Source organism: Thermobia domestica, chromosome 1 (genome assembly GCF_964235325.1).
Source record: "Thermobia domestica chromosome 1, izTheDome1.hap1.1, whole genome shotgun sequence".
In the NCBI taxonomy this organism is placed as follows: Eukaryota; Metazoa; Arthropoda; class Insecta; order Zygentoma; family Lepismatidae; genus Thermobia; species Thermobia domestica.
The window spans coordinates 340,227,512-340,299,600 of NC_137454.1; the positions used below are offsets into that span (position 1 = coordinate 340,227,512).

Here is a 72,089-nt window from a genome sequence, read left to right on the forward strand (position 1 = left end):
CATTGGTGGGAATGCGGGAAATTCTGGTTGAAAATGGGAAATTCTGTCAACTTTTCTTTCTTTACATATCGTCTCTTTATCACTCCTTTTCTTCATCTCTTTGTACATGGAATAATACATGGATTGTAAGCTTCTTTGAAGGTCAAAAGTACTAGAACAGCAAGAGAGGTTTATAAACCGAACCAAATGGAACTGATTGTTAATCGCGCCAATATCCTTTTTCTGCGAGAAGAAAGAAAGATTGATGGGTTTATGGCCCTTTGCTTACTATATTTGTTATGGTCAGTCATTCACCGAATGTTAGGGTGAAGTAAGGGTACACACATACACAAAATATGTATGTTTCTCCCGATACCAAATAAATTACAGATAAAAAATAAAGGATAGCCCTATAATATTTGTCTTCCCGTAGGAAATGATGTTCTTCTGACGGATTGTTCATAGTTATTTGATTTTAATTTGAAGTTATTAATATAATGAATAATTAATTAGCTAATCATTAATGAGTATTTAATTAATTAATGATTTATATTCTTTCTTGGCGGGAAATTTTGCTACCGATCGGGAAATTTCAGGGCCTTGAGCGGGAAGTCTGTTTTTCTGAATCTGACAACACTGACTTATTGATCGAAGGTGGAGCATGTATTTTAAAGTTTACCCCAGGTTAGTGTATCACGCGGAAATTTCTCACTCCTAACGGTGCTCCAGAATTTTTCGCTCTTATCACAAAATCCTACTTAGCATAGATGGAATTCAGGGGATCCATCAGAAATAATTTGGTGCACTTTTACTATACGGATCCACAGATTCTAAAATGTGCAGAAGCATTTGATCAAGTCCTAAATTTGCTCATTTTATGCCAAGAACAGAAACCAACCAACCCCTGCTGAGTTCTAACCCATTCCTACTCCTACTCTTGCTGCTAGTACGACTTATACTTTGTATCCGTATAGTAAAACTGCACGAGTAATTCTTTAAAAAAAAAATCTCTCATATGTGTGTAAATACTCGGTACAAAAAAAAAGTACCTACAATGAAAAAAGAAAAGCAATTCGTGCTACGTGGCCGACAAAGAGCATAAATACCTTGTAACCCTAATAGCACAAGTAGTCCACGGGACGTCCCATTATGATCCCGTACGACCCACAACGATCCTAAAAAATCCAGGATATAAATAGGTAATCCCAGGGAAGTCCCGCTTGGGACAGGCATGGGTCTATATGCATGGGAATCCCACGGTTGTCCCGCAGGATGGCCACTAGCAACGGGAAATAGAAATTCACAAAATTATACGTATTTCTCTCATAATAAAAGAATATGTTTAAAAATCTGCAGAAAAGAAAATATAAACCATAAAATTTCGCCTGGTCCTCAGTGCTGTGGTGCGCGTTCGGAACCGTCATTTGTTTGTCACAATTGCATTGTGGTTTGTGGTATTGGAGGGAATACGTGAGGTTCAGCGGTGACGCAGTGGTTGATGTTAGTGAAATATTAAGTGTTCCAACAGATTTTAGTCTTGATTTCGGTAAGTGTGTGAAATGAAAGTTTTAGTGGTTTAAAAAAAAAAGAGTTGTTGTTATTCTAGTTGTAAAAAAAATGATGAAATGGTTATCATACAGCCGTAGTACTCAATGTTTAAAGTTCAACAGAGCAGGAATGCTATGAACAAATGGGCAGATTTACAATAGGTCGGAATCTTTTAAAATATTTTTCACTTTTTATGTTTCAAATAATTATCTAAAACCTTCTTACTCTTATTTCACACTGTTATTTCATGCTGAAATTATGGCGTACAGTTTAAGAATAAGCACGCAAACTGATTTACCATAAAACCTGCATTGTTGATGTACCAAACTGATAAGCAGCCATTCAGTGTCCAGCACCAGCCTCTGGGATTTTGTTAAGATATGTGTGGTAAAGCGAAGATGAGCAAATATTGTCTAGTTATTTTTTACTAGATTTGGAGCACTAGTGTTACAAAACGCTACATAACTGATCGACTGAAGGGGCTTAGAAGCCCCGCAGGGCAAGTTGTTTTCTACCTTTGAAGTGACACATGATTTGCATGGGGTAGGTTCTAGATTACTGGTCCCCGATGTGGATTAGTAGATGGGTAGATTTCTTTCTGTACTAAAGTTTATACATTTAACTTATACAGTATTGCCGAGCGAGCGTTAGCGAGTGAAGGCGGGTTAGAGCCCCGCAGGGCACGTTGTTTTCTGTCTTTATTACTGCTCAATGGGAAGGGGGACAAGTAATCTAGAACCTTGCCTTTGCACTGCAACCATTGTTTCTAACCATTTCCCAAATCTTCAGATACAACACTTACCATCTCGTTCCTAACTTGTATTCAGCCGCCTTCTGCCTTAGCAAATAGTTCCACCATAACATATACTTTCCTATGTTACTTACTCCCACATATGGTTTATGAAATTGAATGAAATGAAATATTTATTTTAACGTCTCACGATTGTGCACCGAGGCTATGGGAAACGGTGATGATGAGAAATGACTGAAATGGTGGAATGAAGAAAGTGGGAGGAAACGGGAGAACCCGAGAAAACCCACGCACACGGTGTTTGTCCACCACAGAGTTCACTTGGCGCGAGCTGGGATCGAACCCGGGACCCCAAGCACCAGAGATGAACGCTCTACCTCTGAGCCACCGCGGCCCCATATGGTTTATGAGTTTAAACAATTATATTACCGTTTCACTATTTTTCGACCTATAAATTTTTCTTTTGGTAGAGCCGTCTGCTAAAGTTAACCCGCCAAGGTGTTAGTTAGCGAAATTGATGAACATGGATTATTTTCAATTAAAACTGCTTTCATCATATGTTTTGTGTTTCTTTTCTGTTGTGAAGTGACTTAAGCAAACACAACAGTGTTGCACTTAAAAGCAGCGCAGCAGAATCTGCCTTTTTACAAATTTTAACCGGACGTATCTCATGCAAATTTCATCATAGTGTTGAAATTTGCAAAGACGATGCAATGAAACAGTTTAAAGGCTACTGTGGAGGCTTTTTTTTAATTTTTTTTTACGTAGCTTGAGTTACATCTCTCCACTATATTAATGTTTAAATTAAAAGTGGTTTATTTACTTTACGAAATGCAGGTCTACCTGAGCGAGCGAACGGGGTTAGAAGCCCCCCGAACATATTTGCGACTTACAACTACAAATAATAGCCGAACCCCTTCAAAACGCAACGGAGGTTGAAAGGTTAGAATTTCCAAATATCGAGACTGTGAAGCGTGATTCGGGTTATCAGGCACCAGTGACGAAAGATTTTATGCGAAGAACTAAAGTCTTAATGAAATTCAATTTGGGGTTGCTTTTTGTTTCTCCTCCAGTCTTTTACGGTAGTGATTTTGATTTAAAAAAAAAGCAGGGTTGGCTGGTTTAAGCCAGGTGGTTTTTTCAAAAAAAAAAAAAAAAAAAAACTGGTTTAAACCAAAAAACGAAAATGTTCGTAAAAGTGTAAGTGTTTGTAAAATCTTGATGAACACACATTTGTGGGTTATCACGTTTCACTCCCGTATATTATTCGTATTATATTCAGACCTAAATTCCCCATTCATTACTCAAAAAGATTATACTACAAAAGCAACTCTTTTTATGTAAGTTTATAAATGTTTGTTTTGTGATTTTTTTTTGTAGTTATTATTGTTATGTAGGCCTAATTGCAATCAAAGAAACATTCTAAATATTGTTTTGTTTCAATGTTTACTATTAATAAAATACATCGAAATTCCGTACTTTGTGTGTGTGTGGGGGGGGGGGAAGGGTCATACAGACCCCACGAGAGGCATTTAGTGAAATGAGAAGTATCTTCGATATCTATTTATGTATAAATGAGTCTGAGCCAAAGTGGACCCAAATAATTCGTATCTTTGTGATATGCAAATTAAGTCGTCACCAATATAAGTCGTTGTTAACTAACTTGAATTAAATTAGTTCTTCTGTACTCCGTAGTACTTTGAAATTGTCCATATGTAATTCAGTATAATGGTCTCACTTGTGCAACTGTTTATCTTTTTGTCCTTCCGAAATGACTCTTGAGAGCTATATTAAGAAGCATGTAAAGATCAGTACAACGTATTTTTATCAGGATTCCTTCGTGAGTGAGTCGGCAGACGTATCGCATTTGTGGCCAATTAGTCCTGGTTCCGAGTTCAAATGGAGGACAATTTCTATCGGATGTAACTCGAGAAGCAGTTTTTATTCCGCTTTAAGCTTATGTGACCCCTTCCAGCATAACCCGGCTGTTGCATAATAACATCAAGGCGAAACAAACTTATTTCTGTCCATATATGATATGAATATATAGAGCAAATTATTTAAACCAAATAAACCTGGTTTAAACCAAAAAAAAACCGTTTTTTTTTTGGTTTTTTCAATAAAAACCATGGTTTTTGCCAATCCTGAAAAAAAGTGACTTAGTTGCGTTACGAAATATAGCTGAGCGAGCGAAAGGGGTGAGAAACCCCGCAGTTTTTTTTTTCTTTCATTAGCACAATGGTTCACTAAGCTGCAGTACCAGTTCCATGGATCGAGTTGGGGGAAATACTAAATGCCATCCCAGTTAGGCAACTTCACTCTTCACGCACTTTATTATATTTTATTCGCAAAATACGCAAACCTAATTTAATGCTAATATATTAAAATATACTAGTTTAGATTTTTTATGACAACGATTTGTAATATAAGAAAAGATAAAAGTATTGCAGTAACTCAAATTGTAAAAGCTGAGCGAGGGTTGTATTCTGAAAAGAGGAGGAAAAGAGAAAAACAATATCTGTGAAGGGTAATATTGGCTTGAACATGTTACCTTATTCTTAATCTGCTCGGTGTGATTTACGTAAAAGTGGTAATTCGCAAATATAATCGAAAACTATGGATGACTATCCCAGTCATGTGTTTCTTTTATTTATATATTTAGTCAGCTTAGACAAAAGGTCTAGTGAGCTTTTGTCCTACACCCGCCAGTGAGTGATGGAAGGCGGTGTTGGATGTAAAAGTAATGGAAAGCTACAACGTATTGTGCTTACTGCTCATAAATCCTTGTTATTGCCAGGGTTGGCAGAAACCATGTTTTGTCGAAAGAAAAGAATTTGATTAAACCATATTGTTTTCACATTGTTACTTTTTGTTCAAATTGATTTCTTTATTTATTTAGGTTACATATAACTAAGTTTGTGTAGCCTTAACATCCTTATGCAACAGGAGGTTGATGAGCCCTTTCACAACATAAAAGGCTGCTCCGAAAGTAGACATCAATAAAAATGACGTAATAAAGTTAAGTCATGCGCTTAAAATACAAGTTTTCGTAAAAAGCACCTTGTTCGGTTTGGTGCAGTCAGTACATTAGCATAATTACAATCTGATTTTTTACTAGGGAACAACAGAATTTGGGCTTCGCCCACTTCACTTTATTCTAATACGGATAGTATTCTGTGAATCTGGATTGTCCAGTTTCAGTACAGAGCTGGGCGGTATATATATATTTTACATCGAAAAGCTCCCGCTTTAATCGTGCCGGTGTGATTTTTCATAAGCAGATATTTTGCATATTAATTTTCCTAGGGTTATGCCCTAGGCTAAAGGAGACTGATGATAATAATAAGTGAAATGGTGAAATGAAAGAAATGTAAGGAAATGGGAAAACCCCGAGGAAATCAACACACATGGTGTTAAAATTTATTTTATTGTCACTGTATAATAGCCAGTTCGCTAAAACCGACGTTTATTTCTTAAAAAAGGCTGGAACTTTAAAATTAAAACTGAAAAGTCCAATTGATAAGATGTGGATGTAGCCAATAAGGTTTCGCAACTTCTAGTTCTGAAACTTAGTCGACTATGATCCTGCCAAGTTCGGTCACCAAATACCTGGGACTAGTTCTGTTAAATAAAAAAAAATAAATAAATAAATAAAAAAAATAATAAAAAAAAAGCTCGCCCACCTCAATAATCTGTATAGTGATTTGCCATTCCAAGTCTTGTCGAGTCCATGCCATTCCAAGTTGCTGCACTCGCCATGCTCGAGAAGGCATAGCACAATAGACCTATTATCTTTGTATCCCATAACTTTTGGAACCTCATTTCACCTATTGAAATGCATGTCGAATATTATATTTCATATTCCTTCTTGTTATAACACATATCTATTGCAGAAATTTGCCAGTTTTTCTCATTCAGAAATATTATATTTCCAGAGACAGTGAGGCAACACGCGTCCAGCAAATTTGCTACAGATGCTGAGATCAAAAGACCAGTTCAAAGCTGGCTTCGTCACGCAACGGAAAGAATGAAAAGAGAGAAACGTAAGTAACATATTGACACTTTTAGGTTTGTAAATTGCTTGCTCTTGCTTAGTCGACGTGGTGAACGGAAGCTTCAAGCAATCAATTATAATACATAAAATTATTCTGTATTATAATGTAATGTATTGTTGATGTCGCACCAAAGACACCATTGTGCGACCCTACTTAATAGTTAAGAAAAGTCGTTGTAAAATTAATAATACACTCTCTTTGCATGTGTAACGCACCCGCGATAGGCATGGAAACCCATTTACGAAGTGGGATGTGTCTACTAAATACGTTTTATGACTTTTAAATAGTGTAGATGGCTATTGTAATTATTATAGTTCTGTATTTTTATCTTCATACAGGTCAGGCAGTCTTCGTTTTTAATGTTATTTTGCCATGTCCCAAGAAATCCTACACGATATACTTTCACATAAACTATAAACATGCCAAAAGACTGCTTGGGGGCGATCGTCCTTCGGGATTCTACAGGGTGTTTACTGGAGTTGACTTCTTGACTTACAAATTTTCAAAACACCACCCTGGATAAAAAAAAAAGGCATACTATGATATTCAAGAAGCTGTAAAATGTGTTGATAAAGCTAGTTCTTCAATATTCTGATGGAAAGAATGCATAGAAACTAGTGGGTTAAAAAAAAAGGAAACACTATTGATTTTCTTTCTCGAATTACCAAGTTCTTTCAATGTTTGACCAATTAATTTTATCATCACCTACACCCAGATAATGGGACTGCCATCTTGAAGGGTCTCAAAGGAAATCTTTATATTTCTCCAGTATTAGACAATAATTTCCAGTACATTCCAATATTTCCAGTAAGAAAATCAAATACCAGTATTTCAAGTACCAGTAGACACCCTGTTCTACACCACAGTTGATTCACATTATCTTCATTGTGTGTGTTTGTGTGTGTGTGTGTCCAGCGGAAATCTTGTTCTTTTTTGTACGGTTCGGGTAATTTTTGGTCATCCCATTGCAAATACTTGTATCAATATTGTATTTTGTTTATTACTTAGTTGCTCCTTTCTAACTTCTATCTCAAGGTTTGTAACAAAGTAATGCTAGTAATTTGGCTTCATATGTTCCGTTTTCCACTTTTTACATGACATCTGATACAAAAGAAAGTAAATGAATTCAATGGATAGAGTTTTTTTTTTTTTCATTGAAACAATTTTTTACTTACGTCAAGGGATAGTAATGTTCAACAATGAATAAAAGAGACAAACATCATTATCCAAAGCTCGAACTGGAATGTGTGTGTGCCTCGATTGGCCTGGACAGTTAGCTATGTTGCTTGTCTTTGCCTTTTGGCTTGATTACTGATTTAAAGGCTAACTTTATATATTCATCGCTATGCGAACTAAATCCAAACTTGGTGTGCTTTCTCTGCTTTTTAAAGTTCGTTGTTGGTTTATAATTAATACTTAGTATTATATTCACTTCTTGTCAGAAGCGCGACTGATTCGCAGCATCACATGTACTTACATATTTCTAGCGAAAAGATTTTTCAATTCAAGCAAAACAGGTCTCATTGTCTTATGACTGGATCATAATAATAAAGCGAGTAATTCCAACAAGTGTCATCTCCCTACTACTTTCCATACATCCATACGTATTTAACGTAATTATTAGATTTTTCTGTGGCTAATTTTTTATGAATATTTGCACTCACTTCGTCTTTTAACAGAATTTTTTTCCTTTTCCATTTTGTAGGGAAAGGGGATGAACAAAGCGCGATGTTGACAGGCAAATGAATACACATAAAGTGCGATGTGACTGAAGCCGGGATGAACATGCAAATGCTCACATTATAAAACCCTAGATGTATATTTTGAAAGGGTGAAAAAATCCCTTCATGTATGATAGCTTTTGAATAAAAGATTGTACGTGTGTAACCCATTTGTTTTATTAAGCATATCTTTCTTTGCTACACAGATGCCAGATAACTACGATCCAAACGTGACCTTCGGTTATTAATGATTAATTAGGTTCATGTTTCAGAAAAGGCAGTTTTTTTTTCCTAGTTGAATCATGTTCCATTCTTATTTTCTTTCTATCCCTTGAGGAGAAATTTACAGCTGAACAACACTAAGTTAGTTATTATTACAAGTAATGTGGAAAAATACTATATGCAGATAACTTATATATTGTAAATAGCTACATCTTCGCTCTTATTTCGCATAGTCCCATATATGACTATGTTGAATCGTACAGATCACTTTGTCACAAGGAAGACGTCTGAAGGATTTGATGATGATACAATGTGGCGTCAAGCATCCACTGGCTACATTTTGCAGTTTATCCCGCCAACAAGGAGATTGTCCAAAGGCACCAATTGATATATTTTCTCACGAAATTTAAATTTACCTAACCATAGCTAATATCATTGGAAACGTTACTGCGGTAATAGAGAGTGCAAGTCAACGAGTCAAACATTTGCTTTTGAAATGTTTACCTATAGCCAGTGGCGTATTTAGGGGGGTGGCTTCCGGGCTTAAGCCTCCCCCCTAAATCTTACTTAGTATAGTAAAGTAAATGAAATATCTTGCAGAATTTTCACATTTCCAGGGAAAGCCCCCCCCCCGAAAGATAGCAAAGCCCCTCCCGAAACAAAATCGTAAATACGCCACTGCCTATAGCCTATAAATATGTACCTGACGGGACTCACTGGGACTTTGAAGCGGAAGTTCATGTACAGGCCACCCTGTGGTATTGCACGATAGCTCTATCGGTAATTACAGAGTGAAGCTATTGGTTATTTTTAGGCTCTGGCTTTTCAAAGGCGCCTCTCAAGTAGCTACACGTGAAATAACAAATATTCCGTTTGATTTGCACTGTACATTGTGTTTGCAAATCTGAAACCAGAGCCTGAAAACAGTCAATAGATTCACATCGTCATTTCTGGTGCAATGCTACACGGTTACACATGAGCTTCCGTTTGAAGTCCCGTAGGATTCTCATCAGGATTTCACGGATGTCTCAGGAGTCCCACGGGATCGTCTCGGGATTATCCCATTCGCGTACGTGGTTCTGCCTGAGGATATCCTCTGGTTTCCTACGGGATTCTTCCTGCATGACTCCCGCTGGAGTCCCACGGGTCGTCCCGTTTCCCGGGACAAACGCGGACATCTGGAATTCGCGTGTCAGTCCCATGGATGTCGCAGGAGTCCTATGGGATCGTCCCGGGATAGTCCCGTTTTCCCGGGCGGGAGGGCCATGGGACATCCTAGGGAAGATTTTGTGCTGTTAGGGAAGTGATTCAGACAGTGCGAAGTTGGTGCTTGGGTGTGAGTCCTGAGATCACCCTAGTAACTGCACGAATTGGGAAAGATTCCTCCCAGCGTGCCTTCCTACAATCAATCACTCACTAATAATCTTCATAAATTCAAAGGGAATAATTTGCTGCTTTTAGTTTCTTCGTACAATATCCAAAATTTGATCAAATTTATTGATAGGTGTGAAGTGCCTCTACAGCAAAAAGATTACCGGCACGTTCACTAAAATCCTTTTCAAAATTTAAGGGATTGACTTTATCAGTTATATTTTCTCGCCATTTTTGTTCTAACAAAAGATAAACATCGCTTCCGGATAAGAACACCAAACCAACAGAATAGTAAGAAGGATTTGCGCTTCATCTACTAACTAAACTACTATCTATGAAATCCAGGGTATAATTTAAGATTGATAACTTCTTACAAGCACGAAGGAACGTAAGATAAATCTTGATTGGAAATATGTCTTTGTAAAAGCGAAGTCTCGGTATGTTCGACCACCCCGTACATACAAGTGTTTAGTACTCAGTGTTATTATGTCATTCGAGAAATAATTGTAGAAGTAATGAGTTTAGAAGATTTCTTTCTGAGATTGAAAAAAAATACTGCAAATGCACCTGTAAACCTACTGCAGTCCGACCGGAAAAATCCTTATGGGGGGGATTTTGTAGTTCCTAAACGAAATTTTCACTGTCGTAGAAAAAGACACTTTGGAACAAGATTATCAGGTACCTATGATATAAAATACTAGAAGTCACGTCTAACTCAAACCAATATTTGTAAAAAGAGAAAAATAATATACGATTGTTTGTTTGTAAGGTAGAGGAAATCGTGCAGGTTTACTTATGGCCCACTCTTCAAAATAATAGATAAAAACGTATCATTGTTTCACTAATTCCCTTCTTATTGACGCTGAACAATTTGCAATTGCCAACATGAAAATATGCCACTAGCCTTAGGTAAAATTCATTGGGGCATCCAAAAGTAATTGTTGGAAAATTACAATTAATTTACGATTTGCATAAAAGCACAGCTTCTGAATGTATAACGTGACAACCATTGTGAAAAAATTAATCACCCTGTGCTAGGTGGACATTAGAAGGCACAAGTGGTATATACCTGACTCAAGGCAGAGCGAGTGCGAGGGGGGTGAGAAAATGAAGCAGACGTGTCACTCTAGGTGGTTATAAGCGTAAGGGAAGTTAGTAAAAATAGGTGGGTTGATATGTGTTTCAATAGTACTTGCTACGGTTTCATAGTGGTAACGCTAAACTTGTAGCGTCTGTGCACTGTACAGAAATACAACGCTACTGGAAAGCGGCATATAATAGAGCCATTTTTCATATGCATTTACTTCTTTAATCCGTCGTAAAGCAATTGTAATGATTAGGTAATACCCGTACACTTGTAAACCTAAACTACAGCTGTATTATTTCGTATTTTCATGCCTTTCTATGCAAAGTATTTCATTTTAACTGTAAATCTTCGAAAATGTGCGTCAAAACTACACCAGCTCATGTAAAATTATTTCTTTCTTCGTCCTAATATGGAAGGATAATTTAAATTGTGAAAAAGCTATAACTGTAAACAGGGATTTAGCAAAGGAAAAGGGAAGTTACGTGATAAAATTTGATTAACATTGATTTTGGTGTTTTAAATATCGAAAAACATCAACACGTCCGAAAAGAAAAAAGAAGGTAACGGGGTATTTGTTTATGAAGTTTTTCAGATCAGTAAAATATGTCGTTTACGCACGCTCGTAATCCGTTTGTTCTTTCGTTAATGTAGTTTAGGTAGCGCTGCACTGTAAAAAGATTAGGAGAGTACATGCCCCATTACATCCCATAAAAGACCTCCATAGATACTCTAACGTTAGCCTGTGTCCCATCTGGGTATAAGTCCGTTTTTTTTCGGTAGGAACTCATGTTCTTAGGGTCTAACCTTAACCAATACGTCTATGTTTGACAACGACAAAAAAATAAATTTAACTAGATATTGCTAGCGCTACATGCATTTGAGTAAAGATCAAAGCCTCGATAGAGCAAGCAAATCTCTCTATGAAGTAGTGCAGTACGTCTTGAAAATCTTATTCATTTTTAAGTGGAAAATTTGTATAGCATTCATGTCATGCTTTAACAGAAATAAGCTAATAACAGTAGAAGATATTTTTGTTCTCATGCAACACTGAACGTACGTTCAGTATTGGTAAATTTACTTGAAAGGAAATAGAAAATAAAAGCAAGAATCGCACCTCCATAAAAGGTAATAATGTATAAGAAAATTATATGCAAGAAAGAAAATATAGGCCTATAATATCTCGTATGTAAGTAGTAGAAAAAAATTAATAAGGTTTTTCTTTGATAAGGGGAAAAAAATTAAAAATTGGATATTGGTCAGTATTTCCATATTTCTGTATTTTCGGAATTTAGGTATATAATTTTTTTGTTTTAAGTAGTAGCAAAATTTCGAATATTTTAAATTACTGCTTTCAGTACTTTTTACATCCCTAGTCTGATCTCAAACCATTCCACTTACTAACTTAATTTCACCTGAAGAGGCAATTATCGTTGTCGTCTTCCGGGCCACTCATAAGTTTTGTTAAACCGAATAATATTTCCTTTTTGGTTTCAGATCTATTGGTTTTTCTTGAACACTAACTGCTAGAAGTTTCAAATCAACAACTTGGACAGTCTCATGTTCCCGAAATGGCTTTACATGATTTCAACTTTGCTTGTAATAAAATTGAAATGAAAACAGAACACGTTCCTATTAAAGTTGAAATGAAAACAGAAAACGAGTCATTTGAAGAATGTAATTATAGACTGTGTACAAGTAACAATAATGATCATACAGATCCTCATACTATATCTTCGAAATACAAGGAAAGAGAAAATGCAACAAAAGGAGAGAATATCCCTTCAGGAAAGAATGAAGATGATGCTGTTTTACTTGTAAATGCCGAACGTTTTCGCACAGACACCAGGCCAAGGTCCTCTGATCTTACATACATGACGGAAGAGTCCAGCAGTCACATGTGTGCCACTATTGGAGACAAGAACGATGGCGGAGAAGATGTTGAAAAAAATTATACTAAAGAAGTTGGTAGCAATGCGCAGGTTGTGAGGTACGTTTAAAGGGTTTATCTCGTCTGGGGATGCTTTGTATCAATATCACTATTCAAAACTTGCAATACTTCAAAAATTTCTTTTTCCTTCATCTGAAGCTGCGTTAGTTGTATCGCAACATTTGAACACATAAATAATGCAACTTAATGCGTAACGTTGTAAAAGGTGAGACAGTTCGTCTCTGAAATGAGTATCCAAAGGTAACGGTAAATTGCTATAAACTTCCTTGTTACGCTTGGCCTTGAGTGTTAGGATAGAATACTGACACGCTTCTAAGTTGCGACAATATACGGTAATACATTTCCTCTTATAGGGAACAATACCTCGCCGATTTATTTATATCTTTACCCTCTCATTCAAAATATTTTCATGGTATAAAAGATAATATTTTAGTATTAATTTATTTATCAGTTCTGAGACTGTAACATTATTTTAGATACAAAACACCTTAGTAATTAAGAATACTAAATATGGATCGCACGAAGGAATTATCGAGATTAAAAAAAAAGTATTATTAACTTTACTGAGCCCTTTCCCTTATTATGATTTCTCTATTATTGATCTATTTCGTATCACGAACCAACTCGTACTAGACCAACCAGAAACTCAGCCTTTCCTCATTTGCAAGTAGGTTATTGTATTATATGGCTTACTAACTTCACCGGCAAAAGTCCAGTTCTCAGAAGATTATGCCTTAAGATGGAGTGTCTCGTCATATGTACTTGTACCTCTGGAAAAGTATATGAATAAAATAATTTTTCGTTTTACTTTTGCCGGCAAAATAATATGTTCTCTTGAACGCTTTTTACCTGTTCTTACGATATTACGGGGTTAAGGTTGCTCACTAGAAGAATGATCACTTTTGGTGTTAGGGCTATTGGTTTTGTCCCAAATCACGATAGTTCCCTTTTTTTTTTTTTGAGTTTTTTAATGCTTCTCACTCCTGACTCCACCATTTTTATGCGTTTCATCTTTTCCGTTAGCCTTGGTTTAAAAACATAAGATGATAAACTTAAAATAATCATTTTACAAATAAATTTTGACAACTAAGTTGCCAAAGTTTAGAGAATTTGAGAGGATTAAAACTCAATTGAAATTGATAGCATTCGATAACATTACAAAGAGAAGGAAGTTATGAATACTTAACTATACTCTTTCGGTATTGTCAAGCGAATACAGTGCTTCGATATTTTATTTTACTTAGGTGTAAACAGCAATACGTGTTCTGTAACAAAATATGATCAAGTTATAACTTTACAGCTTTTTTCTTTGTTTTAAATAGTAATTTCTTACATAGATTAATGCATAATTGGGCAAAGCAATGTGTGTTGTTATTCTATTGTACACTTGTAGAATTTCAGTTCTCTGTTGCTTAAAATCATGAGATATAAGGGGATAATGTGCAGATATTTTTCGTGTCAAAGCTTACAACTAACAAGAGTACCTGAGACCTATGTCTATAATGGGAAACGAGTTAGACGACTTTTGATAAAAAGCGCAAGAGAAAAAAGGGAATGAAGGATAACGAAAATATTTAAGACTTTCAACTACAGTGACTGATTTGGCTAGGAAATGACTTCTTCATTTTGCCCTCACAGAAAATTTGCTTTAATCAGTTTGTTTCTCTCTTGCGTTGAGGCAAGGTCTAACCAATATTCAACCGTGCTTACATCATAATGGCGTGTGAATAATCTTCAGTTACTGCGGATGAAGAGTACGTTTTGGAATTAGCTGTAGAAATTCACTCTCTATAGGAACGGAATGTCAACTTTCTTTGTGCTTCCTTCATTTTCACCACGTAGAATTTATTTCAATCATACATTACATTTAATAAATATACATAAGAAATTTTAATATATAATGCTCTTTTTCAGCAAGTGTTTCCGAGACGTCAAACATAGTAGGTGACGGTTTACCGCAGTGGTTGCGAAGAGTGATAGGTTATAGTATTTCACTAAGGGTTGAAGTACCTTGTGGTCTTAGTGGAGTTGAAGTACAGTGTGGTCGTAGTGTGTTACATGGGAGAATTTTTCCTCAGGTTTTTCGGATACACACATCACCTTTTTAAATATGGAATATGTTAGATAATTTTTTAATAGTTTCTTTATGTATGATTAAAGTGTTCAATAGAAATACAATACTACCCTTATACGTTCCAGTCGTGATGAATAATATCTAATGTTAACTTTCTCACCGATATTTCTGTTCGAAATCTCGAACTCCCTACATTGGGACGTTTTAAGCTCTTCTCTAAAGATGCTGGTTATTATCATTTTACAGATAGTAGTTCGGTGCATTCATTAATATGTAACAGAACGTGTAATCCACCTATATTTAACACAATACTAACTCTAAGCGTTCCAGTCCTGACGACGCATTACTGCTAAATGTAGATACTAAACTTCACGACTGGAATGCTTATTATTAAGTATGAAGTAATTCGCCTTCTAACAGTCCTCTATGACTAATAAAACGTTTTTGTCTGGTTTCCTTCCACGTTTCTCGATCTTCGGTTTCCTCTTTTAACTCCCAATATTAAAAATTTCATTTCATCGATCCATTGTGTTCTTGTTTCCACTTCTCTCTTCCCTTCGATTTTTCCTTGTATGGCAGTATCAAGAGGAAAATTTCTGTTCAAGATGTCTCCGAATTAGTTGGCCTCCATACGTGAGATGCCGCTAATTGTGCCAAGTTTAGAATGTGTCTTATGCGTTCAATTGGTTATTATTTTATTCATAGCAGAAATGGTTTTAAATTTGAAATTTTACTTTCTGTTCAATTTTGCATACAAGATTCACACATTACGCAGAAATGCAATAAATTGTTCTGTACTCTGCGTCTGAAGTGTTTATTTCTGTGACCCTGTATTCTAGAAGTATATTTATTACTCAAAAGTATGGGTTTACAAATGTTTAGTTTCTTCATTATTAATTCTGATATTAAGTTCGGTAAACTTTCCTATGCGAATTTTTCATCTTTAATCTGGGTCTGTGCCCGTTCATTTGATTATTTTTAGTTCTCTGTCAAATATTTTATCGTAGTCAACTTCTCTATATTGTTATTATTATTATTATTATTATTATTATTATTATTATTATTATTATTATTATTAAAAGTAGTAGTGGTTTTTATTACATCGATATTCATGATGATGCTGGTCTCAAGTCGTTACCATGTACTTATTGTACACGTCTGTTACGAAATAAGTTTCTTTACTTAACATGAGAAAAATGCTTGACCCTTTTTGTGGTGACACTTTTAGCCCCGGAGGTAGCACCACGTCATACTTACAGAAGTTCTTACTTATTCACAATAAGTGTGGAAATTTATATAACAAATATTATAATTATATCACTTCTGTTAAAATTCAGTAATTATGACACTTAATAAAGAATATAAAGATAAGATCATTACATCATACTGGTTGATTTTATTAAATGCACAATAAGTTATTTGCTAACGGACATAATCATTACTTCAGTCAATGAAATTTGTATCAAACGCGTAATTTCTTACTGCTTGTGAAGGCGAGATATTAATCACGTTTAAGGCTGAGCATAAGGTAAGTGATTATTCATAATAGAGTACTCTCGGTCAGAAAAGTAATATATATATATATATATATATATATATATATATATATATTGAGTTTGGTATTCCTGCGCTATAACCGTGGAGAATATGAAAATTAAATCAAACAAAAGAAGTGTAGTGAAGGGTGAACAGAAAATATGAATCTGAATAAGACATTGAAGAGAGGCACAAGCTATGAATACGAATAGTGAATGTTGTAAATAAAGGACGACACCCAAAGAGGAATTAAGAAAGAGCTGGTAAACAGAGAAAAAAGGTAAAAGTTAATGAAATGGATACAAAATACAAATGTGAATAAACTGACCCACAACTAACCATTTTCCAAGAAACAAAATTGGTGTAGTGGTGAAGGCACTAGATTGCAAATCCGAGGTACGTCAATTCGAGTTTATCCCAAGAAGTACCATTTTTTTAAATATTTGTTAATGGATAAAGCACATGATAGGTGGTGAAAGAGCAAGATTACTAGAGAACAGGTTGCCTCTTACCCATACAGAACGGTCATTGGTTGTCCAGGAATGACGTTACCCATAGACATGTAAAGCGCGCAAAAAAAAAGAAACTACTGTGTGCTCTTTTTACCGCTTAATAAGGAAGAGGGTTTTCGCATCAGAAATTTTATACTGAATAAACGTTACATAGTAAAATACTTTTTTGCTGCTTGCATGCAGAATCAAACTTAAGTGTCTGTAATTTACTACATAGAATAATAATCGAAAAAAAGTTATGTTAGTGTTTTACAAAAATCTTCTACTGTGTTAAAACCTTACTCACATGACACGTTTCTTGATCTTTTTCATCCGTTTGTTCTGGGAACTTCCGTCTCTTTTTACAGAAACATTAACACTTTTCTTTTTTGCCAAGCTATTCAAGAACTCAATTCTGAAAAATGTTTTCATTCGCACAAATGTGGTCACTTTCAGAATCCACGTTAGCATTACTCCCACAAATAATTCCGCCCAGACATTTCATTGTATCTTTTCTGTACGCACTGTTCTTCCATGGTACAATGAAAACTGTGTTTCCATATATTTTACACACAAAACCCATTCTTCAGTGATCTGTTTCATATGGTCATGAGACAAGCTTTGAATCAGGGGTGTAGCCCGCAGTTTTACCTAGGAGGAGCCCGTCATTTTTGAGGGGAGGGCAGCTACAATTTACAAAGCAAAAAATGTATTACACTTAGTGATTTTATGGCCTGAAAACAAAAATTTTTGGTTTCTGCCCGGAAAACTAAAAACGCTGTTTTTTTTAACTTTATTTTTGCTTTTTCTCCACAAATATTATGTACTAGATAGTTTTTATTGTGCTTAATAGAAAACTCAGCTCCTGACCAAACGTTATTCCTTCGTGCATAAGTATTACAATGCTTAACCAAGAACTACAGCTGTGAACCAAACGTTATGCCTTTGTGCATAACTATTACATTGCTTAACCAAGAACTTACTCTACGGACCAAACGTTATGCCTTTGTGCATAACTATTACAACTTAAGCACTTTTACACAGAACCTATCTACATAAGACTAATTTTCTTTGAAATTTCACTTATTTTCTTTAAGATTTCTTGAAAAAATATTTATTTATTACTCGCGACTGAAGAAACACCATAAAAAATTCTCATATTGGCATAGATTCACAGTTATTTTAAAATAGGTCTATACAAAATATCTTCATGCTTCATATTGGACAAGACCCGCACAGGAGCACTAGATCAATCGATTGTAGCAAATGTGGTAGAAAGCTGTGCATTTGGTCATTCCGTGCACGGAAGAGAGAACATACTATTTTTCGATCGGTAAGGATTAGTAAATAATTTACAGATTATTAATTATATGCAAACTTCGTTATTTTTAAATGACTCAAGCGAGGTAATCTTACGGTGATGTTTTAAACGTTGGTCATTTCGGGGATCCAGGAAATCATTTGGGGGGATAGCCCCGATAGGACAACTCCTCATGACTACACCCCTGCTTTGAATCCATAATTGCGGAAAGTGATGAACGAAAACATTTCTATTCCACTGATTACTTAAATAAGGATGTTTTATTTATCTTTATTATTATTATTATTATTATTATTAGAGCAACCGACATTATGCTTTACTTTTTGTGTAATTATTTTTTTTTCAAATTATGCTTTATTGTTAATTTCGATTATTGTTTTACACTAATATATGTAATGTATAATATTTACTATACATTATATATTGTAAATATCTTGATCTATTTATTAATATTTTATGCAACCAGTTTGTTTCATATTTTTTGAACTTCCTACTCAATGCACTGTAAAAAGATATGCTCTACTAGAGCTAGTTTTTTTCCACCACATTAGAGATGCATATATATATATATATATATATATATATATATATATATATATATTTAGAAAGAGAAAGTAAAAGATACCACCAAAAAGTACAAAAAGTGCTCCAGTTCAAGAGGCACACTTAACAATATATATAGTGTGGAGTTTTTGTGTGCTATTTATTGCTGGCGAAAAGATTTCTTCTTCTTTTCCTTTTTTTCTTTTCACTACATCAAAGGATTACACCAAAAAGGTTACAGAAATAAAAATAAGCTTTTCATTGTTGCATTGTTATGTTCTCAATGATTTTGCATTATTGGTTTAAAAAATATTAATAGAGTATGTTAAACTTACAGTTAAACAGAATTTTCCAAGAATTGTGCCATATATTTTAAATTATGCTATATGCTTTATTTTCTAAAATTATTTTTTATGTTTTTAAAATTAGTGTCTTCCAGGCCCTTAGACAATCACAACCATGTTCAAGGTAGGAACCATATGTCTAAATTGCTATTATGCTTTTCGGTTGCCCTAATTATTATTATTATTATTATTACTTAATTTTTATTTATTTATTTACTTATTATTTATTTATTCTGCAAGCCAACCTGCTATATACGCCAGACATCTTCTTCCATTGCTGATTTTGTCTCAATGTCGCACACTTCACTTAATAACATCTTTGTCTTCGGTCATTGTCTTCAGCATTTCATCAGTACATACAACACCACATTTTAAGAGAAATTTGCTTAAAATAAATTGTTCATTTTCAACAGTATTTGTGTTTTTGTTAGTTTCCAGTACACCAGGTTTATTGCTTAAAATAATCATTCTAATTCTATTTATTGCATTTAAAGCTGTAGAATGATCATATAGTCCTCAAGTGTCTTTAAAGCTTTGGGTCTCCAGGTGACGTATTACGATCTTCACCGACTCCCTCCGAACGAAAACCGAAGTGTTTCGAGGCAACTTGTTCTCTAATAACCTTCGTGAAAGAGAGCGTATTACCCTTTTGATATTTCAAGTCAACGAGTTAAAAATTCCAGTGACATTTATTAGAGAAGTGAAGGCATGAAAACGAGGGACCAGATATATCTAATCAAGGGTATGTATCAGAGGGTGGTGATCGGAAAAACAAAATATTTCCAAATGTCGCACATGTGAGTCTCTACAATAGGCAAATTTCTTTAGAAATGTGCCTATTGCAGAGACCATCATGTAAGAAATGCCACAAAATTATACGCACTTTTGCTGATAATCACCCCTAAGACAGAAATCAGCCTCGGTCTGAAAGTTTCCCTCTTTCTATATGTCTGTCTATATATACAAATATATATAACGCTTTTTCTGAACGCCATAACTGCCGTAATTTTCATCAGATTGAGACCAAACTTGGCACAAACATTAATTGGTGAAATGTCCTGGATGATTTCGTTGGCGACAATAATCAGATGAAAATGTTGAAATGTCGGCCGTTAAACCTCTTATAAACTTCAAAAGGAATCAAATTTGTCCCTTAGATGAATATTCTCAATGTTTGAGTGACGTTTTCTCTTTCGTTAAATATTTGTGTGAAGGGACTTATCCTCTTTTATTGAAATATTGGACCCGATTAATCACCTAAAGGAGCTTCGCGCCCTTCGCTACGGTCAGGTTCGGGGTTTTGGAGGGGAATATTTTCCCATTGGAACAAGACGATTTTTAGTGATAATGTAAAGTTACACATTGAAAGTGAGGTAACTTGTGAAACGTATTTGAGAAAATTTTATATTGTGCTTTGTCATAACATAGAGAATTCTAAATCAAGTATTTTGAATTCGAGAGCGTGAATGCCGAAAAGTGTTATTTAATTTGATTTTTAATAGCACATTGCATTGGAAATAGTGATAGGAAACATTAGTGATAAGTAAAATGATAATAATAATAATTATATATGTAATTATTAAAAGGTGTTTGTTGCAACACCATATCCTCCTCAATTCTTCATCAAACGTAATGATTGAAACGCCAGTCTCCCGTACAGGCAAAATATTAATAATTTATATCGAGAGAACCTGAGATAGTAAAAAGATGAGAGTAACGTTGGACACTGTGCACCCACAATGCCCGTCGAAAAAATATGTGTCAGCACCAGACCCCAAAACTCGATTAAAAACTATACAAGTGAAAATAAACGATTTCAATGCCAATAATAAAGAGCTTCCTCTGGCACTCCCATGGGGTTTCATAGGGCCACGGCAGAGCCATCTCTAGGCAAAATGTTAATAATTGGTATCGAGAGAACATGAGGTTGTAAAGGGATGGGACCGACGTTGGGCATTGTGGACCCATAAGACGCGTCGAAATGATGTGAGGAAGCGTCAGTCACTCTTACTTATTTCCACATGATATAAAATTATATTGTGCGAAATATACGCACGGGTCAGCTAGTAATATTTGTTATTAGTATTGTTATAATCAAAAGCGTCTTTCACTACCTGCGCATGTTTCACATAGAACCAAAGAGAAGATCCTGTATTCGTAAAATTAATAAGAATAAACAGTTACTTTAACTGCAAAATAGGACAAAAAATATGAAAAGTGTGACTACCTGTAGCGAAAGAAACAAGACTTTGTTTCAAATTGGTAAAAAAATAAGCAAAGATATGTATATTCGAACTCGGGTGGACGGCGCGGGAAGTTAGTGCCTTCTCCACTTACGTACTACATCGTTAGATATTACTAAAACTGCATTAACAGCTATCAATTCTATGGGCTGTATATTGTGACCACGTGCTCCTTCTTTGCTTGAAACCGACAATGTGCTTACATGTAGTAGTTAAAGCTACATGATATGTAATACATGAGGCATTTAGACCTACATGCTCTCCATATAATGTAATAGGATCCTGCTGGGAATAGGAAACAAGGTTGCTTGGACAAAACAGAAACTATTAGCTTCAGAAAAAATATTTATCTACGAGGCCTGCGCAGTAACATAATTCAGAATAGTTACTGTATTGTTCACTAAACGAAGAAAGGGATATTGAAAGCAAACATACCACGTCAACGAGATCTTGATCGAAAAGAGTTGACAGAGACGGAAAGAGATGTGTAGTAATACAACAAATTTGGTTAAATTGGTAATTCGTTCTGCATCCTGTAATAGATCGTATGTTATACATCACAGCTTAATAGAAGAACAGAAAAAAGAAAAAATGTCTTACGTCGTGATCGTGATATATTAACTTTGTATACTTTTACCAATCATATCATGTAGACAGAAGTGAATGTAACTGTGAATACTGTAAGTTGAATTTAATGACGGCCGTTCAGACATTCATTTTTTGTAGGGTTGTGTGTTCACTAAGAAGATAAGACGCAATCCAATTCTTCATACCTCAGCCTCCAATACCCCGATACATGCGAATTTTTGTTTGATAATGAAACAAGTGCTGCCGGACTTTTTTGTTTGTGGACAACTATTAGTTTAGTGTTCTGGAAGGTTGTGTGTAAACACTATTGTGCATTTTAATAAAGTGAGATGTCTATTACGTTTATTATGTATTTCTAAATTGTATGCAAAGAAGTTGGTTGAATGATCTCTTTATATTTGAAAAATATAAGAGTGACATTACGTAAGTGAGGAAGATGGTAACTCTCTCAACGGTGAGTTCGGTGGCTAGCCGGTTAGCGCAATCATCTTCCACTGGGGGAGTGGAGTTCAAATCCATTAGATATTAAGGAAAAAAACAAAGTCCCCAATTGAGAGGTTTTCTGAGAATTCTAATGCATATGGCAATCTCGCTTTTCACCTCAAATATCTAGAAAAGGTTTAAAATCGTGCCCAAATCTTAACGACCCCTCAAAACAAACAAACACGAATCAAATATCGCTAATTTGCATTTGTAGTGTTACAAAATGTATGGTACTGACAAAACACAATGGTTTCAGGTTTTATGATTTCGAGAATGGGTTCAGAGGCATTGATATCACAAAATGGATTCAGAGCGGTTCATATCACGAGAAAGTCACAAAGAGATAACGTTAGACATACCTAGTGATGGGCAGTGGGAATATTCCCGGTGGGAAGGAATTTAAAAATGGGAATATTCCCAAGTTTTTTCCCTGACCTATAAATTCCCGAGAAGGAATTTATTTTCAACTTTTTACTTTATCTTCCTAATTATAAGAACCATATGACAAATTACTTTATTTTAATATATTATTATTTACTTTTAGGTTTTAAAGAATTTGGAAGTTAAAATTTTAAAATTCATTGACTGTACTTTATATAACTAATAATATGATTTTTTAAAGTTCCATTTGAATTTGCACTAAAAAGTAAGCTAATTGTTTATATTGGGGGGCCAAAACTAGCAAAAAGTAGGATGATTTACCGAAGAAGTGACTTGATAGTGATGTTCAAGTAGTCGTGAAAGTATCGAACACAATTTTTTAGGGCAGTAAGGGATTTGTACAAACCGTAAAGATAAGTGGAAGTGATTTATGTGAGAAAAGAAAGTGAACTGTTGCTAACGAAGATATAAAACAACGTGCCATGCGGGGCTCTAACCCGCGTCCACTCGCTAACGCTCGCTCTGCAATGCTGTCTGAATTTAATGTTGGTAATGTAATTTAACGTATGAAACCATAAAACAACCGCATCGGAATAGAATATCGCAAAAAAGTAGGTGCAAAAGCTGGCCCACAATGCTAAACAACAGCCAAAATTAGCAAAGTACTAATTTACAAATGATGAAAAGGAATCATTTTGTAAAGTAATTTAGAATTAACTAAACTTATGTAGAAATAGAGATGAAGTACTATTAATAAACCCTGAACCACCGTTAGTATTAGACGTCGGTCTATCTCCCCTCCCTGACTCGAATTTCTGAAGAGGTCCTCGGACTTTTCTTACATGTGAATTAACGCACGAAGTTTCGAGAAATGGGTGGAAGGGAAGGTCGTGTGTGGCATTGTGAACATACATATTTATGCGCAAATGTTGACAAAATTGTTTATAACATTTAAAAATTTAATATGTTTATAATATCAGTAGTAGAGTCAAGTTTAGAAAAGCCACTTACATGTAAATTTAACTGTTTAGCGGTTTAAAAGTATGTGAACTTACTATACCATTTTTGAAATACATTTACTTTCATAAGACCCTATTGTAAATAAATATTCATTTATGCGCACTCTCTAAATATAATATAATATTAATAAAATAACATCGTTCAGAATATACATTTTAAAGACTCCTCTCGGGACAACAGTAATAACATACTGCGATATAAAATCGAATTTATCTTTGAAATCATAATATAGTAATACAATGCAATTTTCTTTGTGATTGTACATAAATTCCCGTAAAATTTCCATTTTTCCGAAAAATATCTTCCCGGGAATTTACCCATCACTAGACATACCATGGAAAATTCAATATTGCTCACACATTATTTGAAATGAAATGAAATGAAATCTTTGTGTTTTACGTCCCACGCTTAGGCTAAAGAAGACGGCGATGATGAGTAATGAATGAAATGGTGGAATGAAGAAAGTGCGAGGAAAGGGAGAACCCCGAGAAAACCCACCACAAAGTTCTCTTGGCGGAGGCTGGGATCGAACCCGGGACCCCAAGCACCGGAGGTGAACGCTCTACCACTGAGCCACCGCGGCCCCACCCAATATTAATTTGTTTAACAGGTTACACTATTTTATAAAATATCTGAATGTTTTATATTATTCGTTTCAACGTTACCTTCAATTATGTTATATTTCAGTTTTAATATAAATACTGATACTTTATTAAGAGTCTAATATGCCGTGCAGAATGAATTGTCTGTCCTTTTTGTTTCGCAATAATTTCTTTTATCGAAAAATCTATCATAGTTTCTATTTTTCTAAACGTATTAATCTTGTGTGACATTTATACATTAAAACTAACAAGAATAGTTTCTATGTTATATTTTTCGTTTCCAGTTTGGATGGAAAATGCAATCGAAAAAAAGACAAGCTAAGTAAGTAAAATAAAAATGTGCAGTGTTTGAAGTTTAATTTGTGAACACTACTGCATGAATAGAAACCATGTCATATGTTTCAAATATGACAAATAGTAAAAATATATCCCTTGCTGTACTCTTAGTAACTGATAACTGTAATTTCATAAAGAATAAACAACAAACAACTAAAGCATAAACAAATGTGGATTTTAATGAATGTTCCTGTTAATATTTCAACAACATCTATTTCCACTCTTTTTTCTCTTGGTTAGTATGAGTATGATTCTTGTTTCTCATCTCCAAATGTAGAACATTGAGCAAAGAGAATTGATCATTCACCTTCGTGATGTTACGTGGTTTGGAATCTCACCAAAGTTTTCCACTTTGAAAGTCCACCATGATACCGATATTCCGCAGATTTTTTTTACCCAAAACTTGTTTAACAAATGGTGTAGTGTTTCCTTCTAAGACCAATAAAACGAAAATAGGATGCTTCAGATCAATGAAGTTTTGAACTGCATTGGTAATCACTGTAGATGTTTGTCCTTTCCCAACCAACATTCGTAAATCGTCTCCATGATACCTTCCTTTCACCTTCTTAAGGATTGGTCGTTTCGTATGAGAAGTCACTCTACGATTCTTCACGATACTTTAAAAGGATTTGAACCTACGTTGACTAGTTGTGTTAATCACAGGTCCAGCACGGTACATCTACCCTACCTTACAACATAAAGTTGTAAGTCACATATTGTTAAGTTCAGCCCTGATGTTAGGAATGAACCGGTAATGTTCTTCCTGTAATGATATTTAGAACAAAGTGCATTACGAAATTGATTTATTAGATGACCTGGAGATAATTCAGTGTTTACCCAATAAACAGTGCAGGAAAAACTGCAGGAATGATAACACAGTAATTTCGCCTCGCATATTCAAAAGTACGCTAATAATAATAATAAAAGTAACAATGACAATAATAAATATTCACCCTAAGTGTATAGTTGTTACTTCAACGAACTACTTACGTCTTGGTGCAGGCAGACATTGGTTCGAGTCCGTTGGGGACTATTGAACACAGTGGTTCTTAACATAGTTTGACCAAAATTGTAATCCGGTCGTTAGGAGCTCAGCTGTTCTTTTTAGTCTTACATAGTAATTATCATTGATAATGTTTAATACTGATAATACTTTCTGTCCTTGTGAATTGCTTTTATTGTTCTCTTAGTTTCGAAACAGAATATCCGAACAAATACCACCATAATTCATCTTATTTTGAATGCAAACGCCATTTGCAGTTAGTAAAGAACAAAAATTGATCGTTCTGATATAGCTGCAAAAAGTAGAAAAAAAGAAATTGTGGGGTTCGAGCCCATACTTATGGCCATTAGAAATGCAATAACCATATGCCGTAAACCTCTCACCTACGATTTCTACGCCGGTCACCTAACTTCGAATCTAACTTGAATTATTTTTTTATCTATTTGAGACAAATTATAGTTTCGTTTCGCTACAGGTAGTCACTCTTTTCATACTTTTCGTACTTCTTCACAGTTAAAGTAACTGTCTTTTTCATTTTTACGAATAATGAAACTTCTCTTTGGTTTCATGTCAAACATGCGCAGCTAGGGAAAGACGCTATTAATAATACCAACAATAATAATAAATGTTACTAGCTGACCCATGCGTATATTTCGCACAATATAATTTTATATTGTTTTAATAAGTAAGGTGGGCTGGCGCTCCCTTATATTTTTTCGATGCACCTTATGGCTCTATAGTGTCCAACGTTAGTCCCATCCCTCTATTGCCTCCTGTTCTTTGGATATTAATCATCGGCATTTTGCCTGTAGAGGGCTCTGCCGTGGTCCCATGACAATGCGTCGCCTTTATTATTTACATTGACTGCTAAATTTACACAGTGTTCTACTAATTACTATCAAACCTACAAATGAAAATCAGGGCTGTTGCAAATATTTAACTCTTTTCTGGCCTCATTCATACTATTGCGAACATAATCAAAAAATATATTTTATGTGCTTGAAGGCAGCAGAACACACGCCTCATCACGAAGGTGCAACCTGTGACATAAAAGTGTCCAGAAAAGCAAAGCATTACTGAAACTTTTTAATTTCACAGATATTTCAGTAAGATATCCATCTGACCCCCGGACTTTTGCAGATTCTTGATCTTACTAGAGTGAATATTGAGTTTCAGGAGGCCTTTTTAGAAAGAAAGAGGAGTTTAACTGAGATGTTATAAATGAAATCTTGTTTGACCACTGAGGTTATAATTTTTTACGTACATTTCTATTTCTGTTCTTATGGTACCCATTTCAATGAAGGTAACAACATGAAAACCGAGCTCAAGGTGGCCAGTGCAGATAGAAAATTTATTGAAAGAATTCAGCTGCGTTCGCTTTATAATGTAATGTATGACATGAGTCTTTCATTTTTTTAATGTACATAGTGAACCATTAATCTTGATATGTTCTTTTAACTTTTAAAATAATAAAAATAAACAGTGAAGCTTTTAGCGATGCAAATAATACCCAGGAAATGTTTGACATAGCTTGCAATAGCAGTGTTGAAAACCAAGAATAGAATTTTGTTTTCGTCCAATGTCATCGCATGAGGTTACTACAAATCTTAAATCAGCGTGTTAACCGAATTGTAGAATAGCACACTTGCTTTTCTGTATTGCAAGTTACGGACGTTGCAGCTTTAGTACCTATGAAACACTAAGAGCTTCTAACACTAATAACTCCAGGGAGACGAACGGGGCACTACATATCATAATCACATTTATAAATAAGATGAAATATAAAAGGAATTTAAAGCTCGTTATTTCTCGAAAGGTTTTATGTCTGAAAAGCGCCTTGATATGTATGACATTTAACCATATAGATATATATAAATGGATATGAAAATTAACTGAAGTGAACTTTAATATATCAAAGGAATCCGAGGATATTGAAAACAATAGCAGTTATTGTTATATTGTTCAAAATGTGTTTTTTGTGCAATATTTTGAAAGTTGATATAGCCTTACATTGTTTCCTTGTTATAGTTGCATTATCTCACAGATCTAACTGCAACAAGTTAACGCATTTATTAAATTTTCCTGGAACATAAATTAACAATACGTTCCATGAACATATTCATTGACTTCTTACTTCCATTTCCACCTATAAAATCATGTTCATTCCACACTGCAACATATGTACCTTGATTTGTACTTGAGTTAAATCGGATTTCAAATTTTTAAATATAAATACAAATTCGGATATTCAAACAAAGGGCATTCTCCTCTTTGGAGAATATAACTAGTACGGAAACCCCTCGATTGTTCTAAATCCCATATTTCTACAACATTTCCTGTAACAGTTCAATAGTATGAGATTTCAGTTAATCACGATACACATTGTAGGAGTGCCAGGGAATTACTCATATTTTACATGCAAAATAAGTATGTTCCTATTAGTGCACCGCTTATACAACGTTTGCATTTTTCTGGAGTTTCATGTTCTTTATCCCCATTTCGTGTTTATTGTTTTTTTTTTTCAGATTCCATAAAAATACTATTTCGAGAAGAGCTAATAAGATCATTACACGAAAGGAAAAAATTTCTCATTCAGATGGGAAATCTCGTATTAAGAAGAAAATTTCGAAAGAATTACTTCAATCATATTCGCCCACACAAATGTTAGTACATATGGTTGAAAAATATCACACGGGCCAAGAGAGTGGGAGTCATATATCCATGCATATAGGAGAAAAAGCAAAGCTATGCGGAAAAGATGGAAATGGATTTATTTCCAAGTCAAATTTGGTAACACACATGGTCACACATACAGGTGAAAAACTTCACAAGTGCCAACAGTTTCAAAGACATTTATTAAAAAATCATATTTGCGAAAACACATGTTCACACATAACAGCGAAAGGCCTCACAAATGCCAAGAGTGTGCAAAGCGATTTATCAGAAAGGATAGTCTGCAATTACACATGTTCACACATACAGAGGAAAAACCTCACAACTGCCAAGAGTGTGCAAAGGGATTTATCACAAAATCAGATTTGCGAAAACACATGTTCACACATAACAGTGAAAGGCCTCACAAGTGCCAAGAGTGTGCAAAGGGATTTATCAGAAAATCATATTTGCAATTACATATGTTCACACATAAAAACGAAAAACCTCACAGGTGCCAAGAGTGTGAAAGGGGATTTATCAGAAAATCAGATTTGCGAATGCACTTGTTAACACATATAGACGAAAAACCTCACAAGTGCCGAGAGTGTGCAAAGGGATTTACTACAAAATCAAATTTGCGAAAACACATGTTCACACATACAGTTGAGAAACCTCACAAGTGCCAGGAGTGTACAAAAGAATTTATTGCAAAATCAAATTTGCGAAGACACATGTTCACGCATACAGACGAAAAACCTTTCAAGTGTCAACAGTGTGGAAATGGATTTCTTACAAAAGAAAGATTGGTAAATCACATATTCACGCACACAGATGAAAGACCAAATATATGTAAAGAGTGTGGTGAGGGATTTATTAAAAAAACAAATTTGGCAATACACATTGCCAAACATACAGGTGAAAAATTTCACAAATGCCAAGAGTGTGACATGGGATTTGTAACAAAAAAAAGACTGGCAAATCATATGTTCATTCATACAGGTGAAAGAGAAAATCTATGCCACGAGTGTGGGAAAGGATTTATTACAAAATCAGATCTAGTATGTCACATGTTTGTGCATTCAGGTGAAAAATGTGTCATCTGCCACGATTGTAATAAGGGATTTCGTAGAAAGTCAGATTTGGTAAAACATATGTACATACATACAGGTGAAATGCGTTACATATGCCAAGAGTGTGGAAAGGGATTTGGGAAAAAATATAACTTAGAATATCACATGCTCACACATTCAGATGAAAGAGCAAGTCTATGCCACGAGTGTGGAAAGCGATTTATAACAAGATCACGTTTGCTAAGACACATGTACAAGCATACAGGTGAAAAACCTTACATCTGCCAAGAGTGTGGAAAAGGATTTCTTATAAAATCAAAATTGGCAAATCACATATTCATGCACAAGGGTGAAAAAACTAAAAAATGACAAGAGCGTGGAAGCGGGTTTTACAATCAGATTTGGGAAAACAAAGGGGAAAAACTTTCTGTAAATTTTCACCTTAGTAACAGATATGTTCACACGTACAGGTGTCAAGTCTCACAAATGCCAAGATTACCGTAACTTTCCTAATAAAATATATTTGGCAAGATATTTAGTACAGGCAGGGAAAAAACCTCACACTAAGGGAATAGAAGGAATTTTATTCAGAGGAGAAGCTTAGTAACACGAGATCACATACAGAGTACATCTCATGCCATTTTGTGAAAAAGTGCCTAGAATTTACTGATCGATATGCTGTTTCTTGATACGTACTGATAACCCCGTAAACTCTTTACTTATTTCTTGATTTCAAACATGTATATGTTTTACGGAAACACTGTTCCGTATAAAATTTCAGGTGAAAACAAGGAAAGAGAACAAATTATCTTAATACATCAAGCAAAGTGATATTGCTCGAAAACATGGATATACCTTTAAAATTATTAAAGTAATTAAGTGGATCAAGTGTAGTGCGCTGATAGTGATACAAGCCGAAGTAGAAACAAGGTTTTTGATCTATGTTTTCATTGTCCCATTTTATTCTTACATTTTTTTAATATATACTATCTTAGTATTTTGCAACTGATAAGAAAACTAACAATGTGTCACGTGTGAAGTGCGAGAAGTTTGCTAAAACAAGATAGTTTCGTACCCCAAAAAAATTACTACCTGATTCTTGCCCTCTTTTTTCAATGCAATGGAATCTAGAGTATTCAGCTTATATGACGTGTTTCCAATCTATGCCACCTCTATATCTGCCAGCGCAAGAACTCGTGTGGCAAGTTTCATTTGAGGTATATATATATATATATATATATATATATATTTATGTGTGTGTGTGTGTGTGTGTTATGTAAATTGAAGGGTAATTTTTCGTAGGAACACGACGTAACCCCACCCAAGTCTATTATGTGCATTGTGTATGTTTGTTTTTCCTTGTAAACGTAAGAGTGTGTTGAAACCATCGTTACTGAAGATAGATTAGTAATCTGAATCATCACATCTTCCCTACTTCTTATTTAGTTTTACCGACTTCAATTTTACATCTTCATAGGATAAGCTTCCTAATGTCAATGCCAAAAGCGTTTGGACTGTATGATTTTCCGTAACCTAATAGGTCTCACTCTAGCAGAGAACAGTGTTTTTATCAAATTTTAGCGATTAGAGGTTGACTTTTCAACAAGAGAATACAATCATCGAAGACCGAATTTCATGGGATACCGACTGAATCCTGACATTATCTCTGTGTCGCAAACAACTTTGGAAAACCCTAATCTTTTCAAAATGCTAAACAGGATACATGTGTATACAGCGTTTAAAATAACTGAAGAAAGCTTTAGATGCACCAGGTTCAACTTCACTTTCACACGTAGCTACTTTAAGGTTATATTTTTAAATCCATTGCTAACAGGTTGACTCGAGAATCTAGGCCAATTGTAACAATTGCCAAAAAGACGAATCAGGAACATTATAGAAAGGTTTCGCCAGAAATATTTTTCAGAAAACAATAACTAATATGGTGAGGTAACACTACTAGGCAAAGTCAGGGTCACATGCGACGTCGTCTGACTATAGTTACTAATTTTAGTCCCATCAACAAACATCCTATCTGTACAGATGTTTGTGAAGCAGACTTTCTTCCTGGTGATAATATCACTCCAGATTCAACAATTTTCTTATTCAAAATCATGGACTCAATTCTAACCGCTTTGATCTCCCTTTGGATTTGATCATAACGAAGTTCGAGTCTTTGCTGAAGAACAGACACTCGTTTGGTAAAACTCCTATATTCATCGCAAACGGATTCAAGAATGGTGGCTGTAGCTTCATAAACTTCTTTCATTGAAATCCTAGCCTTACTATTCGCATTCACCGCCTCAGGTAACTTTCAAGACACTTCACGTTGTTTATCAAATTTTCATTCAAATTTTGCAACAAAGCGTGTCCCAACAGAATTCCCTAAAACACTGTTGAAGCAGCTACAGGGGTTTTCGAATTACCAGGTCGTCATTTTCATTTGGCTTAATCAGGCCAACATCATGAATGGATTTCGGAATCACTTGTTTTCTTTCAGTAACTGGCAACTCTTACAAATCCATTGACAGGAGTCCTTATTTATTAACTTAAACATGGTATCGGGTTCTTTTGTCCCGACACAACGGAAATGTACCACCGGGCACTCTGATTGCAACAGGCATACTCTCCGGAACTAGTCACATTCCGTTTACGGAAACGCGCTCAGGCAAAATTAAAGGAAAACAATATATATATTAACCATAATACCAAACTTCTATGAGAGGAACCCATACCAACGCACCCGGCACCGAAACATCTACTTTATTCTCATCCTCTCTCTTCTATTCTGCATGTTACCTTTTTCTTACCTTCCTACCACAGTCTTAGTTGAATAAAGGAAATCTCAGAACGGTACTTCCAAGAAGTCAAACAACGTAATAGTCATTTCGATTATCTTCTCAAATTAAACTGCTGTTCAAACATTAAATCTTCTAAGCAATATTCCTTAAAGTGTACTTTTATTGTCTAGCAACCCAATATTCCTTTATCACAGGATGTAAAAATCACAGATCTAAGTGTAACAGCAACTTTAACACAATATTTGCAAGTATCAGAACGAAAGAAGAAAATGAAAACATTTCAAGTACAGTTACTGGATTTACTATAAGCTTACACATGTTTCGCTCGTTTAAATTTTTAGTCCAACATTTTAACAGATTTCCACAGACACGCTTCTTCCTTTGATTGAATACACAGATTTTCACGGATACTCGTTCACTAAAAGTAAAAAGCTGTGACTTTAATGCTTATCCACTGAAGGTTTAGTTTTGTTTGACTTTAATAGTTATTCACTGCAGGTTTATTTTAAAATAATCACTAAGATTTTGTCGTTCAGGAATTGATAGTTACATTTAGCTGCCTAATATACTTTCAACGAAGTTTACATATAATGATGTTAGTAACCATGAAAAACCCTATACTTTTGCATTTAACATTGCATCCATCTTCACTGTTAAAGAGGAGTAATTATTATGTCCCGCCGAAGCGCCTGTCGAGATTCAGAACTGAAAATAATTCACAATCTGGCTCAGGTGTCACTGGAACGAGAACAAAAGGGAAACAGAGAAATGTATTAAGTAAGTCGTTTCTGTTCCAACACACCGCAGTGCCAACATTACTTGCGTTCAATTATAAAATTCTTGTTTATTTCGTAGCACTGACAATTTAATATTAAGGTTTGAAGTGAAACTTTACTATAGGCAGCCAAGACAACTTCTAACCGAAAGACTGAGACGAGAGTTTATTGACCTTCACAAAATATCACTAGGAAGACTAAGCTTTGGTTGTTTGTGTCAGTTTATTATTGTAGACAAAATATAAACTGATATATATACTAAAAAAAGAGACGATCATTATTTAGAAAACCCGAGCGAATATTGGAAAGATATTTGGACGCAAAATGTTCATGATTGGCAACTGAATCCGTAAAAGAAAAGACGAAAACTTTTAGCATTACACTTAAAGAAATACATGCAGACAATAGAAAAAACTTCTTAATCTATTAACGTAAATTATTTACAACACAACCAGCTGTGTTTCACACAGATAAGGAAGAGAGTGCGTTAACTAAGATGATTACGCGGTACAGAGCAAAGCCGTTAGCCAAGGCAGGAAATGCCTCCTATTGGAATTGACATATTCAGCCATGCTGTAGCATACCTTGTACAACGTAAAACTGAACATATTTCGAATGAATCTTAATCACTGGCGAAAAACCCGGGGGACAAGGTGGACATGTCCCCCCAATCTTGGACCACTTGGGCTCCCTCAATAATCTGACTTAAAAAGTGCTTTTTGGGATAAGTGTGATGATTTGTGTCCGACTGCCACAAAAGAATGTAAGATGAAATTCATTTCTCTTGGCTTTTCCATTTTCTAAAAAAAGAGTCGTATTCTGTAGTATTTCAAATTGAACTTCGTGACGTAGTGCGTCCAGTAGTCTCATCAATATGTATAATTTCCAATTCCGCTACTTGGGCACAAATTGCAATAAATGCCAGGGAAGTATATGCCCCTCTCCTCACGCTGGAAAGTTGTCTCAGCTGTAGGTACGGGCACAAATTCCGGAGAAAAGGGGGGACATGTCCCCTCCTCCAACATTGAAACTGGAAACTCCCAACAATCCGATTTGGAAAGCGCTTTTTGCAGATAACTATGATGATTTGTGTCCGATTGCCACAAAGAAATGTAAGATGAAATTGATTTCTCTTGCCTTTTCCATCTTTGTCTTATCTTCCCATCTGCGCCTATGTCTTCCTAATGGTCGTTTTCGATCGCTCTTACCCGCATTTGGCGTGGGAGGCCCGGGTTCAATTCCCGGCGGGAGCTCATGTGGTTCGAATTCCACGTTAATCAGTAGGTGCACGTCTCATACAGCATCGCTGCTGAACGGGACTTTAAACTCAACTCAACTCGATTGCTCTTACCGCTAAAACTTCGAAAGCGTTCCTACTTTCTTCCATCCTGGCTACATGACCTGCCCACCTAAGCCTCCTAGACTTGATTTTAACAATGTCTGGTAAGTCGTATAATATATGTAGTTCCTCGTTATGAAGTTTCCACCATTCCCGCTCCTCTTGGGTCCGAATATTCGTCTGAGGATCTTGTTCTCAAATACTTTCAGTCCATGTTCTTCACTCAGAGTAAGCAACCATGTTTCGAAACCATACAGAACAACAGGTATGGTTAGCGTTTTATATATTTTAAGCTTCAAATTCCTCGACAGAATTCGCGAACACAAGAGATTTTGAACTAAACAATAACACGAATTTCCTGTTTTTAGTCAACATTTAATTTCTTCCTGAATATGATTTTCATCTGTTAATATTGATCATAGATATTTGAAAGTACCCATTTTATCAAAAGTATTATATTCTAACGCATTCAAAATTTGCCGCATTATGGTCCCGACGCACTTCCATGTATTTAGTTTTCTCTGCATTTACTTCTAAACCCATGTCCCTGCAAGCGTTTAATAAGATCTCAGCATTTCTTTCTATTGTTCTCCTATCATCCCCTATTAAGTTTACATCATCGGCGTACGCATAACCTGGGCCCTGGTTCAACTATAGGCCCTGGTTTCAATCTTTGATTTTCCTTATAGCGTATTCCAGGACAAAGTTAAATAATAATGGCGACAAAGCATCTCCTTGTTTCAGGCCATTCTCGACGTGAAAGCTCGTGGACAAAAATTTTTCTACCCAGACTTTACTTTGGGCTTCATTTAAACATATATCAATTAATCTAATTACTTCCTCGGTATTCCAAGTTCTGAAAGAACGTATAATGTTTCCTTCCTAGCCGAGTCGTACGCTTTTCTAAAACCAATAAATAGATGATGTACCGGGGTATTGTATTCCCACTTGTTTTCAAGTATTTGGCGAACGGTAAATATTTGGTCGATAGTTGATCGATTTCGTCTAAATCCGCATTGATAATCTCCAATAATTTCATCTGCGTATGGGGTCAATCTTGCAACTAGAATGTTTGAAAGGATTTTATAGGATGTTGACAGAAGAGAGATGCCTATATAATTATTACAGTCAGTTTTGTCGCCTTTCTTGTGGATTAAAACAATGATTGATTCTTTCCAATCTTGTGGCAATTCTTCCTTGTTCCAGATAAGGAGAATGAGTTTGTGTATCTTGTTCCACAATTTTTCGCCTAAAGCTAAAATTAACTCAGCCGGAATTTCGTTTACACCCAAAGATTTGTGTTTCTTTAATTTTTTAATAGCGATTTCTACTTCTATTCGGTTGAGTTCTGTGTATTCTTCTATTCGGTGTGTATCTCCCTTTCTCTACGCACATTAGTTTTTGGCTGCGTGATAAGCAAATCAAGAAAGAAATATTTCCATCTATTTAAAATGCTATCTGTATTAGCAAGAACTGTTCCATTAGCTTTCTTTAATTTAAGCACGAGGTTGATAGCCTTTCTTAAATTCGTTGATCCCTTTATATATGTCCCGAATGTTTTCATTTTTACTCTTATCTTCAAGTTCCTTAATTTTAGCTTTCAATAGATCGCGTTTCTTTGTTGTAAAAGGTTTGGAAGCTTCCCGCTTGATGTCTACAGAATTTTGTGTAGTTATTTTATTCGAATTTTGTAGCCAACGTAATTTTGCCTGTTTTCTCTGGTAGTTCGAACCATAATTTATGCCTACGTATTTCCGCGTGTCCCAGTTTTTTTCTTTTGAGAGGGGATGCTTGTAAGCGAAGAAAAAAATTCAATTGGTGGAATATTTTTCTCCATAATCTTAAGGTTACATCTGTTAACTAAAGAGTATATGACATGCGTCAGATTTCTGTAACAATTCCTGTAATGTTATTGAGATTATCATCATTTTGCTCAAATAAGAGTATTGTTGCGTCATACATAATTGATATTCTTTCTTCATAGTTTTGGGGAAATCATTATTTATCTTATTAAAAAAAAAAACAATTTTAACGTTGATCTTTGTGGATGCATAATTAGAAACATACCAATTATAAATATGCACGTATTCAGATTTCAGAATGTGTTCACGGCCGTGATTTGTAATACTGATATAATACTATTTCATCTACATCGCCTAATATATAATATACTCTACAACAGGTTCACCTCAGAAATCAGATTCATGTACAGTATTATGAGTTTCATCTCCCTTCCCTAGAATGAGCCTCATATCTGCCCACCTCCCAATGTTGAAGACAACCAATGGCGTATTTAGGATTTTGTTTCGAGGGGCTATGCCCAACACAAGGAAGGAAGTGGGCAATTGCCCACCTGAATTTGAGAATTAAGTATATTTTAATTTATGCATAAATTGAAGCTATAATGGCAAGAATTGCAGACCGATAAAACCTGTATGATATGATACAAAAATTTAGGAGTGGATCTAACCCTTTATTCTATTCATACAAGAAAAAGGAAGCATTCTCTTTGCCTTCCTAATTCCTTTGGCTAATTATTCCCTAGTTTTGATTTTCTTTAATTCAAACATTTCCTTCTTTTAAAAATAACTAAACGATATAATATTTCCTTTGTTATAATATCTAAAGTCCTATCATGTTGATATCCGCGCCAGTTGGTGTGGAACACCAGTTTCGCTTATCAACTTCTCTTAATTTTGGTGTTACTGATGACGGCCGAATTGAAACACAACTGAACGGTCGATTAAATATGGTAGGTGAAATGAAAGAAAGTAACATCAAGTAAAACAAACAGAAAAGTAGAAATGACGAAAGAAATAACAAAAGGACGCAGTTCTTACATGGAATGAAATTTGACAAATACAGTATTATTTCTGAAAAAAGAGCATAAGAAAATGGGGAAGTCAATGACATTCTTAGAAATGGTAAGAAATATTATTGTTGTACGTGGAATGCGAAAAACTAACAAACGTATTTCAGCCCGATAGCCACTTAAATGCGCCACTGAAGACAATTCTGCTTCTCTAATATTTCACAGTATTGTTTTTAACTTCATAAATATTTTGAACATCGAATATATAGTATGGCGCTAAATTCGTTGTACAAAAGGAGAGGGGTGATTCCTGAGAGTAAAACAAACAAAAAAAGTTCTAATAAACATAGGGCGAAGACCACGTCATTTAAGTGTTATAGGCTGCCGAAAGCGCGGGAAAACGAACTTTAGACTTAAATATTTCAATAACTATTAAGCGTAGACGTGATGCGGCAGGATATCGTCAAAAGATCCTAACCTACCCTATCAAAATTTGCAGTTTTCAGATTTGTACAGTGGTGGCGCAAGGGATTCTCCAAAGGACGTTAGGGATTCCCGGACATTTTGTGACGTAAATTGAGTGGACAAGAGCATGTAAAAGACGTCTAATTGCCTAAAAATAATATTACGTGGCAAATCAGTATTTATACACGCGGATTAAAAGATGGCGGATGAGGTAAAAATCACTGTGCGTGGTTGCATACCTCCTCAAAACGTACTAGTAAAAACGTTGTACAAGAATGTACTCGAAACGTCACGTGGCTACAATGTAAAAATACGTACCACAAGCCGATAGGTAACAGAAGATATAGAAATTCCGATTGCTGATGTGCTCATATTAATGATATCCCAACGCTTTTGATAACGCTTCCAATTTTACTACTACAGGAATTGAACAAGAACTACTATCAAAAGACAACTAAAGAACTCGCAATAAAAATAATAATACATATAACTGTTTGAGAACATTTGTTTTGATCAGTATATCACATAAATGCGACTACCATACGTTCTTTTTTTCAATTAATGTTCTAAAGTGACTGACGCGAAACAAACCATTCTTTCCACTTGCGATATTTGTTGTAACAGAAGCTGATGTTTCTTGTACCAAATCGTATAATGGGATTGCATACCGAAGAGAATTGTACGAAACTAGGTAAAGTGAAGAGTCTTTGTTAAAATTAAAAGAGGATGGTTGTCAAAACTGTCACTACAAAACGTATTCAAAGTTACGACCCACCACTTCCTGTCAAAGGTTACAACAGAGGTAAAGGGACCGGCGGACGCGTTGATACACTCCTGGCGTTTTCCTAATGCTCCAGGCAGCACCAAAAATTCGAGAAAGCAAATCCTACTATGTTTGTACATGCGTCGTATAGACTACTTGTTTCATATAGTACCAGAAAAAGAAATCTAAGGAGTTAAGATCTAGTGAGCGAGGTGGCCAAGACACTGGTCCTTCTCTGCCGATCCATTTCTTCGGAAAGAATGCGTTGAGGAAATTTCCCATCTCCGTAGCGAAATGTGCTTTAGCACCGTCGTGCATAAAAATATGTTTCGACGAACAGCCAGTGGCATAATCTCTTAATAGTTCAGGCAGAACCTCTTTTAAAAATATGCGATACTCTCACCTGGTCAAGCCTTGTGGTAGTAGGTACGGTCCGATGAGATAATTATCAACGATTCCTGCCCAAACATTCACAGAACACCGTTCCTGATGGGCAAGAGTTGACGTTCCGTGCGGGTTTGCCTCAGATCACAAATGTTGATTGTGAGTATTGAACACTCTATCACGGGAAAACGTTGCTTGACCTAGGAAGAGAACACGAGACATGAAGCAATGTATATTAGCATGCCGTTCGCATAGCCACTGGACAAATTGATTAACGTGGAATCCAAATCACATGACCTACCGCCGGGAATCGAACCCGGGTCTTCCATGCAAAAGTCGCATACGCTAACGTCGCTTAGCCACGAAAGGGCTGGAAAAGATACTGGGGAGAATCACAGACGAGTATGTACATTACGAAACAAATAAACTCGTAAACGAGTATGTACGAAACAAATAAACTGGAATATTTCTTGTAAGATGGAAGTTTATTGCACAGAGCTTTAAATATATTTTTTTCTTGTACAACAAGAACTTCGATTTTAATCGCTCGGATTCCAATATCCTGTTAACTTAGCCTGTTTCAATCAACGAAATCAGTCCACAAAATAATAATAATAATAATAAACAATGAGACGTATACTTTCATGTTAGGACATCGACGTCACCACATACTCAATAAAAGTTCGAAAAGTTTTCGTATTATATTAGTAATCAGTAAAAACTTTATTTTTTTAAAGAAAATGATATAACTACTAGGAAAACAAAAGTGTTGCCAGTAATATCTATGAATTATAGCTACAAAAGGTTAGAATTGAAAATGTTTACAAATTACAAGATACAAAATTTTAAAGGTATCGTATGCAAGCTGTAAAGCCCTAAAAGTACTTCATTTACTCTTGAAATTTAAAACGTTTCATGTGGAGTTCAATTTTTTTATAAAAAAATCAGAATCCATTTCAACCATAATTCATAATTTCAACGTACAAAATGACCTCCTGCCCCCTGTCTACAAAATGTGTTTTGGTCATTACATTTTATTTGTTTATCCGGAATGACCTCCAGACCCCTGTAGGTATTCAATAGCTCGAAACAAGAAAGTCACGCTAAAGTAAACTTTACAGCAGTGAATTCTGGCTACGCTATTGAATAATGTGCGGGAAACTTTGTTGGGGATTGCGTGAATTTTGAAGAGATTTCTGTGTTTTTGGGGGGAATGAGCATCCCTGATTTCATCAGTATTCTTAAGTCGAATGCTGTGTTTTTAAATCGTTCTTTGCAGGTAAAAATGATCCTTCTTGAAAAGTCTTATGAGAATTTAGACAGAAAAAGGGGTGACATAATTAACAGTTAAAAAAAGAAGGAAAAGAACGAAGACAATATTTAAAATTAACGTTCATTTACATTTTTGCATTTTTTTTTCATTTCCAAACAAATTAATATAAATTGTACTTATAAAAGATATATATTGTCTTTTCCAATATACCATCTAATTGGATTTTGTGAAGACCTTCTACACGCCGGTGAGTGCCCTAAATTATGTAGAAGGAAGGACCCAAGACTGGGACGTTACAAGTATGTAAAGTCTTCAAACTTCGTTTAAACTTGCAGACTATGTAAAGAGGACATTAATTACTGCATGTTAAAACAAAAATAGAAAAAAGTCTAATGAAGAATGAAATCTGGAATAGAAGTCAAAATATAGAAAATATATCGGACAATATTTAGAAGAAGGAGTCCGAGCTATTTTTTTTCGAGCTAAATCAGCTATTTTTGTTCTAAAAAATGATGCAATTTCGGTAGTTTCTGTTCACATTAGGTTAGTTTAGGTTAGGATAGGTTTGGCTAGTTTATGTTAAATTATGCTAGTGTAGGGGTCCAGCATAATTTTCGAAAAAAAATATATAATTTTTCTTATTTCTATTATTATTAGTTTAGTTTAGGGTTGTTCAGGTTCTGTTAGGTCTAAGTACTTGCATCTTCCATTTCTCCTGTAAATTTTGCATATTTTATATAAATCTAAACCCCCTTTGCTAAACATTTACCAATATATCTTATCTACCTCTCATAACTTGTCTCTTGTATAACATAATATTATAGTTTCGTAGTTATCTCCTTACCCGTTAGAAGATGAGCTATAAAACTGCCATAGTTAGAACAGACACATATCAAACATAATAACGTTGAATCTTTCGTGTAAGAAAACACATGCATTCACTTCACACCTAACTTCACTGGATTAAGGGAGGCACAGTGTTCCTCAAACACTCCTGAATGAGATGTAATACTATTTATAAGATCCTTCAAATGGAAGAATTTATAATATACATATACAGGGTGGCCCACTTTAATCTTTCCACGGAAATATCTCAAAAACGGTTGAACATAAAGAAACCGAACAAAAACTCAAATAGGTAATGCCATTAGGCATACCCAATAGAGTTCGCAGTCATCCCAGGGTCGCCATTCATGGGGGCCCGGGGCCCAACTTTAAAATTTTAAACGGAAACATGGGACGAGTGATATGAGGGTCACTACGAAAGTTTTGAGATACTCATTGTTGTGGCACAGTATTTGAATTTCAACAATTACGTTCGGTAGTGGTATCCAGAGCGAAGAAGCGAAGCAAGTTTCTACTCGCCTCGCTTATCGGCGTAGCCGTATCGCCTTCACTTGTTTGTTGATGTGAGCAGTATTCGGCTGTCTAGAATGGAGCTCGAAAGTGAACATTTAAGGGCAATGATCCTTTACGATTTCAAAAGTAGTTTGAACGAGACAGAAAGCCTTGACCGTTTGCAGGGGCATTTGGGGACCTTGCTACTTCCCGTGCTACAATTTCTCGGTGGTTTGGTGAATTCAGAAAAGGCTGGACATCACTTAAAGATGAAGAGAGAGCTGGACGTCCGGCAACAGCTGTGTCAGATGAAAATATTGCCGCTCTGGAACAAATGATTCGAGAAAATCCTCGAACAGCTTTCAAGGACATTGAATCTACAGTGAACATTGGATCGCCAGCAGTAACAAAAACTCTTCATGATCATCTTCGGCTCAGGAAGGTTTCAACTCGTTGGGTGCCTCACACTTTGACTGAACAGCAGAAGCGCATGCGTGTGGAATGGTGTGAAGAAATGCTTGCAAGATTTGATGGAGGCAATTCTCGACGCGTCTCTGCCATTGTTACTGGTGATGAGACTTGGGTCTATCAATTTGACTCTAAAAATAAACGCCAGTCTACAGTTTGGATTTTTTCATACGAAAATCCACCCACGAAAGTGAAGCGACCGCGAAGTGTGGGGAAGAAGATGGTCGCAACTTTCTTCTCCAAATCTGGCCATGTTGCAACTGTTCCACTTGAAGAACAAAGGGCTGTTATTGCTCAGTGGTACACCACTGTTTGCCTAACAAAAGTGTTCCAGAAGTTTCGGGAACGGCGTCCAAGAACTGGATCGCGTGGGATTCTGCTTCATCATGACAACGCGTCCGCACACACGGCCAACATCACAATTCAGTTTTTAGAATCTACGGAGGTCAAACTTATGACTCATCCGCCGTATAGCCCTGACCTGGCCCCGTGTGATTTTTTTCTGTTCCCCAGGATCAAAGACGCATGCGTGGGAAGATATTTTGCAGCCCTGAAGAAGCTGTAGTGGCTTACGAGTATGAACTTTCAACACTTGAAGAAAAAGACATGCAACACTGCTTCCAAAAGTGGTTTTCGAGGATGCAAAAGTGTGTACAGTGTAATGGTGAATAGTTTGAGAAAATGTAAGTGTTAAATTGATTTTAAGTATGTAAGTTATTTCGCATCTCAAAACTTTCGTAGTGACCCTCGTATATCATCTGATAGAACTTTAAAAACTAAAAAGCGTTGTGGCAAAAGATTTGTAATATCGGTCACTGTTTTCAAGATGGCCGCCAAGACATGGTGCCTGTATCAGATAAAACATTTAGTACCACTAATATGAAAATGGTTGGGGACAAATGAGCAGTCAAAAAGTGAAACAGATAAATGACATAGGATACGTCGGATAATGTTCTCGTAGAGCCCCCAGGGAAGTCTTTCATGGGGACCCAGAGCCCAACTTAGAATTTTTTCTCTGTTGATACTATACCTAATGCACTGAGACCATTTTGAGCTACGGTACTGTTTTAAATGCTTTTATATTCTTTAATATGATAAAAAAAACTTTCAGTTGCAGAAGTCATTGTCGGATTATTCGCTATTATTTTCACGAATTTTGTTTTATGCCTTTCTCTTTCTACTGACTCACAAGCAATTTCACAATATGCTAAATAGAATCTTCATTAGACTGCAAACGTCTGCTATCTCATACATTTGAATTGCCATGTATACTGTTTGGTGAACTGTTGACAGTATATACGAAACATCCAATATATCAAATTATTATGATAGTTGCAGAGGCACCTTTAATTACGAACGCTATGTCCAAGTACTTTTGCATTGTTGTCTCAAGACATTTCATGACTTTATTTTATATTTACATTCTCTGTTAGAGGTTAGGCTATATAAGACGAGATTTACAGGTTAGAAAGGAGATTACTGTAATATGTTTGATACTCTCCCACGTGGAATTGAACTCGGGGCCAGTCCACCAAAGACATATACACTAGTCATTATACAAATTAGGGTGACACGACACTTCATGAATTCAACCAAACCACGGAAAACACCAGAGCTGCTACAGAGTGTCTACTAAAATTCCAGAATGAAATTTCGTGACCTTTTCTTTACCAAAATATAAAATTTCGTAATATTCTCAAAAGTGAATTTGGGGGCGAATTAGGTCGAATTTTCATACATGCGATAGAAGCGTGCTTTACTTGCGATCTGCTAGCGACTAAAGCCGAACATAGACACTTTTGGTGATGAATTTTTGACGTTTTATAGAACAAAATTATCCAGTCTACACTTATATTTGTGCAGATAAAGAAAATCGTGACCCAAAAGCTAAAATTCGTGACTTTTTCTTAACTTTCATGATTGTTTTCTGATTTCGTGATTTTTTTGTGACTTTCGTGACCAATAGACACTCTGTACTAGAATCTTCCGGCTCCTAATGGAAACATACAGCATATTAAAACACCCCAAAATCTTATCAATCAGTCGAAAGTGAGTGAAAGGCAATTTTTTTCTACAAAATTACTATGAGACATAACAGAAATGATCATGTGAACAAATCGTGATAGAATATTTGACGCACTTATCAGGAGCGTATTCAGAAAATTTAGTTGGATGAGTAAAGTTTAAGGGTCCGATGTACGATTGATCCGATGTAATTCTACACCCGAGAAATGATATCTAATTTTTAAGTTCTCCATCTATATTCTAAGAAAAAGATAAAGTATTAGATTTTTAAAAGAAAAGAAAGAGTATATACAGATGAAATGTAACATCAAATCTTTAGGCTTCATTAGTCATTTCTCGACTAAACAATTATAGTTTTATTATGAAAGTGTAAAAGCGAATGTCGAGTTAAGAAGTTTTGAGGGGGGATCCGAATTCGGTAGATTATCTGTGCGGATGCGCACCTGGTGCTCACATCAGTTGAATTTAGCATAAGTTTAATGACTATTACAGTTCCCATACTTTTTCAATCATATGTCCTAAATACATTACACTATTCAGATCCACAGATAATTCCCTTCATATAAGACACGAGAAAAGCAAAACAATGCTATTTTCATTTCATAATCTATCAGTCATTTATTGTTTTAAATTGCTTTCTAACTTCTTTCTAAACTTTCACAATTCATCAGTGCACTAAAAGATATACAGTACAGTAGCGGCCACCGTTAAGCGTCCCTTACCCATACCCTTCGTAAGAAACAGTCCTTTCCGCAAGCATGATCACAAGTGACCACAAAAGTGTTTTCTTCACGTGCTGAGGGACAAGGCTGTCACATTTTTTTCTTGAAAATGTCTGGACACAATATGTTCTTTCTTCTAGAGAAAGCCATTGAAAAAACCGTAGTAGAAACGTATTGACTCGTGAATTGTGTAATAAAAAATGATCTAAGAAAAATGTTAATTAAATGATCGAATGCCAACAATATAATTCAAATAGGGCGAAAATACCAAAACTGAACACGAATTAGGCCTATTTATGAGTTTTTAAGAAGATATACTTATATAGACTATTATATTCTTAAAAAAATAAAAAAAGATTATATCTAAAGTGACTTACTCATCAATACCTTACTCAAATTATTATAGATAGAAACAATATTTGTATAGATTGGATGGATTTGTATGGATTTGTACAGAATATTCCTTTGTCAAAAAGCAAGGGGTAATGAAAGAATTTTAAAAATATAGGTTCTATAGGAGAGTGAAAGAAAGCTCATTTTTTTAACTAAGAATAGAATATATCATAAATTGTTGAAGTTAAGAAGATGGGACTAAGGGATAAATTGTTCATTAAAATAACCGAAAACACGTTTCAACGATTGCGAAAACTTCGCTCCTATAAGAGAAAACATGGGGTTTGTATTAATATTCAAATTTCTGATTATTTGTTTAGAAAATGCCGAATGTGAGGATTCGCTTAAGAAGGCGTAAAGTTCAGCACATACACTTATTAAAAAGACCGCGACCTTCGGATTTTTTTTATTCCGTTCCTGAGAAGGGGAAATGGGGTCAATTTCTATAATATAATTTTAGTTTTATTAAAGAAATATCCTCAGGTAATTAGAAACAAACATTAGTGCAAAAATGTCAGCAAAATTGCAAATTTGATTAGCACTCGGTTGATAAATCTGTCAGTACCGAAACTTAAAATAAAATTGAAAACAAGCTGTTTAGAATGATATCTGTAAATACTTTACTTTTGTATTGAAATCAATGTAATTCAATTGAGTGCAAATATCTTACATGAAAACGTATCTTAAGGTTAGTGACGTGGGCTGGGTATATGGCTTCATCATTGAAGCCAATAAACTGGTGATATTAAACAAATGTTGTTTAGAATTATTTTATATTATTCCGATATGTTGATCTCCTTTTATTAAAGTAAGGTCACGGTTTTGGGACGCGCAAAAACGATTTAACTCAGCCTTGACTAGTGTTGTCCACGAGACGAGACGTCTTGTTAGATTTGAAGTAGTTTCGTCTTATCTCGATTCTCAAATAATTCTTTATTCTCTTTTTCAAAATTTTCTCGTTTTTTTAAGTAATTTTATATCCTTGACTTTTGAAAGTAATGTACGTCAATTTTGCACTTAGTAATAAGAAAATTAAATGCTTTATGGGGATAAGTGTTGAATAATTAGCATTAATTAAAAAAGATACATATCGCCCGGATTTTTTAACCAATGTTCATATCGAAACCGGACCCTAGATAGGAGTAGCTAGGGGTTGAGCCCCTTTCGACCACCTTCAGCCCCCTGAAACTTTCATGTTTTGTTTCCTCTGCTTTGCTTCACTGCCAAGTACACGATTCTTCTACTTGTTACTTAAACTTCTCTGGCCAGAAGGGCCAGGTTGCTTATCATCTGGCACAGCCGAAAGAAATTAGATATTTCCAAACAGCGAGAAAATACGTTGACACCACCAGCATACTACAATCACTTCGAACAAAATCTCAAGGGAAAGTAGAGAACTAAAATTTACCAACTGACAACTGAGAAAAACATTGATGGTCATAAATAATAAATTGAAGCGTTCTATAAGGAATGAAATTTTTTGAGAAAGCATTCGAAGCTAAGATTTTAACTTCCTTCTCTTCGTTTCTTTAATTTTCAAAACAATACAAGAAAGTTTTAACTTTTAACTTTTTTTGTGTTGTTACTCAATCGTGGATGAAGACGTAGGATATACTGTCTTCCTTTTCTTTCTTCTTTTTATATATAAACTTTTAAAAAATCATGCTTAAATTTGAAAATATATGATTCATTTTATTATGGTTTGCAAAAATCGGAAAACTCTAAAGGGAAAAAACGAAAATCACCCTTCTACCTACCTTAAGTTGTAAACTATAGCGCCAAAAGTTAGGCTCTTGCAAAAATTGAGAATAAATATTTTTACCTTTTAAGTGCATAAATTTTTCCCTTTCCATACGTTTTTTCCTTTAAAAAAATGTCATCCTGAAGAAAATAGAATCCGTTTAAAAATTTGAATCTTCGTTACCTCATTTTCCCTACAGATCTTTTATGGTCAATAAATAAACATATCACTTTATCGAGAACCTTCGAATACTAACATAATGCAAGTTGGTTCTAGATTGAACTAAAAAATAAGTTTTTACTTCTGCTGTTCCCATATGACAATCTGGAACGGAAACCTTCAAACAGAAAGAAACAACTTCATTCAGTTTAGAAATCTGGCAGCATTGAGTTCTTCGCGATCTCTAGTACAGTTTGCGGTTACTAAGCCACAGGAGTAGAGGAAAGTCTTTCCACTTCCAGGAAAAATAGTCGCTTACCCATGGCCCCGAGATTAGTTTGCACACACTCAACAGAATCCTTTACAAAGCAGGGTAATGATAAGATTTTTCTTACAAGAAATCTTCCGAAAAATGTTTCCGTATCGAACAGGCTTTAGATTCACTAGTATTGGGAAAGTATTTTAGGAAAACCGAACTGTATAAACCTATCGAGGAGGGTATACGAAAGTATACGGAATATGTCCACTCAATTTCTTTATAGTTCAGCATATATTTACTTTAATTGAGAGATTTATTGGAGGTATAAGGATGGATATAAGAAGCTATAGTTTTGAAAATGGTCGGGCATATACAACCAAAAGTTCTAGCAGTACATAGCTGATGGAAATTATGGACAAAAAATAATAAATATTATAATCTGTTTCATATAACCTTCCTTCCTCCACCACGCTCAAGTACAGGTGAATGTTGGTGTTCCGTCTTCCAGCATCAGCCCCCTCACACAGAGGTATAGAGTGTATCTAAATATGAGTAAATAATGAATTACAACTTTTATAATAACACTATGTATTTTAAAACCTTAATTGCATTTACCTGTATTAGTGAGGTAACACATGCGCTATTAAAATGGAAATTTTATTGAACAGTTGTATTGTTTATTTTCCTCCTTTTTGGCAATTTGGTTTGCGACATAATGTTGGAATGGCAAGGGATGGCAGGGTTGGTAATTAAATGAGTATTTACTTATTGATACAATAATTTCATAATACCATCGAAAACCAAATACAATATACAGGGTGCAGCAGCTATTTGAGAACACATAGTATAAGTGACAATATCCTGTATGTCATTGCAACACATCCCTTTTTGTTACAGGTAACCATGACAAACCCTGTGCTAACTCAGCAAATGAAGAGGCATGTAGTCATCGTCTCCTAGGCTGCAGGACACTCCGATTCCAAGATCGCTGCCTTCTTGAACGTCGCCCGGTCATTCGTCTTCAAAGTTCTTATTTGCTATTAATAAGGTGTCAATGTTATGCGTTTTGTTTAAAACTTTTGTCTGATTCAAAATGGCGGATTTGAACATGGCCGCCATCAAGGCAAATCTTACCATAGACCTAATATTTATCCACCTGCTCTTTATTTAATTATTATCATTAACACAGAATTTACAAGGTGGGGTAAAGGACTAATACATATGCTGCAACAGTAGTAGTGGTCCCGTATGTCCAGCCGAGTCAGCAAAAATTTTTGTGACGTCATTGGTCAAAGTTCAATTACCTTGGCCCAGGGTCAATGACCTAGGGGTACCTAGGACCACCCCCTCTAAATTTTGGCAGGGGTACCTTGGCCCACCCCCTAAATTTTGGCAGGGGGACATAGGACTACCCCCCTTAAATTTTGGAAATTGCCAAATCTAAAAATTGGGTGTGGTAGCCTAGGACCATAGTATGTACCTCTATCAGTATTGGGTGTCTATGTCGTTCCCTTTTATGGGTAAAAAATTGCCAAAAAGTCAAATTTCGGGGTTTTTGACCTAATTTATCCCCTTTGATGAGGTATTATTATCCTATATAGTTATATGGGCATATACAGGGGTCCATTACTTTTCATAAGACATGGGTATATTAATGCACCCCTTGAAAAATTTGGGAGGGGTACCTTGGCCCACCCCTTAAATTTTGGAAATTGACCAATTTAAACATTTGGTATTATAGTACAGGACCATAATATGTATTATGATAAATTTTGGTGGTCCACCTCGTTCCCTTCTAGGGGTACAAAATTGCCAAAATATAAACGTAAGCAATACGTAGTACCACATGTTTGGTTTTTGGTCGATTTTATCCCCTTTGATGAGGTGTTATTATCCTATATAGTTATATGGTCATGTATAGGGGTCCATTACCTTTCATAAGATATGGGTATATTTGTGCACTCCTTTAAAAATTTGGAAGGGGTACTTTGGCCCACCCCTTAAATTTTTGAAATTGCTCATTTTATATATTTGGTTTTATAGTACTGAACCCTAACATGTATTATGATAAATTTGGGTGGTCCACCTCGTTCCCTTTTAGGGGTACAAAATTGTCAAAATATAAATGTAAGCAATACGTTGTACCACGTGTTTGGTCTTTTGGCCCAATTTATCCTCTTGGATGAGGTTCTATTACCTTATATGGTTATATGGTTATGTATAGGGGTCTATTCCCTATCATAAGACATAGGTACATTTCTGCACTCCTTTAAAAATTTGGGAGGGGTACTTTGACCCACCCCTTAAATTTTAGAAATTGCTCATTTTATATATTTGGTATTATAGTACTGGACCCTAACATGTATTATGATAAATTTGGGTGGTCCACCTCGTTCCCTTTTAGGGGTACAAAATTGTCAAAATATAAACGTAAGCAATACGTTGTACAACGTGTTTGGTCTTTTGGCCCAATTTATCCTCTTGGATGAGGTTCTATTACCTTATATAGTTATATGGTTATGTATAGGGGTCTATTCCCTATCATAAGACATAGGTACATTTGTGCACTCCTTTAAAAATTTGGGATGGGTACTTTGGCCCACCCCTTAAATTTTAGAAATTGCTCATTTTATATATTTGGTATTATACTACTGGACCCTAACATGTATTATGATAAATTTGGGAGGTTCACCTCGTTCCCTTTTAGGGGTACGAAATTGCCAAATTTTAGTACAACCACGTGTTTGTTTTGGCTCAATTTATCCCCTTGGATGAGGTCCTATGACCTTATATGATTATATGGTTATGTATATTGGTCCATTCCCTATTATAAGACATGGGTATATTGATGCACCCTTTAAAAATTTGGGAGGGGTACCTTGGCCCACCTCTTTATTTTGGAAATTGCCCAATTTAAACATTTGGTATAATAGTATAAGACCCTAATATATATATATTACTATAAATTTGGGTGGTCCATCTCGTTCCCTTTCATGGGTACGAAATTGCCAAATTTTAGTACAACCACGTGTTTCGTTTTTGACCTAATTTATTCACTTGGATGAGGTCCTATTACCTAATATGATTATATGGTCATGTATAGGGGTCCATTTTCTATCATAAGACATAGGTACATTGATGCAGCCCGGGAGGGGTACCATAGCCAATCCCTTAAATTTTGGAAATTTTTCAATTTAAGCATTCGCTATCATAGTACATGACCTCAATATGTATCATGATAAAATTGGGTGGTCCACCTTGTTCCCTTTCATGAGTAAAAAAATGCCAAAATAAAAACATAAGCAATATGTTGTATCACGTGTTTGGTTTTTGGCCCAATTTATCCCGTTTGATGCGGTCTTATACTGTATATGGTCATATGGCCATGTATATAGGTTAATTTCCTATCATAAGACATGAGTCAGTGGAGTATGTCCTATCATAAGACATGAGTCAGCAGTATGTCCTATCATAAGACATAAGACATGACATAAGGATAGAAGTCAGTGGAGAGCTTTTGTGAACGCGGCATTGAACCTCCGGGTTCCATAGGCCATAGAGTTAGTTAGTTAGTTAAGACATGAGTACCTTGATGCACCCTTTAAAAATTTGGGAGGGGTATCTTGACTCATCCACTCAGTTTTAGAAATTGTTTAATATAAGCATTTGGTATCTTCGTACAGGTCTTCAATATGTACCACTATAAATTTGGATGGTCCACATCGTTCCCTTTCATGGGTAAAGAACTACCAAAAATCAAATTTCGGAGGTTATTGACCCTTTGATAAGTATTTAGCACGTTATATGGTTTATTACCTTTATATGTTTATGTTCTCTTTTAAATTTGGGAATTATAAAATAACATAATTTGGTAAACGTTTTCTAGGACCCATTGTAGATGTTGGTGTTCCTCTTATGGCCAAATATTCAAAATTTAAAGGTTATTGACCGGCTTTATTATTGAATAACTACAGGATTTATTACTTTTTCATAAGACACAGGTGTATTTGTGTACCAATCTTAAATTTTGGGAGCGGTACATTTCTTATTGTCATATCAATAATTGGTACTTGTTCTTAAAATTGGATAGTATCTCATTCATTGGGTAAATCATTATGATCACGTGATCAGTTATTGACCTATGATGGGATTAGGAGTCCAGGACATTGGTACATTTAAACTTTGTAGGATAATTTGAGAATGCGTCATTGGTATTGATTATTACAGCCAAATATAAACGTAAGCAATACGATGTACCACGTGATTGACCTTGATGAGGTAGTGTACAGGGATACATAGCTAACCTTATTGAATCTTATGACTCATAGTCTTAAGGGAATACATGCTACAACACTGGCAAAGTTATTGTTGATGCAATTTGATTGGTTGATCACTATCTTTCGTGCAATCTGATTGGCTGATCACTATCTTTCGTGCAATCTGATTGGTTGCTGATTTTCAAATCTTTGCTGCATTCAGTTTTAAGTTTTGTTTAACATTTAAAAATCCTGGTTTCGTTCAACATTTTGCACTCACTGATAAATATGATCAAAACCGTTTATTTGTTAATCGAATAGTTAAAAACCGGATAAAGTTTGACGGTTAACCGTGAAACGTGAAATTTTTTTAGTTTGAAAATTTTTTGTTTGAAAGTTTTTGTTTGAAAACTCTTGTTTCAAATTTGTGTTTGAATTTTTTTTTCAGAATTTTGTTTGAAATTTGTTTCAAAATATTTTGTTTGAAATTTTTTTTGTTTGAAAATTTTTATTTTTTTTGTTTTGCTAAATTTTGTTTGAAAATTTTTTGTTTAAAATTTTTTCGTATGAAATTTTTCGTTTCAAAATTTTTTTGTTTAAAATTTTTTGTTTCGAATTTTTTTCTCAAAATTTTGTTTGAATTTTTTTTCGTTTTAAAATTTTGTTTGAATTTTTCGTTTCCAAATTTTTTCGTTTCAAAGATTTTGTTTCAAAGTTTGGTTTGACATTTTTAAAAGTTTGTGCACTCATTAGTAAAGAACCGGAACTGTTTAGAACTAAAACCTCTGGTAACATTGTGGTGCAATAGTACACGTCAGAACATGATAATGCAACGTCATCAGTTTTGCATCATATATAAGTATCGTTCGAGTTAGTATTCATGATAACATCATCATGGCTACTTGTCTGCAGTTTCTAAACACACGTGATGTGATGAAATCATTTACCAAGATTACTGATTTACAACAGAATGTACCTTATAGAATCTTAGCTAGCCAAACGATCCCTACAAAGTTTGGATTAAGAATCGTAGTGAAGCTTGAAAATGATAAGAATATAATTTTACCAGCAAGTTATTTACCCATGGAAGCATCAAAACAAGAAGAACTGCTGCGTTTCTTAAATACTGGATCTGTATCTTTATGTTACAAAGGATTCCTGGGTCGAAGTCATCAATTTGAATTTAGTACACAGCCAGATTCGTCAGCAATTGTGATGAAATCATGAATTCAAACGTCAGCACATTCCTTTGACGTCAGACATAGTTGTATGAATTTGATTGGTCAGCATGACGTCAGCAACTGTGATGAAACCATGAATTCAAACGTCAGCACATTCCTTTCCAATGACGTCAGCCGTAGTTCTATAAATCAACCAATACACTGTCATCCCACGAAATCATTTGAGCAAGTGCTTTTCAGGAGGAAAGATGTGTACTTCTAACGATAAAGAGTTCATCTTCGCAAGCTATTATCCAATAAATATATTTCAAACAAAACATGTGATGATTGGTATCAGTGCTAGAACATTTGAACCTGTGATTCGATTGGGCAAAGCAGAACAATTTGGTGTACAACTGACCTGTGAAGAATGGCAAATATTATGTTCACGAATCGACCAAATGAACGATTATTTTCATGATGAGCTAAATGTGACCATAGTCAAATCATTAGGCTCAAATCATGAAGTGGTGCTGCGTACAGTCCTCGAAGAGAAGATGGTGCTGTTACGTAAAAAGAGTACATTCCATGTCCCTCGCAACATGGTGTATCTAACACAAACGGAATGGAACAAATTCATCAGCGTATTTCAGTGTGTTAAACATGCAGTGGAAGTGTGCAACAAAACAAGTATATTTCTAAAAAAGTACTATTTTGAAAAATGTGTTAAGGATATTGTACAACATGTATCTAGATATTGTGATGGTTGTCAACATCGTTCGTGGGTGCATACCTGTATTGATAAACAGTTTATTTGTGATCAAATGGACATTGAGTTTCCACCAATTGATATCGCAATAGACCTTAAAAGACTTCAATTGGAATTAAAATTATACGCTAAAGAGAAACTAGTGCAAGAAGTTCAAAATACATTGTATCGACAATATCCAGAACCACTATCTGGTATGGATGTATGTGGAGTGTAATAAAATGATCCATTTCAATGAATTGTGTTTTTTCATTTCAAGTACAACCCCATATTCTGATGTGTACTATTGCACCACAATGTTGCCAGAGGTTTTAGTTCTAAACAGTTCCGGTTCTTTACTAATGAGTGCACAAACTTTTAAAAATGTCAAACCAAACTTTGAAACAAAATTTTTGAAACGAAAAAATTTGGAAACGAAAAATTCAAACAAAATTTTAAAACGAAAAAAAATTTCAAACAAAATTTTGAGAAAAAAATTCGAAACAAAAAATTTTAAACAAAAAAATTTGGAAACGAAAAATTTCAAACGAAAAAATTTTAAACAAAAAATTTTCAAACAAAATTTAGCAAAACAAAAAAATTAAAAATTTTCAAACAAAATAAATTTCAAACAAAAAATTTTGAAACAAATTTCAAACAAAATTCTGAAACAAAAAAATTCAAACACAAATTTGAAACAAGAGTTTTCAAACAAAAACTTTCAAACAAAAAATTTTCAAACTAAAAAAATTTCACGTTTCACGGTTAACCGTCAAACTTTATCCGGTTTTTAACTATTCGATTAACAAATAAACGGTTTTGATCATATTTATCAGTGAGTGCAAAATGTTGAACGAAACCAGGATTTTTAAATGTTAAACAAAACTTAAAACTGAATGCAGCAAAGATTTGAAAATCAGCAACCAATCAGATTGCACGAAAGATAGTGATCAGCCAATCAGATTGCACGAAAGATAGTGATCAACCAATCAAATTGCATCAACAATAACTTTGCCAGTGTTGTAGCATGTATTCCCTTAAGACTATGAGTCATAAGATTCAATAAGGTTAGCTATGTATCCCTGTACACTACCTCATCAAGGTCAATCACGTGGTACATCGTATTGCTTACGTTTATATTTGGCTGTAATAATCAATACCAATGACGCATTCTCAAATTATCCTACAAAGTTTAAATGTACAATCCGCGGCAAAAAACCTGCAACATGAGCATATAAGTTTATTGTGAAATGACGAAGTGTTTTGCTCCAAAATAAGTGTGCACAGGAGGAGGCCGAGGCTTATCCTGGCGTGATTCGTTCTACTTAGACATTATGTTCATTACCTGTGCTGTTAGGCGTAGTTTTACAATAAACTTACATCCTAATGTTGCAGGTTTTTTGCCGCGGATTGTACCAATGTCCTGGACTCCTAATCCCATCATAGGTCAATAACTGATCACGTGATCATAATGATTTACCCAATGAATGAGATACTATCCAATTTTAAGAACAAGTACCAATTATTGATATGACAATAAGAAATGTACCCCTCCCAAAATTTAAGATTGGTACACAAATACACCTGTGTCTTATGAAAAAGTAATAAATCCTGTAGTTATTCAATAATAAAGCCGGTCAGTAACCTTTAAATTTTGAATATTTGGCCATAAGAGAAACACCAACATCTACAATGGGTCCTAGAAAACGTTTACCAAATTATGTTATTTTATAATTCCCAAATTTAAAAGAGAACATAAACATATAAAGGTAATAAACCATATAACGTGCTAAATACTTATCAAAGGGTCAATAACCTCCGAAATTTGATTTTTGGTAGTTCTTTACCCATGAAAGGGAACGATGTGGACCATCCAAATTTATAGTGGTACATATTGAAGACCTGTACGAAGATACCAAATGCTTATATTAAACAATTTCTAAAACTGAGTGGATGAGTCAAGATACCCCTCCCAAATTTTTAAAGGGTGCATCAAGGTACTCATGTCTTAACTAACTAACTAACTCTATGGCCTATGGAACCCGGAGGTTCAATGCCGCGTTCACAAAAGCTCTCCACTGACTTCTATCCTTATGTCATGTCTTATGTCTTATGATAGGACATACTGCTGACTCATGTCTTATGATAGGACATACTCCACTGACTCATGTCTTATGATAGGAAATTAACCTATATACATGGCCATATGACCATATACAGTATAAGACCGCATCAAACGGGATAAATTGGGCCAAAAACCAAACACGTGATACAACATATTGCTTATGTTTTTATTTTGGCATTTTTTTACTCATGAAAGGGAACAAGGTGGACCACCCAATTTTATCATGATACATATTGAGGTCATGTACTATGATAGCGAATGCTTAAATTGAAAAATTTCCAAAATTTAAGGGATTGGCTATGGTACCCCTCCCGGGCTGCATCAATGTACCTATGTCTTATGATAGAAAATGGACCCCTATACATGACCATATAATCATATTAGGTAATAGGACCTCATCCAAGTGAATAAATTAGGTCAAAAACGAAACACGTGGTTGTACTAAAATTTGGCAATTTCGTACCCATGAAAGGGAACGAGATGGACCACCCAAATTTATAGTAATATATATATATTAGGGTCTTATACTATTATACCAAATGTTTAAATTGGGCAAATTCTAAAATTGAAGGGGTGGGCCAAGGTACCCTATCCCAAATTTTAAAGGGATGCACCAATATATCCATGTCTTATGATAGGGAATGGATCCCTATACATGACCATATAATCATATAAGGTAATAGGACCTCATCCAAAGGAATAAATTAGATGAAAAACGAAATACGTGGTTGTACTAAACTTTGGCAATTTCGTACCCATGAATGGGAACGAGGTGGACCACCCAAATTTATCATAATACATGTTACGGCCCCAGTACTATTTTACCAAATGTTTAAATTGGGCAATTTCTAAAATGTAAGGGGTTGGCCAAGGTACCCCTCCCAAATTTTTAAAGGGGTGCACAAATGTACCTATGTCTTATGAAAGGTAATAGACCCCATACATAACCATATAACCATATAAGGTAATAGGACCTCATCCAAGAGGATAAATTGGGCCAAAAGACCAAACATGTGGTGCAACGTATTGCTTACGTTTATATTTTGGCAAATTTGTACCCCTAGAAGGGAACGAGGTGGACCACCCAAATTTATCTTAATACATGTTAGGGTCCAGTACTATAATACCAAATGTTTAAATTGGGCAATTTCCAAAATTTAAGGGGTGGGCCAAGGTACCCCTCCCAAATTTTTAAAGGGGTCCACAAATGTACCTATGTCTTATGATAGGGAATAGACCCCCATACATAACCATATAACCATATACGGTAATAGGACCTCATCCAAGAGGATAAATTGGGCCAAAAGACCAAACACGTGGTACAACGTTTATATTTTGGCAATTTTGTACCCCTAAAAGGGAACGAGGTGGACCACCCAAATTTATTATAATACATGTTAGGGTCCAGTACTATAATACCAAATGTTGAAATTGGTCAATTTCCAAAATTTAAGGGGTGGGCCAAGGTACCCCTCCCGGGGTGCACAAATATACCCATATCTTATGAAAGGGAATGGACCCCTATACATGACCATATAACTATATAGGATAATAACACCTCATCAAAGGGGATAAAATCGACCAAAAAACCAAACACGTGGTTGTACTAAAATTTTGGCAATTTTGTACCCCTAGAAGGAAATGAGGTGGACCACCCAAATTTATCATAATACATATTAGGGTCCTGTACTATAATACCCAATGTTTAAATTGGGCAATTTCCAAAATTTAAGTGGTGGGCCAAGGTACCCCTCCCAAATTTTTCGAGGGGTGCATTAATATACCCATGTCTTATGAAAGGAAATGGACCCCTGTATAGCCCATATAACTATATAAGGTAATAATACCTCATCAAAGGGGATAAATTAGGTCAAAAACCCCCGAAATTTGAATTTTTGGCAATTTTTTACCCATAAAAGGGAACGACATAGACACCCAATACTGATAGAGGTACATACTATCGTCCTAGGCTACCATACCCAATTTTTAGATTTGTCAACTTCCAAAATGTAAGGGGGGTGGTCCTATGTACCCCTGCCAAAATTTAGGGGTTGGGCCAAGGTACCCCTACCAAAATTTAGAGGGGGTTGTCCTAAGTACCCCTAGGTCATTGACCCCGGGCCAAGGTCATTGACCTTTGACCTATGACGTCACAAAAATTTTTGCTGACTCGGCTGGACATACGGGGCGGCCTACTACTGCAACAATATTTAATTTCCCTGTAACTTTTTACCAATTGCGCGTAAATCAAAATTAACGTCACCATTGTTCTTCTGATTAAATTTGAGCCTTAAATCATGTATCACATGACCCTATTCCTATTTTAAAAACTTAACCTTAATTCAAAATGCTGGATTTCAAGATGGCCGCCGTCAGGCATACCCTCACTATATGACTTTCCTCTAGTCCTAATATGTACCCATATATTTGTTATTCACCTTTTGTCGTTACAAAAGGTCTTACAGGGCTTTTACCTCCAACTGTATGAGGACTATTCTGTACTTCCATGTGATGTTCTGGTAGCTATATCTCCTAAACCCCTGGAGCTTCGCACCTACAACTTCACTGAAATACTGACCACATTTGGTACTACTTTCTCATATGTGTCTCAGTCAGCAACTCGATTCACCCAAACGTAAGGTTTACTTGTGAGCCACTCTTGCAGAAGATGGAGGAAATGACTTTTTATTCTCTTAGAAAAAATTTCGGTCTTCATTAATAGGAATAATCATTTGCAGTAATTAACTTGCAAGAGGGAGACGGTTATGGATAGTCTAATGTTGTAACAAAAGTTGATTATTGTATAAGAAAGAGAGAATAACGATAAATACGAGTTCGTTCAATTATACAAAAATAACGAACGCTTTGGCTTAAATAGCTCAAAGGCTCATAGTAGCAGAAACAAACTTTTCCGTTAGAATTTAACCTGCGACTAGTAAATGTACCATGTTTGTTATCAACCATCCTTCAAACATCCTACTTTACATTGTCCGGAAGCCTTCTCTTTCGCCCACCTAATAGTCTCTTTCTCCTAGCCTTTCTGAATAGGACTTGGTGACTTAGTGCACATTTCCCATACAAGCAACGTGTCATGCTTATCTTATACGTATTAACATTACTATTTCTATAATACTCGGTGAGTTGTAGTTATTGTGAAATAAAAGCTAGTATAGCGTTTTAATTCACCTGAATGTTTGCCTCTTTCGCTCAAAATATTTTTATCAATATTTTTTTTCGAAACCCGTAGTTCCCGTTCTCGTATTCGTTTTAGGGATCAATTTCTATATTCATACAAAATTAGGCGTATTGAGCTCTTATTGATTTTAAGGTTTCCGTTATTTGTTAAGACAATAGAATGTTTTACAATTGGAAAAATGAAATCTTTGAGTTTCACGTCCCATGGTTATGCAGGTTCGGCTAAAGGGGACGTTGATAATGAGAAACGAATGAAAATGGTGGAGCGAAAAAAAGTGGGAGGAAACGAGAGAACCCTGAGGAAACCCATGCACACGGTGTTTGTCCATCACAAGGCTCACTTGACGAGAGCTGAGATCGAAGCAGGGACCCCAAGCACCAGAGGTGAACGCTTTACCACTGAGCCCCCACAACCCTGCTTCAGAGTAGGGTAAACCTTAGTACATAAATAATACGGTGTATGCAATACTTTTTTCAAGAGAAAAATTCAAAACAGTAATTGTTTTTTGCTCGGGGTTGATAGCTAAAAGGAACAACAATGCTTTCTCAACATCAAGTGCGAGCGAATTGACGTACGAATTTAGAGCTTACACGATTGTGTTTATTAGAAAAGCTTCTCTCCCTGTGAGCGAATTTTGAAAATGCAGTAGTCTTTTCTTATGGGAATTATTTTCAGCTAATTGTATACACGAATCAAGAAATATAGCACTAAAAGAAACCATAAAATGTACGCAAAACTCACGAGCTGTAAAGCAATATATTGCTACACATAAATACTTCGACAGATTCACACAACACAATTACATACTACATCTACCACCAATGAAGAATTCAACATCAACTCCGAATACGAAAACGAAACTGATTGGAATTTCCAATAAAATGAAACACCAACTAAAAATATTATGCACGTCAAATCAAAGAAATAATAGAATCTTAAATCTTCTAAAATTATAATTAATTAAAACATTATTATTGCTTTATGTATAAAACAATAGACTACATATAATTAGTGTACTTAAGTAAACAAACATGATAATGGACTGTTCAAAGATTAAGTTCAATGTTCTTAGTTTTCGTAATAAAATATTTCAACGATAAAAGAAGTCCAAAAACTGGAAGAAAAATGAAATCTTTGAGCTTTACGTCCCACGAGTATGCCAGCTAGGATAAAGGAGACAGTGATGACAAATGAGTGAAATGGTGGAATGAAGAAAGTAGGAGGAAGCAAAAGAAAGCCATGAAAACCCACGCATACGGTGTTTGTCCACCACAAAGTTAACTTGGCGGGAGCAGGGTTTAAACCCGGGACCCCATGCACGAGAGGTGAACGCTCTACCACTGAGCCACCGCGGCTCCCAACTGGAAGAAAAGATCGGAGAAAACAATAACGAATGGAAAAGAACCGAAACAAGATATGTAAAACATATTTCATTAGTTTTACAAAGGGGGACCCGTGTTCTAGAACCTTCCCCTGCATGATTAACCCTAACATTAATATTGTACTGACCAGTACGGCACATTGATTCTAGGTAGTCTACTGAGTAGAATGATAACCCTCGAAGCATGTTTGTAATGTGCTCAAGTCCGTTGCGGGTCTGTTTGAACGAATTGATTCTTAGCTCACTGTACCGAAAGCTGTAGGAGTCATTTTTTAATGTTCGTCTCGGTTCGGGTTTAAACATTTTAATAATACGATTCACCAACAAGGCTGAATTATGGTAAAGTTTAAAAAAAAAAAAAGCTATGTATTGAAACAGATAAAACACGTGAGTGGATGGGCATTTTCCGGTTTATTGTTTCTGTTTCCGAATTCTGTGGTTCTTTTGGAGTCGAAAGTGTTACGATGTGGTTTATATTTCAGTATTAGAACTGGTAAATTCTATTATATTAGTTTAAGGATCTTAATTTTAAAAACTTTAAGCACGTAATACTTAATGTGTAAATGACAATTGGAGATATTATACCTAATTTAAGATAATTAAGTGATTTCCTAACCCTTTAGTTAGGACCTATTACATCAAAGGCAATTAGCGCATTTTTAATGTAAAATTATAGCAATTCTAAAGTATAACAGAGTTTTCAAATATAAGAATCTGACCCTTAGTACCGTACATTTTTGATAAACAAGATTATTGGTTCACTTGAATGCAATTTTTTAAAGTGGCTTTACGTTCTATAATTGTTTGTAGCCTTGCTTTCGATTAGGTGGTATAGTCTTTTTCAGGTCGGTCTTTTCAACTCCTGTTCACCCTCAATGACGTCAGAAAAATACGTAATGGTGCCATAACATATACATGCAGGAATACTTCTGTGTTCCCTTCAGTTTTAAATTCGTATTCAGATTGTGGGCTAAAACTAAGTTCATAAAATTAAGTTTCAGGGAAAAGGAAAAGGTGCATGTTCCATGACTACTATACGTCACACAAACAAAGTAGTAAATAATCGTTCCTAGAGTTCAAATCATATCGTAAAAAATATTTTTCTATAGTCGGTCTGTTGAAGACTTCTTGCATGCACAGTGGTCCAGATGCAGTGAAAAATATTGCATTGTAATTGTGCATATTTAATAGGAAATATACAAAGAAGGCTAATCAGAGGGCAAACCGTTTTTTTTTTTTAATTTGCAACCAGTATTATATCAGATGCGAAAATGAAAATTCATGTAAATTAAATCTAATAATTTTCACATCCCTATGTTCGAAACTGGCGAACATTTTTTTCTCGAAATATTGATATTGCATTTCTTACTTTTTCTAGGGAATACTACCCGAAAACTATATTTACAAAATATTGTCTACGAGAGTATGAAACTCGGAGGCTGAATTCGAAACTACAATTAGAATGAATATTGATACCAAAGAAGCTGCCGAGAAGTGGTTAAAAGACTTCGAACTATCTTCTCTAACAAATTTTCGAGTATCTACCACATTTCCAGAGAACAGCAAGCAGCTTGTTTTCAAGGTACTTTTATTTTTTTATTTTATTAGGTGTGATGCATTAGCTGTTGGAATAGTTACTAGAGTTTCAGACATTAATAGTTGGGTGAAACTCAAAATAGGGACAGAAATATTGTAACTATCTTACAAATTTAAAAAAAAACACACTAATTGCTCTCAAATTAAATATTAACTATTCACTGGGAGGATCCAATGTTGGATATCTTACCCATCAGGTTTTCTTTTCAATCGATGTAATTTTTAATACATGCTTCCACTGTCTATCAGTATTTCATTTGCCAAAATTTAATGCGAGTTTATATATAAATATAGCGTTCGTAGGTATTAGGTTCAATATTGTTATATGTCCTAAGGACTCTTTTTACCTCTGATATTGTATGTTCCGTTTCATGTAAATGTTTAAATAGTCCATAAGACAGTGTTTATACTAGGGATAGTCACTTTCGAAAAAAATGTTTTTTAATTTTCGAAAATGGAGTTTTCAGTATCTCGTTTTTCGAATTTTTTTCCTTTACCTATCAAATTTTCTCTTTTTTCGAAAAATATTTCGCATCATTTTTCATTTTAGAATTTATTTCGAGAAAAGCTTTTTGGAAAAATTGTGGCCATCCCTAGTTTAGACAACCGAGAGATTTCAATGAATAGTAGCCCATCATTCTAATCAAGTTTCTCGTTAAGTACCTTCTATCAAAAACTTGTTTTTGTCCGATCATGCCTAATGAAAACTCATATGAGAAGTAGAAAGGCCTGCCCTTCTTTATTTACTGTTGAATTGGAAGTGTGAGTAGTTGCAACTCTTTAGCTTGTCTTATTCTCATTTAAACAATGTTTATGCGACCAAACTTGGAACATCCATTAACGATTGAAATATCAAGGGATGGTACATGCGATTTCACATATTGTTGTTAGTTTCATTGTTGTAGGCCATCACTTTTAAATAAAGAAACAACTTTATCTGCCACTTTCCGCCAGAAACTGAGTTAACTTAACACAGTCATTTACAATTGAAATATCTAAAGAATTGTACATGTCGATTTCACATATTGTTGTTAGTTTCATTGTTGGAGGTCACCATTGTTAAATAAACAATCAAATTTATCTTCTATACTTGCTACCAGAAACTGACCGAACTTTGCACACTTATTTATGATTGATATATCTAAAAATGGTACATATCGATTTCTCATATTGTTGTTAGTTTCATTCTAGGAGCCTTCCATTTTTAAATAAACAACCAAGTTCATCTTCCATACTTGCTACCAGAAACTGGCCAAACTTTGCACACCTATATGTATTTACAATTGAAATATCTAGGGAATGGTACATGTAGATTTTACATATTATTGTTAGTTTCATTGTTGGAGGATACCAATTTTAAATAAACAGTAAACTTTATGTTCTATACTTGATACCAGAAACTAAACAAACTTTGCTTACCTATGTACGATTGAAATATCTATGGGATAGTGCCAGGTCCGTGCTGGGATACTAACGAAGACGATGGACGAGTCTACCAAAAGGGCGCCCATGCAAACGTAAATACGTATTATATACATTCCGATTCCGAGGTGCAAGGGCGCCGATTTCTCTGTAAATTTGGCGGGGGGACTTTCAGATGCAGAAAGCGTATATGAGGATTTTAAGACAAATTGCATTGAAATTATACCAAATATTGTAAATTTATAAATATAATGAGGGGGCCCCTGCCCCCTCGGCCTCCAGGATCGGCGCCCTTGCAGCCATACTCGAGAACAGAATGTCGGATCAAAATCCTGCAAAAGTGAATGTTCATTATTTTTTAAGTCGTAGATTCCATTAGTGTACAATCGGTTGTAGTGCAGACGTCCGAGAAGTTGCCCCCCAATTGAAGCACTAATGATCTCTTCTAGTGCAATCCTTAGTGCTTCTTTAGTGCTTCTGAGAACACCAACTCCCAACATTAGTGCTTCAATAGTTTGGACGCTAGAAGCAAAAAACTTTGGGGGAGGGCAACTTCAAGTTAGCCCCCCAGAAAGCACTAACGATTAAACCTAGTTTAATCGTTAGTGCATCGTTAGTGCTTCCAGAAAACACTAATAGTTTCGTTAGTGCTTCACAATTAGTGTGGCTATGGCCAGTTATATGTCACGAAATTCCCATAAGGAATACATGGTGAATTTTTCATTGGGACAAATTCCCGCCAAATTCAAAAACGCTAATGATCTTTTTTAGTGCAATCGTTAGTGCTTTGTTAGTGCTTCTTAGAATACCAAGTCGAAACATTAGTGCTGCAAGAGTTTGGACGCTAGAAGCAAAAAACTTTTGGGGTGCAACTTCACGTTAGCCCCCCAGGAAACACTAACGATTAAACCTGGCGCAATCGTTAGTGCATCGTTAGTGCTTCCAGGAAACACTAATGGTTTTGTTTTGCTTTACTATTATTGTAGATCTGCCCACTTATATGTCACTAAGATGTCCAAATCACAAGATCGGCGCTCACGAGTTCGAAACTTACGCTCACTCGACCTCAACCTCACGAAGTGAGCGTGAGATAAGGTTGGTGATGTGAGCGTGAGGTTGAGTGAGCGTGAGGTCAGACTGGTGATGCGAACATGAGGTTGAGTGAGCGTGAGGTCAGGCTGATTATTTGAGCGTGAGGTCAGACTGGTGATGTGAGCGTGAGGTCAGAATGAGTTCGTGAGTTCAGGTCGAAATTAGTTTTTGAGCGTGAGGTTGAGTGAGGTTAGGTCAAAGTGGTCACCTCTGGTTACGAAACTCCCATAAATACATGGGGAATATTTCACTGGGACAAATTCCCGACAAATTCAAAACAGCTAATGATATCTTTAATACAATCGTTAGTGCTTCCTAGAGCAGTGACTCTTAAACTAGTGCTGCAATAGTTTGGACACTAGAAGCAAAAAACTTTGAAGGACAAACGTGAAGTTAGCCCCCCAGGAAGCACTAACAATCAAACCTAGTGCAATTGATAGTACATTGTTGGTGGTCCTAGAAAACACTAATAGTTTCGTTAGTGCTTCATTATTAGTGACGAAACTCACGTAAGAAAAACATTGGGACTTTTTCGTTGAGGTAAACTTCCGCCATATTCAAAAGCACTAATGATCTCTTCCAGTGCAATCGTTAATACTTCTTAGAGCACCAAATCTAGAACATCAATCTTAGAACATTAATGCTTCATTAGTTTGGATGCTAGGAGCAAAAAGAAACAGAAGAGAGCTAACTTCACGTTAGTTCCCCAGAAAGCACTAACGATAAAATCTAGTGCAATCCAGTGCACTAAAAGAGATCATTAGCGCTTTTGAATTTGGCGGGAATTTGTCCCAATGAAAAATTCCCCATGTATTCCTTACGGGCGTTTCATGACGTAGTTCGCCAAAGCCAAACTAATAGTGAAGCACTAACGAAACTTAGTGTTTTCTGGAAGGCACTAACGAAGCACTAACGATTAAACTAGGTTTAATCGTTAGTGCTTTCTGGGGGAGCTAAAGTGAAATTGCCCCCCAAACTTTTTTGCTTCTAGCGTCCAAACTATTGAAGCATTAATATTGGAACTTGCTGTTCTAAGAAGCACTAACGATTGCACTAGAAGATATCATTAGCGCTTTTGAATTTGATGGGAATTGGACCCACTAAAAATTCCCAATGTTTTTCTTACGTCAGTTTCGTCACATACAATTTGCCATATGCACACTAATAATGAAGCACTAACGACACTATAAGTGTTTTCTAGAAGCACTAACGATGCACTAAAGATAGCACTAGGTTTAATCATCAGTGCTTTCTGGGGGAGCTAATGTGAAGTTGGCCCCCCCAAAGTTTTTTGCTTCTAGCGTCCAAACTATTGCAGCCCTAATGTTGGGAGATGGTGTTCTCAGAAGCACTAACGATTGCACTAGAAGAAGTCATTAGCGCTTTTGAATTTGGCGGGAATTTGAGCCAATGAAAAATTCCCCATGTATTCCTTATGGGAATTTCGTGACATATAACTGGCCATAGCCACACTAATTGTGAAGCACTAACGAAACTATTGGTGTTTTCTGGAAGTACTAACGATGCACTAACGATTGCACTAAGTTTAATCGTTAGTGCTTTCTGGGGGGGCTAACGTGAAGTTGCCCCCAAAGTTTTTTGCTTCTAGCGTTCAAACTATTGAAGCACTAATGTTGGGGTTGGTGTTGTCAGAAGCACTAACGAAGCACTAACGATTGCACTGGAAGAGGTCATTAGCGCTTTTGAATTTGGCGGAAATTTTAGCCAATGAAAAATTCCCCATGTATTCCTTATGGGAATTTCTTGACATATAACTGGCCATAGCCACACTAATTGTAAAGCACTAACGAAACTATTAGTGTTTTCTGGAAGCACTAACGATGCACTAACGATTGCAATAGGTTTAATCGTTAGTGCTTTCTGGGGGGACTAACGTGAAGTTTCCCCCCCAAAGTTTTTTGCTTCTAGCGTCCAAACTATTGAAGCACTAATGTTGGGAGTTGGTGTTCTAAGAAGCACTAACGATGAACTAACGATTGCACTAGATTTAATCGTTAGTGCTTTCTGGGGGTTAACGTGAAGTTGGCCCTCCCCAGTTTTTTGCTTCTAGCGTTCAAACTCTGAAGCACTAATGTTGGGGTTCTCAGAAGCACTAAGGATTGCACTAGAAGAGGTCATTAGCGCTTTTGAATTTGACGGGAATTTGAGCCAATGAAAAATTCCCCATGTATTCCTTATTGGAATTTCGTGACATATAACTGGCCATAGCCACACTAATTGTAAAGCACTAACGAAACTATTAGTGTTTTCTGGAAGCACTAACGATGCACTAACGATTGCAATAAGTTTAATCGTTACTGCTTTCTGGGGAGGCTAACGTGAAGTTGCCCCCCCCAAGTTTTTTCTTCTAGCGTCCAAACTATTGAATCACTAATGTTGGGGTTGGTGTTCTAAGAAGCACTAAAGAAGCACTAACGATTGCACTAGAAGAGATCATTAGTGCTTCAATGGGGGGCAACTTCTCGGACGTGTTGTGCAGTGGCGGTGCAAGAGTGACTCCCAAAGAAACTGGAGTATTCCTTCGAATATTTTATCAAATGTTGAATGAGGAAAATGAATAACAATCAAGTATAGGGATGGCCAAAATATCCGGATAACGGATATCCGGATAAGAAATTATCCGGTATCCTTTTTTTGAGGAAACGGATAATCCGGATAACGAATAATATCCGGATAATGGATAACGGATAATATCCGGATAACGGATAATATCCGAATAACGGATAATATCCGAATTACGGATAATATTCGAATGACAGATAATATTCGGATAATGGATAAAGGATAATATCCGGATAAAGGATAATGTCCAGATGATATATAATATTCGGATAACGACTAATATTCGGATGACAAATAACGAATTATGTCCCGATAATGAATGATATCTAACTTACGGATAACGGAGAATATTAGCGTGAAGAATAAGAAGACAATTATTGATTATCTGGAAATTAATTATTGCTGACTATAAAATAATTGTGAGATTGCCTTGTTCGGGTTTTTACAATTGGTTAATAAATTCAATTTGTTTATTACAAAAAATATAGGATAATAAGTTTCAGAATATTATATATATATATACTGTGCGTGTTTGCATTTTAAACGCTTAAAAGTTGTAGGAAATAAGGAAACAAAATATAGTGTTTTTCAAAGCTAAATCAACTAGTCTTATCAGCAGTAAAACTGTCATATGGTTTTTAGCGGTCACGTGCGGTTTGTCAACCAGTTGGATGTTGCCGGTATTAGAAAAGCTTAGCCGCTGTTCCTGTCGCGAGGGTAAACAATAAAGTCTCGAACTATTCTTTCTCAGTGTTGCAAACCGATAAGCAGATAAATAAAACAAGAATAACCATTGAAAATAGGAATAAAATACATACAGATCACTCAACAAGTAATTTTCTCCCCTTTTAATATAATAATAATAATAATAATAATAATAATAATAATAATAATAATAATAATAATAATAATAATAATAATAATAATAATAATAATAATATGGTTTTTACGTCCGAGCCGTTTCGGGCTACTGTGCATTTTCGGTAATACTCGGAAAATAGAATCGATCCTGGACCGCCCGTTGGACCGATATTGTATTTTTACTCGTATGAATCAGGTTTGCCCGATTGAATCGTATGAATAGGGTTGGCCTGATAACCCCATTTTTATAAAAACAAACTTAGTCTGTCATGATTGTAAATAGTGTGTTGTTTCACTTTATTATCGTAACACAAACTGTTCTAATTATCACGTAGGAACTCATAACGAGTGTATCGGGTCAAACGGTCCAAACAGGCGAAACACGGGTCAAACGGGTTTATCAGGTCTAAGGATCGAGTAAACCAAACGCAATGGTTATTGGGAGAGATACTGTTTACCTGAAAAGTTCAAGCACTAATTATAGGTTAAATTCAATCTTAAGAGCTCTAATTGTTTACATAGACTTTTTTTTAAGTTAGCCGACCAATGAACTTGCGGATACATAAATATAAATGCTCAAATCTAAATTATTTAATTATATTATTGCAATGAACATGAACGTGATTTACTATTAGGAGTTAGCGTGATGCACTAATGTTAGTCTTTTATAAATAGCATTATTATTATTATTATTATTATTATTATTATTATTATTATTATTATTATTATTATTATTATTATTATTATTATTATTATTATTATTACTATTGTGGTTGTTGTTGTTGTTGTTGTTGTTGTTGTTGTTGTTCCTTGTTTATGTCCTTCATGCAACTTAGAATCAATCTCACATAAAGCACTATATCAGACCTGATTGAATATTATTTTGAAAATTCTCACATAAATAGATAAAATAAACAGTTGGAACTTGACACTTGAAGACTTTAAAACATGTTGTCGTTTTCGTTATCCTTACTTTGAGAGGGCGAGTGATCTATCTCGATGACAACATGATCCTTGTCTTCATCAAATACATTTTCCAAGACACGATAACTTTGTTCAATGTCGTGGGAAAACTATTATTATTATTATTATTATTATTATTATTATTATTATTATTATTATTATTATTATTATTATTATTATTATTATTATTATTATTATTATTCGACAGGCCATCTGTCTATAATGACAATTTAAAACTTTTTTTTACAAAAAAGAAATGATTAAAAAGCATTCTATTAAGTATCTAGATCCTCATATTTATTAATGTATGCAGATTAATATCTGAGTAATAAAGCTATCATTGTTAATTTCTTGTATATAGTATCCTAATTTGTGGATTGTCCAGTTTTTATCGTACAGTAAAGTGACGAATCACATTAGAAAGAAACTGATCAATTAATGGCCTGTATAACTATATCATAAAGTTAGAAATAATATACTTAACGAGCAGAGCAGACAAACAGACAGTATCTTTATTAAGCCTATTACTAATATTATTATTATTAGCATTAATAATAGGCCTAATGATAACTACATTCCTGGTGCAACAGCCCTTAGAAGGCCTGGACTTATGACACTCATTCCTGTGGGGTGACGTGTTGTCAGCAGATCGGCTACTCTCGCCGTTAATGCTTGCTTCCTGAACTGCAATTCGCTACTTTTTTCTTTCAAGTAGCTGCCAATTGTCCTCACGACGCTGGGTGGACGCCGCAGCGCCAACACCGTCTGGTGAGTATAGTCGAGACGTTCTATTGTTCCCCGACCCGGCTTCCTTTGTACTTAAGCAGAAAATTTACCCTAACCGCCCTCATAAAGAACACTCCAAATAAGCCATAAAGGGCACGTGTTTGTTGTCGAAGCGATACGCTGCTGCCATCGCTAAACTTATATTATCGATAGAAATATAATAATAATAATAATAATAATAATAATAATAATAATAATAATAATAATAATAATAATAATAATAATACAATCATTAAAATAATTCAACCTAATAGTACGGACAGTGGCGGTGAAGGACGGATTTCCGGGGGTGGCAAAGAAAGATTGTATTTTTTTCTCATCGGGCTTTTGCGGCACTGATGCCTTACGTGGGGGAAAGGGGCGAACCACTTAACATGTTTGGTTCGTACAAGCGTTATTGTTATGGAAGTTACATAATATTAACAATATGTTATATTTAAGAGTAAAATAAGCACATATCATGAAACTAATGATTTTCTTTTTCTCTTCATTACAACATATCCAAGTTGAATTCAAATTAAATGAAATATTTCAATTTAACGTAACATAACGTAACGTAACATGCCCTTCAAGCTAAGGGAGACGGAAGGAGGAGGATGCAACGAAAACAAAAGTAACGAAAAACTAGATAAATCTGTCTTTCTGCGAAGACTATTGAAGAATCAGTAAGTAAGAGGGTGAAAATTGCAACATCGCTTTCTTTTTCAGCAGGTCAACTCGAAGGTCACCCTCAACTGGAAGGACTTATTGAATTATCAATCCCATGTAACAAAGAAACATGTGGTTTTCTTCAATGGTGTTCCGCTTTCTTTGTACACGCCTGGGGACGGTTTGAGCGATTTTACTATACGAATAGTCACATCTACTTTTCCTCTGACCAGATCCAGGACTGCTTGACTTCGCTGATCTCATGGGGAGTGATATTCCAGTGTGGCTAGGACGTTGGTAATAAAATAATAAATGCTTATTGAAATAGTGAGAAAATTAGCTAGGAAATATACTAAACTGACTCCCTGGAGCTACGGTCCATGAGGGGCAGTGCCTACCCAATGTCGCAATACAAGCATCAGCTACGCACTGAAAATATTCAAGATAGCAAGATCTCGGTTTTTAAACTGTGTTGCTATTCCTTTATGTAGTGCCCGAAGTGGAAGATCTAAGAAAGTATACCCCGCATACTCCCCCTCTTCTATTTAGAGCATTTTTTTACGTCATTTATGGAAACATCATAATGCAAAGGCTTGGATCGGGAGTAAAATTTAAAGAAGATTTGCTCTATTCAATAACATTTACATACTTTCCGACATAATAAACATCAAAGTAATTTGTGTTTTAAGCTGTACAAAGTAGAATAAAATAGCTTTCATATATTGTCACATGACGTGGGCTGATTGTAAAGCCTAGCTACCGATATATACGTTCTTCAATCACGCTGTAAAAGCTACAGATGCCAGACGGAACAAACGCTGTACAATGCTACTATGATAACCGTAATAGGGTTAGCCATACTGAGAGCTTTATACAGTTCTGCCTGAGTTCGAGCGGCAACGCCGAAAGCTAGTTACAATGAAGTATTTATGGTAGGGACAAGGAAACCCTTAGATCCTGACCTTCGAGGAAAAACTTGGTTATGTTTTGTCGCGTACTATATGTATTTAATCAATTGTAAGTGAAAAATGAAATATATCTGTTTACAACTCACTGTTATGCCGTGTAGCCTGTACCGTAAAATATTATTAATGAAAGTGAATGATTATGAAGTTACTTAGTGGAATAGATTTTCAAATTTGAGACGAGTCGTAATTTTTTTGTAGTTTCGTGGGCTTTAATAGTTCGTCCAAGTTTTAGGTCTCAAACAATGTTTATTGTTACGTGATTCGTAATATAGAAACTATAAGTTCATGGAGTGATTATACGAACAAAATGAAGAGCATTAATAAACGTTTGAAGATATGGAAGTCACTATACAATATATTGTAATAATGAACATATTTAAGTGTTACATTTTACTCTTTGAAGAGTTCTCGCGCAGTGGAAGGCTATTGATCAATTCTTTATTAAATTAAGAAACCAACAGAGCATACATTTTCTACATAAATTACAAAACGAGACAAGAAAAATCGAGATCAGACAAGAAAAAATTCCGATAATCGAGACGAGACAACAGTTCTACGATGGGTCTCGAGACGAGAAGAGAAGACGAGAAAATGTTATTTTCTGTCTTGTCTCATTTATGAGCAACATCAATTGACAAACATATTGTATATTCGTAAATATGTCATCTAATAATACAAATAGCGTTGATACCAAGCGCACATGACCTCCTCAACCTCACGAACTGATCGTGAGCTTATTGAGCGTGATGTCAAGATCACGATGTAAGTATAAAGTCGTGTGCGTAATGTCAAAATTATGTTCTAAGTGTGAAGTCGAATGTGATAGATGTTAATGCTGTGAGTGTGAAGTTAAGTTATCGAGTGGTCGAAAAGGTTTGTGAGCGTGATGTCGATTGTCGAAGTGATGTGAGTGTAAGGATGAGTGAGTATAAAGTCGCTCGAAAGGGTGTTGTGAGTGTGATTTTCTAGTTATGTTGAATTCATGATGCTGAGTAAGCGTAATATAGAAATTATATTATGACTTAATGCTTGTGAGGGCGAGTAAGTGTAATGTCGGATTAATTAGGTAAGTATAAAATTAGTAGTATTGGCACGATACGCACGAAAAATAAAATTATCTCATCTTGTTTGATGAAAGTGTCGTCTTGTCTCGATTCTCAAAGATTTTTTCTAGTCTAGTCTCGATTCTAAATAAACTTTTCTCGTTCTCGTAAACT

The 72,089-nt window shown here is 35.3% G+C and overlaps 1 protein-coding gene across 1 annotated transcript; it reads left to right on the forward strand.

The window, feature by feature from the left end:
• Window positions 1-622: 622 nt before the first annotated feature.
• On the forward strand, window positions 623-33,864 carry LOC145663601 (uncharacterized). The gene is made up of 3 exons (XM_081729714.1): window positions 623-663; window positions 12,229-12,721; window positions 28,173-33,864. Exons 2-3 carry the CDS (start codon window positions 12,303-12,305, stop codon window positions 28,870-28,872), a joined length of 1,119 nt encoding a protein of 372 aa, XP_081585840.1. The 5' UTR covers window positions 623-663; window positions 12,229-12,302; the 3' UTR covers window positions 28,873-33,864.
• The last annotated feature ends 38,225 nt before the right edge of the window (window positions 33,865-72,089 follow it).

Bases quoted from the DNA above. Each gene is read 5' to 3' on its own strand.
- LOC145663601 (XM_081729714.1), top strand. From the start codon at position 12,303: ATGGCTTTACATGATTTCAACTTTGCTTGTAATAAAATTGAAATGAAA. The intron at 12,722-28,172 runs GTACGTTTAAAG...TTTTTTTTTCAG, and splicing joins AGCAATGCGCAGGTTGTGAG to ATTCCATAAAAATACTATTT.